Source organism: Antechinus flavipes, chromosome 4 (assembly GCF_016432865.1).
Source record: "Antechinus flavipes isolate AdamAnt ecotype Samford, QLD, Australia chromosome 4, AdamAnt_v2, whole genome shotgun sequence".
Lineage (NCBI taxonomy): Eukaryota > Metazoa > Chordata > Mammalia > Dasyuromorphia > Dasyuridae > Antechinus > Antechinus flavipes.
The window spans coordinates 52,487,906-52,558,449 of record NC_067401.1 but is presented as its reverse complement, the minus strand read 5'-3'; the positions used below and the strand labels follow the sequence as shown (position 1 = coordinate 52,558,449).

At 42.8% G+C, this 70,544-nt stretch overlaps 3 protein-coding genes across 6 annotated transcripts; all 3 read right to left on the bottom strand.

Moving 5' to 3' along the window:
• Positions 1–10,248: 10,248 nt before the first annotated feature.
• On the bottom strand, positions 10,249–19,753 carry LOC127562425 (acidic mammalian chitinase-like). The gene is made up of 11 exons (XM_051998137.1): positions 19,738–19,753; positions 19,014–19,043; positions 17,680–17,881; positions 16,604–16,660; positions 15,690–15,855; positions 14,763–14,887; positions 13,573–13,696; positions 13,289–13,471; positions 12,469–12,585; positions 11,208–11,348; positions 10,249–10,517 (listed from the first exon to the last, which is right to left on the bottom strand). Exons 1-10 carry the CDS (start codon positions 19,751–19,753, stop codon positions 11,217–11,219), a joined length of 1,152 nt encoding a protein of 383 aa, XP_051854097.1. The 3' UTR covers positions 10,249–10,517; positions 11,208–11,216.
• A 9,703-nt stretch (positions 19,754–29,456) lies between these two features.
• Positions 29,457–39,258, bottom strand: LOC127559334 (pepsin B). The gene is made up of 9 exons (XM_051993044.1): positions 39,163–39,258; positions 38,426–38,582; positions 36,578–36,695; positions 35,079–35,197; positions 32,681–32,880; positions 31,621–31,743; positions 31,067–31,214; positions 29,829–29,927; positions 29,457–29,733 (listed from the first exon to the last, which is right to left on the bottom strand). The coding sequence occupies exons 1-9, from the start codon at positions 39,216–39,218 to the stop codon at positions 29,581–29,583; spliced, it is 1,173 nt and encodes a 390-aa protein (XP_051849004.1). The 5' UTR covers positions 39,219–39,258; the 3' UTR covers positions 29,457–29,580.
• A 9,418-nt stretch (positions 39,259–48,676) lies between these two features.
• Positions 48,677–65,277, bottom strand: LOC127559333 (oviduct-specific glycoprotein-like). 4 transcript variants are annotated; one of them, XM_051993042.1, is made up of 11 exons: positions 65,179–65,238; positions 63,908–63,937; positions 63,156–63,360; positions 62,435–62,491; positions 58,497–58,662; positions 57,094–57,218; positions 56,329–56,452; positions 56,047–56,229; positions 53,538–53,654; positions 49,861–49,996; positions 48,677–49,162 (listed from the first exon to the last, which is right to left on the bottom strand). In XM_051993042.1, exons 1-11 carry the CDS (start codon positions 65,201–65,203, stop codon positions 48,792–48,794), a joined length of 1,539 nt encoding a protein of 512 aa, XP_051849002.1. In that variant the 5' UTR covers positions 65,204–65,238; the 3' UTR covers positions 48,677–48,791. The 4 variants fall into 4 exon arrangements, 3 of the variants coding, with proteins under 3 accessions (XP_051849002.1, XP_051849000.1, XP_051849003.1); XM_051993040.1 differs by lacking the exon at positions 56,047–56,229 and adding an exon at positions 54,229–54,411; XM_051993043.1 differs by lacking the exons at positions 56,047–56,229; positions 56,329–56,452 and adding exons at positions 54,229–54,411; positions 54,509–54,632.
• Between the last annotated feature and the right edge of the window lie 5,267 nt (positions 65,278–70,544).

The window sequence follows — 70,544 nt, the reverse complement described above, 5'->3', positions numbered from 1 at the left end:
TCCCCGTTATTAATCAGCACTCTCTACCTCTCCCCCTTGTGTTCTTTTGTGTGAGTCCCGTTATTTTTCTGTGACCTTGTTTCTCCCAAGTAGAATGTAACCTCCTTGAGGGCAGGGACTAGGCGGTTTTGAATTTCACTCAACATTGGCTTCTAGCGGGCCTTTTAATAAATGTTTGTTTAATTGAACTGAATTCTATCTCTAGCACAGTTAGCAAATATTTGTTGGGTTCAGCTGAGAGTGGATTAGAGAGTAGCAGGAGCCTTACCCAGTTGCACTTGCAGCAGGAGAGCCAAGCCTGAAATAAAAGTCAGAGAATCATAAATGGGCCCCGCAGACAAGTGCTGCCCCTTGCCGGTCATACCCCCCCCCCCAGGTCTGGCAGGAGACAAGCTAGAAGGTGTCCAAAGCGGGTCTGGTCAGGCATCCATGGCCCTGCCCACTGTCCATTACCGTCCCAGGTACTTTTCTTTCTGCTCCAAAACTCTGAGCCGGGACAGCAATGGGTCATTCCCCGATCAGAACTAACCTCACAACTCCCTCCCTGGGTCATTCTATGACTTCCCCTGCCCCTCCTGGGGGATAGAAGAAGGTAACACTTACAGGCCCAGAGCAGCATCCTCCCCATTTTGCCTGAACATGAGTCCCAAGCCTTTGACAAAGCTTTATATGGGGAGGATACCCCTGTTATCACTGTGGGAGCAGCACAGCTGCCCAGTCCAGGCCTAGTGACTTCCCAAGGCCGATACACCCTATCTCAAGGGTCACCCCTGCTCCCTCCCTCACCCCAAGATCAGAGATCTCCCAGGGAGATTCCTTAAAGGAACACCTGATGGAGGACTGGCGAATCAGCATGTGACCATAAACAAAGCCCCAGCCCGGTGCCCTTACCCCCTCTAGAACTTCAGAAAGATCCAGACACCTGTTTAAAGCCCTCAGGATCCTCCCTTCAGTTAAAAATTAGAATCTCCGGTAGGAAAGGGGATGGATCTCTGACAAAGTGAACCAGCACCACTTAGAGCTCTACTCCTTTTAAAATTCGACAGAGAATCACAAGATTTCTGAGTTAGAAAGAACCTGAGTTCATCTTATCTAACTGTTCTCTTGTGATAGGGAATACATTTCCTGTCTCTTTAACGTTGAAGCACTTCTAATTTTTAACAGTTTTTTCCCCCTTTATGTGATTTTCTATTGTTTCCACCCACTGAGATTAGGGGTCCCCTCCAGGACCAAGTAGATTAAATATAGTCCCTGTTCCACAGTCAGATTCTTTCAAGTACGGAAAATTGTTAAGTTGCTTCTGTTTTATCTTCTACAAGATAAAAAGCGAGTATCTTTCATTCTAATCATTATCCTGAAAATGAAGCATCTAGAACTACGGAAATTGCTCTGGGGGTTGCTGTGCTGAACAGAATTCAGTGGGACTTTTATTTCTCTTGTTATAGATAATAAAAGACTTTAACATAAAAAGGCCAACATTTCCCACTGCCCAGTCCCCTGGATCTTTATTTTGACACTACCGGAGTAAGTAAGGCTGGTGACTTTGCACAGCCCTCCCTCACTTCATCCTAAGTCACTTGTATGTCAAGGAGTCACATCCCTAGGGCCTTGGTCCTCTTTGAGAATGAGGAACAAATAACAATAACAACAATCTATCAATGCAGCCTAAGACCCTACTAGATTTTTTTTTTGACTGACATTACATTGCTGATTGATATTTACCTTGTTGTTCAGTCATTTCAGCTGTGTCCCACTCTTCATGATCCCATCTGGGGTTTTCTTGGCAAATATCCTGCAGTGGTTTGCCATTCCCTTCTCCAGCTCATTTTACTGATGAGGAAACTGAGGTAAACAGAGTTAAAGGACTTGCCTGGGTCACACAGCTAGTAGTTTTAAGTGTTTGAGGCTGTTTGGACTCAGGTGCTCCTCACTCTATTTAGCTGTCCCATTTTATATTATTATATTATTGTGAAAAAAAATTTTCACAAAAGATCATGAAGAATCGGAAACAATTGAAAAATGACTAAACAACCACAAAATATTAGCTGTTATTATTAGTCTTAACTATTATTTGCATTTTTAATGAGGCCTTAATTTCTTTCAAGGCTCAGCTCAGTTGCAATCTTTTCTGTGAAATACTTACTACTGCTCTCTCCTTCAAATTCATGTCTGTATTTATCAGTTTAAATATTTTATCACAGTAAAATGGCATAGGGTTTTTCAAATTTTGTCTTTGAATCACTCCCAAATGACTAAAGTTAAGTTATGCACATAGTAGGTGCTTACTAACTATTTGCTGAAAATGGAATCATGCTTTTTCAACTTTATTTTTCTAAGGGTTTTTTGATTGTTTTCTTTTGCAACGTGACTAATATGAAAATATATTTTACACAATTACATATTTAATTGATATCAAATTGTTTGCCTTCTCAGAGAGAGAAATGGAGAGAATTTGGAATTCAAAAGTTTTTTAAATGAATGGTAAAAAGTGGAAAATGGCAAAAAAAATTGCATGGTAAAATTATATATAATTGGAAAATATTTAACAAAGTAAATAAATATTTTTTAAATAAAGTAAATGCCTGTTGAATTGAATTAAATTATCATGAAATAACATAATAATGTCTCATGTTTTATACTGCTTTTAAAGCTAGTAAACGCTTATTTAAGGAGAGATGGGAGGCAGGATGTGCCAGGCAGGTTAAACCATTACCTGACTACCATCTCTTCTACTCTAGAGGAGACAGACCAGAATCCCAAATCGAAGAGCTTTGGGAATAGCTTCCAACCTTCAACCATGATCCTAGAAAGCAACTCCTAGAAAGCTGCACTCTGGCAACTACTTCTACAGGGAAAAGGAAATACCTACCCAAGTCCCAGAAAGAAAATCTCTTGTCTCCAAAGATTTTTCACAATAACATCAAAGAGAGTTATGATTTTGTCAGTGGAAATGATGCTCAAGAAGAGAGATTTCCTTCTGCCTTGCTTCTGCACCCTAAATTCATAAGCCTTTCTATCTGACTTGCACCTTCCACATGTGTTGTCTCTGCCATTACAGTAGAACCCTTCCAGAGCAGAAACATACTATGTGCAAAGCACCTAGTAAGTGCTTAATAAATGCTTTTAAATTCATTCATTCCTCCTTTGCAACAGCCTTGGGAGATTGTGGGTAAGTCATCACTTCCATTTGATGGATGAGGATGTTGAAGATCAGAATGATGTGTGTTCAGTTGGTATTAAAGTTACGACTCAGATATGAGGGTTCTGCACCATACCATATAAAGACCATTAGATGAGGGGTGGGATGTAGGAGGGTAGGATGGAGTCAAAAAAACTGCTGGATTTGGACTCAAAAGATCTAGTTTTGACTCTTGACTCACAGCTAAGAACTATGTGACTATGGTCAAGTAATTTAACTTCTCTAACAGCTTCAGTTTCATCATCTTTTTAATGGGAATAATAATAACTATTACTTTTCTTACAAGGGTCAAGAAAGTACTTTTTAAACAGTAATAATAACTCCTAAGGTCATTTCAAGATTCTTTTTAATACATTTATAACTATATTTAAATATAATTGGTTTCCTATGTAGCTCTGTGCATCTTTATACATTTAAAAAATGATTCTAAGAAAGGTCCCATAGGCTTCTCCAGGCTGCTAAAGGGGTCTATACCAGCACAAAGATTAAAAACCCCAATATAGGATCTTAAAGTTTGCAAAACATTTTCTTCAAAACAATAATCAATGTAAAATTCCATGAAAATAGAAGCTATTATTATTCCATACCCCTTTGCCTTTATTTCAACACAGCTGCCACTGACCCAGAGTGGGGGGAGGGAGACGGGTAGCCCCATGCCTGAGCTGGCACAGGTAATAGCCTGGGCTCTCCCCGTTGGTTCCCTACCTCTTTCCCCATGATACACACTCCTGGCAGGAGTTGAATAGCGATCATGAGGCTGGAGGGTGGAGGAGGTGGGTAGAGTGGAAGGAACAATTTGTCCTGTTTTTGCTAGGGCATACCCCTCTAAGAAAAGAATATCTTAGAGAGTAGGGGGAGAATAGGGAGGGTCGAAGTTCTTTCTTTTTTGATTTGCCCCATTCCAAGGTCTGTTTATCTAACACTGACTTGATCAAGGCTAAAGATTTATAGTTTCCAACTGCAGCATTCTAAAAGCTAGTGCTCTGCCAAACTGATAGCACTGGGCACAGGTGCTTGGGACAGTTGCCAACCTTGGACCTGAATACTTTCCTCAAAGTCCCTTAACACTCCTTCTAGTTACATTAGTCCGAACTATGTATTGTGTATTGGCTGGTCATTTAGCAGCCATCAAATGTCCTAGCCCTTCTGAATTCCCTTTTGCCCATCCTCCATGTAATAATAGGGACTCCTGGAAACAAGAGGAACCTTCAGTACTAGACTAGAGCATCAGTCTTCTTCTTCTCTTTACTAATGACATTCATATTGGGCCAAGTCATTTTATTTCGGTTCAAGTCTAGGAGTCTTAGCCAGAAGATGTTCAGAAATATATCTTCCAAAGCTGGCAACTGCAAAGTTGATGAGTGGGGAGCAAAATGTCTACAAAAACCCAAGGATAAACATGTTTGGGACAATATCTCTATTACTTTCCCCAAAGTAGTAGCTTTTCTAATCATTCTCTTTAACTAATGTCAAAGCTGGTCTCCTCTCTTCTCCTCTCTTTACCTTTCTTTTTCCTCTGTTTCAGTATATTCGTTTCTTTGACTGAATCTCTTCCCATGGACCCCAGGCAGGAAGATGACTATTCACAAACAATCCTACCTAGGATTATCTTAATTTATTCAGTCATCCTTATATATCAGGGACTCTCACCTGTCCAAAAGACGCAGGTACACTTCAAGAGATTTCTCACATCTCTGGCTCAATGTTCCTACCCAGAAGATCTGGGGACTTACCTATATGGCTCTACCCGTAATGCTGTCACCAAGTCCCCATGAAAGCAAAAAATAGTCTCCGGAATTCAAAGGAAAAAAAGCTTTATTTACAAATTGAATGAAACAAAGAGAATTCTTATCAGAGCTCATGGAAAATATTGACCCCCTCCAATCAGGAACTTTTCTCTGAAGACCTTTAGATCTTTAGATGTTAGTGGTCAAACATTAAGTAGGGTTTTCTGGGATGGTATCTCTTGTAATTCCTCAGAGTTTGGTCCCTATTGCATATTTACAGAGTACTGGCACCAGTCACTGCATCTCTGCTCAGGAAATCATGGCCAGCTCAATGCAGCAGAGGGGATGCTCTGGAGTCCTGGTCCACGTCACTGTTAAGGACCCTGCACTCTGAAGCCTCTCCCTTGCAATTCAATTCCCCCAAAACTCCACAAGAGTTCACCTATCAATCACTAATACCCCATTCCTCTTGCATCTTCAAACAAACCTTCTTTGACATCAGGTTGGGTGAGGATGAGATCACTGCTTGTTAAATTATCTGTATAATCAGTCCCAATACCACCCTTCGGTGACTTTTCTTACTTATTTAGAGAGTACACATTGTGAGCGATTAATTGGGTGCCTGTTTGATAGGATCAATCAAAATGTGGCCCCCAAAAAGTTTTAATTGAAAATCACATTCTAACATCCTCCTCTACCCACTTCTTGGATGGTATGTTTCCTATCCACTTATCACCTGCCATGGGCAAAGAAATTAAAATAAAACACCTTCACCCCCGGATTTTACCTCAGTTTTCCCTCTTGTCCACTTAGGACCAAATGGGTGGAATTAATCAAATTATGCAGCATTACTACCTATGCATTCTTTACATCCCCAGTATTTATATATAGTAGGTACTAGTAAATGCCAAATGGTTTAGACTAGGGATTGTCCAGTATTCATTGATAGATTGCACTTCTTGTTGGACCTTTATATTCAGTACCTTACTTAAATATTGCACTTCTTGTTGGACCTTTATATTCAATATCTTACTTGGATAGTTATCCAAAACTAAGTGGCAGTTCCTTCTTTAGCTCTCTTTTGTTATTGTTGTTTTTCAATCATGTCTGATTCTTTGTGATCCCATTGGGGATTTTTTTTTGGCAAAGATACTGGATTGGTTTGTATTTTCTTCTCCAACTCATTTTACAGGTAAGGAAACTGAGGCAAACAAGATTAAGTGACATGTTCAGGGTCACAGAGTTAGTAAGTATCTGAGGCTGGATTTGAACTCATGAAAATGAATCTTCCCTCCTCCATATCTAGCCTTCTATGTATTATGGTGCCACCTAGCTGCCTCCTTAGCTCTCATAGTGCTAGAAATCTTTGTTTATCCTTGGGGTGGACTTCTATATTTATTCCCTTTTGTGAACTTAAAGAAAAAGTTATTTTTCTTCAAAAAAAATTTATTAGCAATTAAAGAGTCACAAGATAATAGGTTCCAACTTATGTCTGGAGGAAACCTTCAAAGCCGGCTTGATTACCTCATTTTATAGATCAAGAAACAGAGGTTGTGACTCTTCCAAGTTCAAACAGGTGATAAAAAGCAGAAAAAGAATTTTAACAAAGGCCTTGAAGTTACAGTTGTCTGTTTTCAAGTCTCATTTCTGACAATATTGTCTATTTGACTCTTTAAAAAATCATTTAATTTTTCACTGTCCAGACAATTGTCTAACAGGACAAGTTGCAGAAGAGTAGTTGATTTTAATTAGTAGAGCAAGTCTCTTCATTGGCAGTTTTCTACATCAAAATCACTGGACCAAAAAGAAAGCATTATAAAATAGCAAGAAAAGTAGAGGAACAGGCAATTAAATGGTGTAGTGAGGAGAACTCTGGCTCTGGAGTCAGGAAGACCTGAGTTCAAATTCCTTCAGATACTTACTAGCTATGTGACTCTAGGGGAGAAGGAGAAAGAGAAGGAGAAGGAGAAGGAGAAAGAGAAGGAGAGGGAGGAGAAAGAGAATGAGGAGGAGGAGGAAGAAGAAGAAAAGGAGGAGGAGGAGAAGGAAAGATAGCAGAGGGAAATCTTGGTGAAAGTCAGCTGGGCGATTGCATCTAAAGGCATTTAAGGATGAAACCTGAAGAACAATAAATAGATGAAGTATGGAAAACATCTGCAAAGAATCTCATAACAATACTACGAAGGAAGGTGGATTTAGCACATTTGGTTGCCAAACTGACAGTACCATGTGTGCTTCTAGAGGACATAGAAATGACATTGAAAGGAAAACAATTGGGAAAAGCAGATGAAGATAAGAGAAGGACATCTTATGCTGCAAGTTTTATCATCAGGGCATTAAGGGATTGATCTTCAAGGTTTCTGAAAAAGTAAAAGACACCAAAAAAGAGGGGAGAGGGAAAATATTTTATATTATTTCTATCCTTCACTCAAACAATTGAGAGAACACTAATAATTCCCAATCCATTTGCCTATTTTCTTTGCTGTGTAAAACTTTTATGAGAATAATCTATACACTAGTCAGAGGCATTTAAGATATCTTGAAAATCAATCCCTTAATGCATTTCTGGCAAGTCCACAAGTTTATCATCATAGAAATAATTGAAAGATGTAAAGAATACAATATCTCAAACAACAGTTATTGTTCATTTAATTATGAAAAAAAGAATTTGATTTGGCAAACCAAAACACCTTCTAAAGACTCTTCTCCAACCAAATGTCTTCTATGCATATGTCAAAATCATACCAGTATTATTTGAAAGATAAGACAACAGAGATGACCTTGTCTAGTGACTTTGATTATTTTTTTTAAAAAAGAGGTGACATAGAACAAGCAGGTGTAAACTAATTAAAAATTGTTCACCATTGAATAAGAGGAAATGCAAAATTAGAGTGCAAGGTTGATCAGAGATTCTTTATCAATGGTGTTGTCCTCCAGGTGTTTCTCTTTTTAGATAAATACCATGATGATTGCCTCAAGCTCTAATCACTGAGATCCATTATAGTTTTTAAAAAATTATTTTGCCCTATCTCTATGCATAGGATTATGTGATGTGCAAGTTGCACAGATAAAACTACAGAACTCACCAATCTCACATACAAAGATATATATACATATGTCTAAAATTAACCACTATCATGGAATTTATCATTCCAAGAGCCTCACATGTCACTTAGTTCAATCATTCATCCTACAAATAAGAAAACTGAATCCCCCATTTACTTCCCTCAGAGAAAGTACCTTGTTACCTTAAAATTAAATATATAATGGTCAGCACACCCATTGGTCTTCAAGTCAGAAAATGCTGTAAAGAGAAAGCATTTGAATCCATGCTGCACCAATAGGAAAAGGAGGGGGTATTATTTTTGAAAAACTTTGAAAAACTACAGTTATTTTAATGACTTCAAGTTTTCCTTGAAAGATCCATCCTTTTCTTTCCAATACTCTGCTGGAGATGTTGTTTGAATGTGAGTCAAGGAATAATATGACTCAGAAAAACAGAATTTGAGGGTCAGCATAATGCCATTGGGGGCAGAGCACAGATTTTAGACTTGTGAAGTTTGGATTTAAAACCTGATTCTGCCCATTGAACCCTTGACAAGTGAATTTGATTTATTAATCAGTCACTGTTTATAAGTCATGAGAAGCAGCATGGGATAGTGCAGAGAGAGACAGATTTGAGTCTATGAGACCTGGCTTCAAATCAATTCTTTTGATACATGCTGACCAGTAGTGTAACCCAGGGCAACTTATCCAGCCTTTCAGCCTGGACACAGCTTCCTAAAGCTATTATTTGTGGGGGAAAAAAGATGCTAATACAAACTGATAAAGAAGTTCCTCCCCAAGATTTATTAAATTAATGGATAATTTCTATTTTAAAAATATAATAGGCAAAGCACCATACATAGACTCTTCAATCAAAGAGCTTACAATCTAATTTACTTCCCTCAGAGAAAGTACCTTGTTACCTTAAAATTAAATATATAATGGTCAGCACACCCATTGGTCTTCAAGTCAGAAAATGTAAAATTTTACAAATAAGGAAACGGGGGTGCACAGAGGTCCCTCTACCTGACCTCTGCCGGGTAGAACCCCAGCTCTGACTCTTGCTAGGTATTTTGTTCTTGTTATTCATCTGTTTTCAGTCATGACTGACTCTTTGTGACCTCAGTGGGGAGTTTCACAGAAAAGAGACTGATGTGGTTTATTCATTTTCCAGATAAGGAAACTGAGGCAAAACCGAGTTATGTGCCCAGATTTGCACTCAGAAGGTGTTAGCTAGCTCTGTGTACCTTCAAAGGCCGATGTCCTCCAGGTTCCTCATCATTCCAGGTGTGGGAGTCCCTACCCCACCTTTCACATAGACTATTGAAAAAATTGATGGCAACTTGGAACATGTCAGTTGAGATGGGACCTCAAGGCCAATTCACCTATCCCCAGCTCAGCTCCCTCCCTCCCCTGGTAGCCTCCTTGGATGTCCTGAAGTGCAGGTGGAGGAGGTAGATTATCATCTTCTTCTCTAAGAGCCTAGCTCTCTCTGTCCAAGGGGTGTGCAACCTGGGGTCTCTGTCCACGTCCTGTCTCCCATCAGTCTGTCCCCCATAGAGCCTAGTGTCCCAGACTTGCTCCCTAGGTATACCAAGAGGTATCAGTGAGAGCCAGAAGAAGTCGTTCTCAACTCACATCACCCAGTTCTTACGAGATGCTGGACCCACCCCTACTTCCCAACTTCTGCTTAAAGTAACACCGAATCCCCTTAGACCCTCAAACCCACTAACCACCTCCCAACAGTTGTCAATCAGAAACCATCTGCTCCCCATGCTATGTCACTGCTCCCCAATATCCATCTCCCATGATCTCCAGATACTAAAGATTATCCGGCCTTCCCACCACCCTCAGAATGACTATACTTTCCTTTATACGTCATCTCCCATAATTGAAATGTGAGCTCTTTCAGAATAGACACTTTCTATTTAAGGTCAAAGTACTCAGTAGTGTGCTCAGCAAATGCTTCATAAATATTTTTCTAGTCCATAGATCTGTCTCTCAAAATGGAATTATCTTTAAATACTCAAATTAGGGATCTATCTCTTCAAACCTCAGTTTGCTCATCTGCAAAATGAGGGCTCATACCAATTTTAGGTAGGAATACATTTACTGCCTACCTCAGAATTTTTATGAAGATAGTGTTTTGAAATCTTAGTGTACCTTAATGTATTTCTATAGAAATAGCAGTGATTATTACTTCTATTGTTGTCTTCAAAAATCACCTTAGTGAGAGGTGTTTAATCCTGTGTAGTTTTTTTTAAAAATACCACATGCTTGTTTCAGGTATTTATTGAAAAAGCACAATTCCTGTGGAAAGATTCAAGTTCAGTCTTCACCTCGAGTCTCTTTCTTTCAAGGCCAGTTGCAGCATTTGCATTTCTCATCAAACACAAGGCCATCTGCACATCTCTTGGCCACGGTGTTACCATTGGCACACTCAAAGAATCTGGATGGATCATCCGGATCACCATAGGTCCCATCAGCTTTGCCCTCACAGAAGGTGCTGGGAGGCGTTGGCTTGGGAGGATCTGGGGTAATACAGCCTACGTAGCAGAAGAAGAGAAATATCTCAGGAACCATACAAAAAGTCTTTTGGGAAACCATTCCTGGACTGGAAGGCCATTCAACCCACATGAGTCCATTTCCAGATTGAAGAATCTATAAAACTTAAAGACCTTTAGAGAATAGTAGAAGTTGCACCTAGCATGTAGATTCCAGCCTTTCTCATCTTATTCTGAGTTTCTCCCTGACTAGGTTTTACCTACTTGATATTCTTCAAGGTCCAAGCCTCCAAGGTCCAATTTGTGCCTTTGGGAATAGAGACAAAATCTTGGGACAGCTAACTTGTGATACTTCTATTTTGATTTGATAAAGGTTTTAATAGATTGTAAGCTGAGAGTATGTTATTAGTGTGATGGAATTCCTAAAAAGCAAATAAAATACCAAACTACTTCAATACAAGTTTTATGCTCAGTTAAAAGAAGGAGATACATCTACCATATTCTACACAGGTTAGACGCCATCATGAATCTGGGGTTCAGTTCAATTTCTAAGAATTAGAGTTGCCCAAAACTAACATGGCCACTTTTGGGGGTAACAAACTCTCCTTAACTTGAATTGTTTCCACAGATGTACAACTGCCCCTGTTGGGGCTGTAATAGAGGAATTTAAGCACTGATGAAATAGATAATCTCTAGGGTCCTTTCCAACACTGAGACTCTGCAAACACTTACCTGGTGTCTCTAGACCGAGCAGGACTTGAGTTTGGAGAGGAGGGGATAGGATCCCTCACCACAGAAAGTACCCAAGAAATCATCAAGGTCCAGAGCCCAGACCATGGCACCACCAAACCCATTTTCTTTCAAAAATTCCACCTATAAGACAAGTGTATAATCAATCCATTGACAGATATTTATCAAGTTCCAACTGTTATAGACCCAGCACTAGCTAAGTTCCCAAAAGAATCCCCAAAATCATAAAAATCCAGGGCTCAAACCATAGAACTGTCAAATTCATTTGCTTTCAGAAATTCTACCTATAAGAAAAGTGTACAATCAATCCATTGACCAATATTTATCAAGTTCCAACTATTCTAGATCTAGCACTAGTTAAAATAAGTTCCCAAAAAGGACTCACAAAATCATAAAGACCCAGGGCTCAAACCATGGTGCTGCCCAATTCATTTGCTTTCAGAAATTCTACTCATAAAACAAATCCATTGACCAATATTTATCAAATGCCTACTATCACATCAGCATTATCTCTGTGTCCAGCATAAAGGAATGAAAATGACTCCTCAGTGGCAATTCAGGGCAACAAAAACAGAATCTAAGGGGCTCTTAACATGATAAAGGGTTATTAAAAGGTGGATCTCTCTCTCTCTCTCTCTCTCTCTCTCTCTCTCTCTCTCTCTCTCTCTCTCTGTATATATATATATGTATGTATGTATACACACACACACACACACACACACACACTCTTTAAATTTTGATTTCTACCATATCGTTCAAGAATTATTCCCTATTTAAGCAAAATTAGATTTGGAAGGCCTATTACAATGATTGTCAACCTGTAGTATACATGCCTAAGAAAGCATGATCTCCTGAGTGAATGAGTTGATTTTTTCCACCCCACAATCCTCCATAATATCTGGGAAAAGTGACCACCAGTGACCAATTCAGATACTTGTGAATCTATTAGAAATGCCCTCGACTCTTCTACTGCTCCTGCTTCCTCTCTTAAAATGCTTTTTTTCTACCAGGATTTGAGAGAACAAGAATTGAAGGGAAGAAGTCAGTACTGTTGTTCTGCAGGAATCTTTGATTCCTGCTTGCCCTGGAAATCCCTCCAAGAAAAGGATTTCATGAACTAGGCAGAAGACTTGACCAGATGGCTCTTTTGTGTTCTTTCCATTTCTAGGGCCCTATAATTTTATCTTTTCTCTGTTATTTAAGTCCCATAGTGTCCCACTCAACTTATAACTTGGAGACTTACCTTGTGCTCATAGCTTTTAATGTTGTCAAATCCAACCCATTCATTCCCCTTGTAAGCATAAGGGACCTTCTGGTCCTCGATCCAGGCTGTGGTAGCTTCAGGTAAGAAAGTGCAGATCTAACCAGAGAGTCTCAAGTTAGCAATTCTTTTAGTTGGAATGGAGCCAGGGAGACCCCTGAGTCTGGAGGAAGCTCTCTTGGATCCTTTTACCACCATGAGAAGGTAAAAATCACTCTGGTTGGGTAACTGTACATATAGCACCCTAAGAATGACAAACCTATATTCTCTCTCCACTTGTAAATCAGCAGCTGGGGGGTACATGTCAGCAAGAAATGTCCTCAACTTCTCCCCCTCAACTCTCTCTCTCTTAAAATGATTACAGCCAGTGACCAATCATCCCTGTACCAATCACCCCTCTTCAAAAAGGCCAGGGACTATCTTTGCTACTCTAACCACTGCTTGAATGAAAATAATTTTTCCCTCATTTATTTTAATGAAGGAGAGCCCATGAGAGAAGGGAGCTCTTCTACTTGGAGGACTTTTGATTGTCAGTTCAACCCTCCGGTGCCAAGTGATTAATAAAAAGAAAGGGAGTTGTTGGGGGGTTTTCTGATATTAAGGGCCTATAATTTCAATTCAAGCTCTTGTTAAAGATAAGAGTAGTTTGTGCAAAAGCCATGCCCTTGATTTCCCAAGATTATCTGGACATTGCCCCTTCCATTCTTAAGGATCAAGAGAATAGAACTAGAAGGAATATCAGGAAATAAGATCTGTTGGATCTACTATATCATCTAACCTAGATTTTCTCTGGAGAGGTTACCTCATAATAGGCCCAGAATCCAGCTTCTCGGGTATAGGGCCCAACAGAGCCTGCTCCTGAAGCTGGGGCCCCCACAGACACATCAGAAGAAGTGAGCCTCATGGTACGTCCATAGGTGGGGAACCCCATGATGAGCTTTTCTGCAGGAACACCATTGTCTCGCCAGTATTTCATGGCAAATGCCTGTGGGAACATCGAGCTTGAGGCTCAGGAATAAGTTACCTTGCCTTTCCCCATCCTCCCCACAGGGGAGCCAGGATCAACTTCATCTGCTTTAGCCTTACACTATTGAAGTAGATAAAGTCACCATGGTCAGTAGAGCCCTGATACAGGGGGCTGTTATGTCCTGTGACCGTGTCCCAACCACCATGAAAGTCATAGGTCATCACACTGATGAAGTCCAGGAGTCTGGCAAAGAAAGAATATTGAAAATATTAATTGTGGTTATATAAATCTAGTTCTTTGTCCCATCCAATGAAGACTCCCCCTTAGCAATACCTGGATCACTGGGCTATCCAGCTTCTGCTTTTTCCAAACAGTGAATACAGTGGGTGCCAACTAGTCTTATACTTAGCACATGATCATTCAATTTTTTCTTGAAGACCTCCAGTGAGGGAGAGATCCAATACTTTCTGAGGTAGTTCATTCATCTCTGAGAGAGCCCTAATTATTAGGAACTGCTTTTTTTCCCATTTAGTGTAAATTTGCCTTTTCACGATTTTTAGCAACTGCTCCAGTCCTACACTCTGGGATCAAGTAAAATGGTTCTGAATGGTTCTTTTGTATGACAGTTCTTCACAGACTTGTGTATAACTCTCATGGAGGAAGAAGGAAGGCCAATTGTTAGGAAGGAAGGAAAAGTAAGAAGAATATAGTAGAATATAAACTCCTAATAGGCAAAGGGTTTCATGTTTGAAATATAATAGGCACTTCATAAAGGCAGAAGGAATGAATGGAAGAAGGAAAGAAGGAAGGAAGGAATGGAAGAAAGGAAGGAAGAAAGGAAGGAAGGAAAGAAGGAAGGAAGGAAGGAAAGAAGGAAGGAAGGAAGGAAAGAAGGAAGGAAGGAAGGAAAGAAGGAAGGAAGGAAAGAAGGAAGAAAGGAAGAAAAAATAGACACAGAGCCAGGATCCATTTGTCTAAATATTTGCTCTAAAGCCTTATCTGTACTAAACAAGTATAACTAGGCCCTAATTGGTACAAATCCTAGAAAGTGATGACTTCTATTTGAATTCACACTATTCAAAGTGATAATTGTGTAAAAATATGGTCATTGATTCTAATTCAAAGGAAATAATGGAACTGATAAATGGGTTGTATTATAGATAATAATTAGGACCTCTCCATAGTACTGAGTTGAATTAGTTGACTAGTCTGATCGATGGGTGTAGGTGCCCTGTGATGAATGGGACAAAGAAATCAAATTCATGTCTTGCATTAGAGCGGGCCATTTTTCCTTCTGTGCCCAACTTACGCTCCAATCTTGGCAATCTCATAGCCAGCATCGATGGTCCCTTTGCCAGCAGACACAGCTGCTGAGATAAGCAGTCGAGGTCTGTTTGTAAGTTGGGCTTCAGCTTCAAAAGCTGCTAACATTTCCTGGAGAGAAAACAAGAATGATTGTGATAATAATGAAAATGTTTGTTCTGGGGCAAATGGAGATTTGCCTAAATGATCCAGTTTGGATTTGAAGCACAGTGTTATTTTACAGAAAAAAAAAACCTTCTAGAGAATACTAATAACTGACATTTATGGAGCATTCTTAGGTTTACAAAATACATATGTTGGCTCATTTGATATTCATAAGTACTTGATAAAATAGGCACCCCATTTCCCACTAAATAATCACAGCTCAGAGAAAGTAATTTGTTCAAGGCCACACAGCTATTGTGGATCAAAGATTGAATTAAAAATCAGTTTTTTATCCTAACTCTAAATCCATGATAATTGATAATAACAACCAACATTTATACAGCATTTTGGGGCAGCTAGATGGTACAGCGGACAGAGCTCCAGATGTGGAGTCAGGAAGATTCGAGTTCGAATTCAGCATGTATGACCTTGGGCAAGTCACTTAACCTGTGTTTTCTTCAGTTCTTCATCTGTAAAAGGGGAGAAGGAAATCACTCCAGCAACTTTACCAAGAAAAACCCATGAACAAGTCCATTAGCTCACATCACAATAAATATAGCACTTGAAGGTTTATGAGCTCTTTCTGTTCATGCTGCCTTTCTAGATGGCACCCGGGCACAGGTGGGTGGCAAGGATGCCCTTTTTCTGCCCTTGAGAGCTAAGCTCAGTCTGGAGACCTGGAATTTCTGGAAAACAGAATCTGGTTTTCTGCTTCTGTTTAGTTGAGGGGCTCGGAGCTGGGGGGCTCAAGGGGCCATAGAAATCCCACCTCAATCAGAACAGTGAAGCGCTGCTTGTCCTCTGGAGGGCTGCCCCGAGACCCCGGGTACTCGAAGTCCAGGTCAATCCCATCGAAGCCGTACTGCCGAAGATACTCAATCACGGAGTCGATGAAAATCTTACGGTTGCCAGCCGAGGCCACCATGGTGGTGAACCTAGCAAGAATGTCGACGTAAAGTCACAAGCTAGAAGGAATCTCAGAAACCTCCTTTTATGACTGAGGAGCCTGAGGTCCAGGAAGAAAAGTGAATTTTTTTGTGGTCATACAACTGATTAATGGAAGACCTGAGACTAAGGCCAGATCCCCCAGAATTCCTATTCCAATATGGTTATTATGCTTCTCCTTTCTCTCATCTGGACTAAGTTAGGGGCAGATTCCCTAAATAAACACCATAAATCAGGCTTTAAATTGATATTTCTATAGCACATTAAGTTTCCTCCCAAAAGCTCCATATATCATATAAATTTATATCATATTATATTATATATAATATAATGTACATAATATAGTATAAATAATATGATCCTCAAATTTTTCTTATTGGAAAACAGATTTCATCAGAGAAATTAAGCGTGTTGGCTACAATCACACAGCTATTAAGTGTCTGAGATTCAGTTCAACTGAGATCTTGTGATCTCTTTTCACTAATTCCACACTGGCTCTGAGACATGAAAAATACTTAAACAAGTGAAGGATAAAAATCCAAGACACATTATTCACCCCTTTCTTAAAGCCATTGTTTTTTGCCATTCCGGGAATATTGTCCTGATTTTCTCCCTTCTGTCACATTTCAGCCATTGACCCCTTCACATAATCTCAGGTTCCTCTTCTCCTTGAGACATCGGAGCTGACCCCATCTCCCTTCCCTCCCACCCATCCTCAGGAGAAGGAAAGATTCTCACTTCTGGGTACCGAAGTTCCACCCGCCGATAGCCAGGAGTGTGACCAGGTTCTTGTTGCTAGGAAAAAGGAGAGATCTTAGAACTTAATCGTCCCCTGCAAATATCCTGGAAACTGCTTACTATGGTATCTCAGTCTTTGAGTTCTGATGGAGAGAGAGCAGTTATGCCCATCAGGGACTCCAATGCCCTTCTTTAAAGGGAGTAATGTCCATCCTACTCTCCGTATTAATGACGGAGTCTAAGATTGGAATCTCCATCCCTGGGGTGAGCCCACCAAACTACATGCCCAGAGTGAGCGAGTAGAGTGGAGACAGATTTCCCAGTATACACCCACAAATGTTCATCTAACTTGATAAAAAGCATTTCTGCTTAACCCAGGGACATACTCAGGGCACTCGGTCAGACATCTATAGAAATCTCAGAAGCATTTTCTTTCCCCTTTTTTTAAAGTCCAGATCATAAAAGGATTTAGTTCCTCTTTAAATCATGAAAAGTAAGGATAGGCTTCCTTCCTCCCTATGGCCATTAAAGCAAATGATTTCCCAAAATCCCGTCCCTGGGGGCATTAGGACTCATTGCTTCTTTCCTTTTCCTATCTCAGTCTTGTTGGATTTTCAGCCAAGCAATCCTATAGTCACCTGGGCAAGAAGGAATGCTTGCAATTGTCGGTATCTAGGGCCTGAATGTTATCTGATTATATGAATAGAGGTAAGTGGAAAATTGAAGTAAAGATCCAGATAATTCAGGCAGGGAGAAGAAAAAATGCCAACCCTTAATAATTAATATATAATAATATATATTAATGTGTGTTAAAATAATAACAAATAATATAATATAATAATACTTAATTAACAATTAAGGGAAAAGAAAATTATTTAGTCCACATCATCTAGATTTTGGAGCTCCATGACCTAAGACTTTAATTGTTCTTCCCCCACATTAACCCTCTCTATTTTGTCCACATTGGCCCAGGCGACAGCCCCAGAGAATAAACTGGGGACCCAGGCTTCCCCCTGATTTACACCTCCCACAGGCTGCCCACTCCACCCCATTTGTTTCCAGAACTGGCTACTGACTGCTCTTTCAAGGCCTGGAATCTTGGGTAGAGGACATCATCATTCCACTCATAGGGGGCAATTTTGTTATTGCTCATGGTGGCAAAGGCATAGATGAGGTGGGTGCACATGCAGGGGTCCACATTCTCCGGCATGTACTTAGCAGGGTCCGGCCGGTACTGGGACCAGTTGGTAAAATAGCACACGAGCTTGAAGGCTGCACCTGGGGAAGAGAAGGAGCAGACATTGTGACTCAAGTGCTTCCCTCTCAGGGGAAACCTTCTGAAATGCAGACCCTCAGATTCTCAGCCTAAGAAAGGCTCAGATTTTAAAAAAATCATTTCAATAAAAGTATAATTTAAGCTGTGTCTGTATTAAATCATTCCCTCAAACTTTATTGTAAAATGTTAAATTTCCTTAAAGAAATAAAACTTTTATTTTTTATTTTAGTTTGTTTATTTTATTTTTTTATTTTAGTTTGTTAACTAGATACTGGATGTTTTATAAATTATATTTATACTTTTTGAAAAAGAGTATCATAATAAGTGTCTTAATAAGGGTATTAAAATATTAAAATTTTAAACTTGTAATTACTTCAAACAAATAAAGGTTGCTTTTTCAAAAAAAAAAAAGAAGACGAGAGAAGGGAGAAGAGAGAAGGGAGGAGGAGGAGGAGGAGGAAGAGGAGGGAGAAGGGAGAAGGGAGGAGGGAGGAGGAGGAGAAAGAGGAGGAGGAGGAGGAGAAGGAGGAGGAGGAGGAGAAGGAGGAAAAGGAGGAGGAGGAAGAGGAGGAAAAAGAGGAAGAGGAGAGGGAGGAAGAGGAGGGGGAGGAAAAGGAGGAGGAGGAGGAGGAGGCGGAGGAGGAGAAGGAGGAGGAGGCAGAGAAGGAGGAGGGGGAGGAGGAGGAGGAGGAGGAGGAGGGGGAGGAGGAGGAGGGGGAGGAGGAGGAGGAGGAGGACTCAGATTGAAGCTCCCAGGAATTAGAGTTGGGAGGAACCCTAAGGATCAGCTAGTCCTTCCACAATCCCACACAAGATCACAGATTTAGAACCTTCACCACAAATTCTTTCATGAGACTAGCAAAATTTAGAGATGGCACAGCTCCAAAATCAACAGCCTGCTGAAGTTTTTCGGTTGTCTCTTTAGTGTGGACTCTACAGGCTGTCTGCTTCCAGCCCTTCGTTTTACAGATGAGTAAACTGAGGATCAGGGAGATTAAGTGATTAGGCAGAGAGTCCATATTTTGTCTAATTCCAGAGATTCCAGGGTCCATGGTTTGCTCCCACACTCATGAGCCAACTGGTAGCCACTAGAAATGGAGGATTGGGGGGTGGGAAGAAGGTTACTGTACTTACCAAGCTGCAGCTGCAGCAGCAAGACCAGACCTGCTGAACAAAGGGGAAAGCATGACTGGAGTGAGGGGCTTCTCTCATAAATGGCATAGACCCACAGACTTTCCTTTGCAGCTCAGCCCAAGGCAAGCACCCATCTCCCAAGTATTCCTGTCTAGATGATGCTCATTGAAGATTCTACTTGTTGTTCAGAGCACTTTGCAACCCCTGGGGAGAAAGAAACCCCCAGCCTCAAATGCCTTACCCCAATACCCTATCAATCTGCACCCATAAACCCGCAACAGAATTGTTTATGTAGTAATTCTATTTACAGTTTACAAAGCACTTCCCTCACATCAAGGTCCTATGAATTAGACAGGACCCTCCCCAATTGCCTCTTTTTTACAAATTAGGAAACTGAGGACTGGGGGATTAAGAAACCGTTCAGAGCTACATGATCTCTGCAGTGAGAAGGGCAGCGAGTCCCAACTTCTGAGCTTTCAGAAGGACATCCTGGTGTAGCAATCCCTCCCTCCTCCCATTCTGGACCTTGAAGCCACGGTGAGAGACTAGAAGCCCAGTGGGGAAGACCCATCCAGCCCAAGGCATTCCCCTCTTTTTGACTGATGGAGCAGAATGGATAACCCCAAAATTGGCTGATGTTTGCTCCAGCCACGTTCAGGCTAGAAAAGAACCATCCGGGGTCAAAGAGGAGGAAAGAAACGGTTTGGGGGCTCGAGCTCCTTACCAGACCAGAGCAGCATCTTTCCCCTTCACTCTGTGGCTCCAGTCCACAGCACCATGTTGCCCAGAGCCTCCTATATAGGAGGAGGAAAGGGTCCTTATCACTGTGGAAGACAAGCAGCTGCCACAGGCAACACAGCTGTGGGCACCCAGGGACTCCACCTCCCATTTGTTCTGTTCCCAGGGGACCAGGGCTGAGCCTGCCCTGGAGCTGCCACTGTATTCAAGCTCCCACTTTCTTATGGCTAGATCGGGGACCCCCAAGCATCCAACTCTGACTTACCCCTATTTAAAGCAATTACAGCCACATTTTAAGACTCTCCTCCAGGGGGATTATTTGGGGTGGATTAAGATGAGACTTTCTTAGACCGACCAAAGGAGGCATGAAGCCTGATGTGTTGGAAAGCTCTGAATGCTAAGATCATAGCAGCTTGGGTTCAGACTTCAGAGATCGTCAGGTTTAACTTTTTACAGGTAAGAGGAGTCCAAAAAGGTGAGAATGTCAGATCCTAAATTTGAACCCACAATCTTAATATGATCTTGAAAGAATTGCATCACCACTCTTGCTTCAGCTCCCTTTATAAAATGGGAAGGTTTAAAACTGTAATGATAAAATAATGTTTTAGAGTTCACAAAGTACCTGCTTTAAAAAAAAAAGTTTTTACTTTTCTCCAGTTACATGTCTTTAACTTTTAACATTCATTTATTTTTATTTAAGCCCCAAATTTTCTCCCTTCCTTCCTTATCTCCCCAATTTGATGTAGGTTATACATACTCAATCACATAAAATATTATCATATTAATCATTTTGTGAAAGAAGACACAGATCCAAAGAAAAATAACACAAAAATACAGAAAATGAAAAATTGTATGCTTCAATTTGCATTCAGATTCGATCAGTTCTTTCTCTGAAAGTAGAGAGCATTTTTCATTGTGAGTCCTACTTGGATCACAGCATTGCTAAGAAGAGCTAAGTCATTCACAGTTGATTATCATAAAATATTGCTGTTACTGTGTACAATATTCTCTCTGCTCATTTTGCATCAGTTCAGATAGTCTTGCCAGATTTTTCTGAAATCCACCTGCTCATCATTCCTCGTAGCACAGTAATATTGCATTATAACCATAAAACAACTTGTTCAGCCATTCCCCAATTGATGAGCATCCCCTCAATTTCCAATTTTTTGACACTTCATAAAGAACTGCTATAAATAGTTACAGATTGGTCCTTCCCTCACCTCTTTGTTTTTTTATCTTTTTGAAATACAGACTTAGTTATGGTATTACTAGATCACACAGTTTTATTACTCTTTGGCTATAATTCCAAATTGTTGTCCAGAATAGTTAGATTAGTTTACAACTCCAATGACAGTCTATTAGTGTCTCAATTACACTTCATCTTATAATATGTATATATCTATATGTATGTGTGTTTACATATATATGAATTATACATCTAAAAGTATTCACTAATTTATATTTTATGTGCATATGTTAATGTAGTAATATTATATATTATAATAGAATAATGTATGGAATATACATGTAATATTATATGATATAATAATATTTGATTGTTTGTCTTTCATTCTCAAAGAGAATTGCAACATTGAGAAGATGATGTCACAACTTGCAAGTGAATTTATCTATATGTATGTTATAAATAATAAACCTATATATAAATTATATATCATACATATTGATAAATATGCATGTAATGTACATGTACATATTTAAACGTGATAAATGTTTGTGTGTATATACATATACATATTAATAGAGAAGTGAGCCTGGAATCAGGAAGATCAGAGTTCAAATTTGGCTTGAGTGACCTTGAGCAAATGCCTTAATACCTATCTTTTCTTTTGTAAAACTGATAAAGCCCCTACTTCCAAGGGTAGTTGTAGAGATGACATACATTTGGAAAGCATTTTGCAAACTTTAAAATGTCATATATACATTTGCTATTATTATTATTAATTTTTCTCTGCCTATTTGTGGAAGCCTGAGCTTGCCTACGGTTGTGATATCAATACAAGTCCCTTGCTTTTAGGATTTCGTTTGGGGAGGGTCTACTTGTGCTTCATTCGTGCAGAATTGGGGATGTGTCTCCTGTCTGCTTATGGGAATCGAAACTTCTCAGATATCTACACATCGCGGTTATTAATCACACCAGGTGAGGATTGAGAAGTCATCTGGGTTTTCTTTTATATAAGATAAGGGGTGTCATGGGAAAGAAATTCATAAATATATAACAATTATGGTGAACAATTAAGGAACAAATCATCCATAAGGAAACAGCTTGCCTAAACTCTGTGAAGAAGAAAAGAACTGGCTCCTCCATGTGAATTCCGGTGTCTCCCATGAAAAGGAGGAACCAGGAAAAAACTGCACCCTGTTTTAACAGAAAGACATTATTTAGTTGAAGTTTCCCAAACCAAAAAGGGCTTACAGTTACAAGGCAATAAATATCCTAGTTATAGCAAAGGTTAAAAAAAAAATCTGAGAATCAATTAATTAGCTAGTTGGTTATTCAATTATTTTAAGCTATAATCCATAAATTCATAGTTGTTTATCATCCTGTTTGTGTACGAGCTGACTGATTGATGACCGTTTCCATTTAGAAAATTCCTTTTTTAGTTCAGTTCTCTAGCACAACAGGCTGGGCTGAGACCACAGAGGTGAGCTTTTACCTGCCCACCTGGTTTGTATCAGGTACATGGCTGCGGGCTTTTCTGTCTTCTCAGTAGGTAAACTAAAGTCTCCACTGAGACTAAAGTCAATACCTACTTTACACCTTGGGTTCTACTTTTGGTTCTATAATCTAATGAATCTTCCCCAACAAAGGGGAAGTTGAGGGTGAGTATAAAAATTAACCAGAGTATAAACATTAATTTGGTATAGAATGAGAGTTTTATTCCCACAAAGAAAAGGGAATATTAAACAACAAAAAATATTGGGTACAGGCCCTCCTCAAGCATCTACATCCTTGACTCAAATGTCAACTGAACATGTATAAGGAATAAGGAATGTCTCCATAATACCTCCCACTGAGTTGTCTATTTTGATCCCTGAACTCCCTAACTTCTAAGTTCAAATCTTTATTTTTTCTCTTTCTTCCAAATATTTCTAAATTCCCTTTAAAAGGATACACACCAAGATAGTTTTCCCCAACTCAAGAGAGAACTTGCACCAACTCATGGGGAGCTGATTGTTCATTTTTCACCATGAGCATTTATACCTCAAAAATTAGGGAAAGCTGTAAATGAGGACATGATTTATTGTTTTGTTGATTATCTAGTCTTAAGAAAGTGATGGGATTAATAATGCAGATTAAATGTAAAAGCATAATGGGTATTTACATTTGGGTTGGGGAGCTGGATGTTAAACCTTTACCAGTATATTGCTCTAACTGTTCAAGAATTATCATCCGAGTCTTCCACTTAACCTCTCAAGGGATCTTTACCTTTATTCCTTCAGAATATTTTGAACCATAAAGAGAAAACACAGGTTAAAAAAAATGTAATCCAAGTCTGAAACAACCTAAATTTTCTCTCTAGATTTTTTAGGCTTGGGGAAAAAAACAGGAAATATACAGTGGAAGTTGAATTGTTTGGGATATTTTTATATAAAGACAATATCCTAAGATCATTAATATCAAACTATAGTAGGACTTTTAAAGAAAAGACAATTAACTTCTTTTCAGAAAACACACCAGAAGATGAAGATGCAGGTGGGGACAAACACTGAGACATACCTGAGACAGCAAGGAAAGTGACTTTGTGAGACCCAGGCAGTGCAAAGTAACATCAGAGACATTGGAGACACTTTTTGGTGACAATTTGCACCAGTGATTGACTAGAAAACATCTGTCTCAGTGTCTACAGGAAGGAGTGGATGAATGAGCCATCATCCATCAATAATGAGACTGCTCCTTTTCCCCTTTTTGTGACTTTGATAGGGGGAATCCCTAATAGACCTTCACAAATAGTCCCTCGGTTCATCTTTTCTCTCAGAAAAATAGAAATTGGGAACCCACCTGTTAGTGAAAGTTAGTGAAAGGTTTAATGTAGTATCTTTTATTTTTAATTCTATTTATTTAATTGATATTATAGAATTCAGAACAGCCCTTTATGGATCACACAAGTTGAAACAGAGATGAAATTTAAGTGGGAATTTTGAGAGAGGGAGTCAGGGCAGAAATGCAATCAAAATAAGTTACAACATTTAGATTTCCAACTCTAGACTAAATAAGTTGAAAAAGAACTTAGATTAAGGCTTAATAAATTGAGAGCCACAAGAAATTCAAACTGCATTTTTCCCACTCTCTCAAAGAAATGGTAATGGATTCAAGGAGGACCGAAAGCCAGAGAAACCCAGTTAGAGTCCAAGTGAAAAATCCATGTCTGCAAATGTACTAGAAGAAATACAGGAGGAGTTGGAACATCTGGAGCTGGGAGTTTCTGCTTAGATTCTTCTCTTAGCAGCCACTCCAAGTCACACTCCATTATGCTAGAAAAATCAGTGTTCTCTGGAGGATTAGCATGTCCTTACAAGCGGGCAAAAAATGGTTCGCAAAACTGTACCAATTCCTTCACACGGGAACTGTAGATGAATTTTAACTTCTTACTCACTCATTGCTTACTAATAGAAGGTAGTCCGTCCTGGATTTTTATAGGAACTGATCTTGAATTCACTGTAAATGAGTTGGCTCTATGGTGGGAAGTGATGAGGGGACCCTCCCAGGGGTATGAGATGGGGAAGATACCAACATCAGGAGGATGGTTGATAAGCTCCCCCATTCGATTTGATGAGTTTACAAGGTAATAAACCTATGGAACATCTGTTGGGCACCAATCCAAAGAGAGGGGAAAGGAATAAACATTTGTTAAATGTCTTTCATGTGCTGGGCACATGAAATATTATTATCTATCTTCAAATATCAATGGATCATTGGTACCTTGCTGGGAGAACAAGGGACTTTTCCCAATTAAGCTTCAAGCACTAGAATTGACTCCAAGATGACCTTGTTAGCTAAAATAGAATAAAATTCTATAAATAAAATAGAATAAAATAAAAGTCTTGCCAAAATAGTCACCCCTCTTGTTCACTAATAATAGCTAATATTTATCCAGAATTGTAGGGTTTGAAAAGAGCTTTATATGTGCTATCTCATTTCATCCTCCTACAACCCTGTGGAAGACTATTATTATCCTCATATAATTTAGGAAACTGAGGCTGAATGAGGTTAAATGACTTAGCCAGAATCATACAACTGGTAAGTACTTGAGTATGCGAACTCAGGGTTTCCTGAATCCAGGTGTGACTTTTCTATTCACTGTATCACCTAACTGCTAGATGGTTCTCGTTCCTTTTTGCCCTTTTCTTTTGTGCCTTTTTTCTATAGTAAAGAACTGGGGAGGGAAAAGGATTTATCTCTTCCTATCCCCTTCCTAGGAGCAATTAATAGTGTCTCGAAGCAGAAGCATCTGCCAAACTTCATGTCCTTGTCCAGGTGGCTTGAGAGGGGAGTTCTTGAACCTCAAATATAGACTAGACATCTGATAGTGGAATCTTCCAATCCAAGAGATGATGACAGCTTGGGATAATAAGATTATTGATGACTATAGGAATACTCTACAAGCAACTAATGGAAATCAGTACAAATATATTTGTCCATTCATCATGAGACAATATTCTTGAACCCCAATTTTCTGTGTAGAAAATAAGAGAATTTTTTCACTTCCTAAACATTGTTTTCTTTAGTTGTGTCATTTTGGGAGTTTTCTTGGCAAAGATACTGGAGTGGCTTGCTATTACCTAATCCAGCTCATTTTATAGATGAGGAAATTGAGGCATACAGAAGAAAGTGATACGCTCAGGTTACAAGGCAGCAAGGATCTGAGGCCAGATTTGAACTCAAGTCTTCTTTATTCAGGGCCCAATGTTCTATCCACTGTATATCTAGCTGCCCTAGGCATCATAGTCCTAAAAATCTAACCTTCTAGTCAGAGAAAAGAGATTTCTTGGGCAGTGCTAACCTTGTTGCCTCAGTAATAACCTCAAACTAGAGTTTGGCCTTTAAGACAAAAAATCCATTGGAAAAAATCAAAAAGAAAAAGAAGGAAGAAGGAGAAGGAGGAGGAGGAGGAGGAGGAGGAGGAGAAGGAGGAGGAGAAGGGAGAAGGAGAAGGAGGAGAAGGAGAAGGAGAAGGAGAAGGAGAAGGAGAAGGAGAAGGAGAAGGAGAAGGAGAAGGAGAAGGAAGAGGAGGAGGAGCTCAGGAGCAGGAGCAGGAGGAGGAAAAAGAGGAGAAGCAGGAGGAGGAAGAGGAGGAAGAACCATGGAAAACTTTGGAAGAGCTTAGAATTCACTGAAATGCTGCTTCAAAGTCAGGAAGCTTTGTCACATCTCCTAAACAAGTTTTCTCTCCTCAGACATTTCACCACCCTAGTTCAGGCCCTCAGCAGCTCACATCTGGACCTGGACAATAGGCATTGGTTGATTTCCTGGGCCTTTGATTCCAGAGCATCTTCCACTCAGCTATAAAATTGATCTTCCAAAAGTTCAGGTCTGATCTCATCGCCTCCTACTCAATCCACCCCAGTGGATCTTACTTCTGCAGTGAAATATAAAGCTTTCTGGCTTTTAAAGCCCTTCATCCTTCCCACCTTTCGGATCCTTCCTACCTCTTCCTCCCCTCCATGTACCCTAATACCAGCCTCCATGCTTTTCTTTACATAAGGCACTCCATCTCCTCCTTCTAGGCATTTTCTCCAGCTCTCTCCATGACTGAATGTTCTCCCTCTTTCTCCCCACTTCCTAGCTTCCTTTAAGTCCCAAATAAATTCTCATCTTCTATAGGAAACCTTTCCCAATTCCACTCAGTGCAGGTGCCCGCTCTCTGTTGATTATTTCTCATCTATCCTGTGTATGGCTTATTTTCACATAATTGTTTACATGTAGCCAGCCTCCTTCCTTCCATTACGTTAGACTATAAGCTCCTTGAGGGCAGGAACTATTGCTTGTCTTCCTTGCATCTCCAGCACTCAGCCTGATGGCTGACATTTTTAGGTGCTTTCACTGGACTTCACACTAGTTGAAGAAGGAACTCTCTTTAGATTTATAATGCATCTCCTTATACTCGCCTCCATTCTTTCAAGACCCTGTCCCAACTCTATTTCCAACAATGAGTTTTCAATGGCTAGCTTTATAGTATATTCCCCCAATGTGATTTGCAAAAAATTCCCAGGGGATGGGACTAAAGGCCTTTTTTTCTCCAATACTAATTATTATCTCAGTTTTAAGGAAACTAAATATAGCCAACGGGCAAGGTATAGGTTGGAAATTCATTCTGGGGCTTTAAAAGCAAAGGTACCACAGAAGTAAAGCGATTTCACTGATTTTCTCCTACTATGTCAAATCCTTGGATCCTATCATAGAAAGGCACTGAGTGCTGAATTTGGAGTCACAAATCAAATAGGGTCAAGTCAAATAGAAGGATGGCGTTGGAGTCAAGAAGATTCAAATTTTATGGCTCTACAAAGCACTTGATCTCCATTAGCCTCAGTTTCCTCATCTATACAATGAGGATACTGGTAACATCTAGAATTGTTGTGAAAATTAAATGAGATAATATGTGCTTTACATATCTAACATATATAGGACTGCTTGCCATCTAGGGGAGGGGATGGAGGGAGGGAGGGGAAAAATCGGAACAGAAGTGAGTGCAAGGGATAATGTTGTAAAAAAAAAAATTACCCTGGCATGGATTCTGTCAATATAAAGTTATTATAAAATAAAATTAAATTTAAAAAAAAGAGATAACATGTGCTTTTATCTAAATCCTAGCTTTTAATTCCTCAAAATCTCAATTTATTTATGCTTTAAATGATGGGGTTATAGTAGTGTATTATGCAGATCTCTTAATACCCTGATGATAACATTTGTAGAAATGAGACATAATCATATTTGGAAGTTTTCCCTGTATAAACTCTAAGTAGGGGATAATGAGCCAAAAGATTAAATGGCTCTTTTGTTTACCACCTCTGCCCCATAGCTTACAGGACCTTGGGTCATAGGTTACATGGGTGAGCTTATATAAGTCATTTGACCTCTTTATACCTTATTCTTTTTCTGTGTAGGAAGAAGTAGTTTGAAGTAGAAAATCGCTAACCTCTCTTCCACTTCTAAATCTTGAATTTTTATTATTCCCTAGAGACCCTTTAAAGATGGTATTCTGAGCTAATCTAGATTCAAGCTCATTCCCTGGTAGTTTAAGGTAGATTAAAAAGTTTTTTTTCCTACTTACTAGCATTTTATTTTCTCCAATTACATGCAAAGATTGTTTTTATCACTCACTTTTATAAAATTTTGAGTTCCAAATTTTTTTCCCTCCTCCCTTCTCCCCAAGGCAGCAACCAATCAGATGCAGGTTCTACCTGCACAATCATATTAAACCTAGTTACAAATCAGACCCGCTGTGAAAGAGGAATCGGAACAACAGGGGAAAAACCACGAGAAAGAAAAAAACCAAAAAAAGGTGAAAATAGGAGCCTTGTCCTTAAGGACCCTAGAAGTGATGTCCCTGTGTGAAACTTTAGTCCCCGAGCCAACAAAACTTCCTCCATGGTCTCAGTCCCTTTTAAGGAAATTACCTAAAGCTAAGCTTTTAATTCCTCGTCTGTCGAGGGGTAGAGGTTAGGATATCATTCCTACCCCAGCTGGAGAGGGAAAGCTCTGGTGGGGGCAGAAAAACTAAAAAGCGAATTACCTCTTGGGACCCCTGCAGAAATCCCTGCCCCAGGCCCTGCTCTCTGGCCCTGTGACCCCTTCGCCCAGACCACCATTCCAGAAGGGCCCCGGCCCTGACTCACGGCACGGACACGTCTGGGCTTTCCCAGCTCCTCACAAGCCCCCTGGCCCCGGCTGGAGCACCTTCCCCCTCGCGCCTCCCCAGCTCCCCGTTACACTTGGTCTTTCTCTGGTAGAATATAAGTTCACTGAGGAAAAGCGGTTTTTATGTGTATTTGTAACCTTGTTGCTTATTTTAGCTCCACACACAGTGAGCCCTTAAAACGTTATCATATCTCAGGTGAAAAGGGGTCGCGGGTGGGAAAAGTTTAAGGAACCCTGGCCGGGGGGAAGCTTCGGAGTCAGGGTCAAGTGTGGCCACTGAAATACACTGACTAGGTGAACTCCAGCTACCTGGACACAAAGCACATAATTACAGATCACAGAGTTCACGCGCATTAGGTTGCAAGTTACTTAAGGGCAGGGGCCTTTTTGCCCCTTTTTGCATTCCCATCGCTTTGGCTGACACATAGCAGGAACTCAATAAATGCTTATTGAATCATAATCCTTCTAGCCCAAGAGTTCTTAACCTTTCTTGTGCCACAGAATCCTTTAGCGGTCTGGCAAAGCTTGTGGATTTGTCAGGGAAATGTTTTTAAATGGGTAAAATAAAACACATAAAAAAGAAAATCAATCATGTTAGCGTATCAGCGCTTTGTTAACTTTAACCAAAAGTTCATGGATCTGAGGTTAAGACCCTCTGATCTAGTCCAAGCCCCCCATTTTGCAGATGAGAACACTGAGACCCAAGGTGACTCGTCCAAGTTTTGCCAACAGATGCTGACCCACATCAGTGGAGGGAATTTCCTTCCCTAAAGTTCCTTGTACCAATTAAATCTTAAGTCTGACTAAAAAAATAAATCACTCCACAGTTAGTGCAACCAAAGGGCTTTATTTCAGAATTTTGGAAATTTAGATCTGCAGTGACGGGTTCAAGGCCGAAGATGCTGCGAGTTTACATCTTGTCACAGGAGGCGGCGCGCTCTGCAGGCCCCCCTAGGCGGAGTAGGCGAAGCCCACCCTGTTGTTGGCCATGTCGTAGACAGAGTAGTACTCCTTGAGGAAGACGTCTCCCAGAATCCACAGGGGCTGCCCGTTGGGGGAGGGCAGGTAGGTGGCCTCGATCCCGAGCCGGCAGTAGCCGTTGTTCTGAGCGGTGAGAAGGGGACGTTAAAGGCCCGCAGCCCCCGGAGCGCCTCCTCCGCCCCTCCCCCGTGCCCCCCCCAGCCCAGGAGGGCACTTACATTGAAGACGTAGGCAGAGGCAGGCAGAGGGAACTGGGACCCGTTGATGACAAAAGTGATGGTGGGCAGGTCCTGGAGGTAGTTGCAGTTGACCACAAACTACAGAAGGAATGAGCAGAGCACACGGGCCTTGGAGCCAGGGAAGGAACCACTCGCCCCCATGGGACCAGCCTGTCAGACCCCTCCATGCCCAGCACCCCCAGCAAAAGCTCCCGCTGAGGCACGGAGACCCACAGCACAGGGCCCGACCCCCCCGGCCTCTGATCCCTGCACAGGCCCAGGTCCGGGAACGTCTGAGGGCGCTGTCTGTCTTCGGGGCTAACCCCAAGTACAGAGGGGCCGGCCGAGCCGGGCTCCCCCTGGGGAGAGAGTGGGCGGGAAGGGGGGCCGTGGGCTTCACAGGGGACGGAGCCAGAGACCCAGCAACCCTCCCCACGGGGGTCTTCTCTTTCTGTCCTCTCTTTCTCCCTCCCTCCTGTCTACATTTCTGTCTCTGTCTCTCCCCTTTGTCTCCTTCTCTCCCCCTCCTCTCCTTCTCTGACTACATTTCTGTCTCCTCCTCTCCCCCTCCTCTCCTTCTCTGACTACATTTCTGTCTCCTCTCCCCCTCCTCTCCTTCTCTGTCTACATTTGTCTCTGTCTCTCTCTCTTTTGTCTTTCTCCCTCCCTCCTGTCTACATTTCTGTCTCTGTCTCTCTTTCTCTCCTCTTTGTCTCTTTCTCTCCCCCTCCTCTCCTTTTCTGACTACATTTGTTTCTGTCTCTCTCTCTTTTGTCTTTCTCCTCCCTCCTGTCTACATTTCTGTCTCTGTCTCTCTTTCTCTCCCCTTTGTCTCTTTCTCTCCCCCTCCTCTCCTTTTCTGACTACATTTCTGTCTCTGTCTCTCCCCCTCCTCTCCTCCTCTGTCTACATTTGTCTCTGTCTCTCTCTCTCTTCCTCCTTCCCCCCTCTCTGCCTCTGCCTCTGCCTCTCCTCATTTTCAGAGACAGTTTAGAAGGCGCGTGGGCTCCGGATCACTCTCTCTCCTGGACCATCCCGTTACATCTGAGGAGCCTGGCTGTTGTACAGGAGCACATCCTGGCAGCCCTCAGCAGCAGCTCCTGCCCGCCCAGGGATGCTCCAGAGTAGGCCCATTCCCCAGGAAAGGCTCCCCGTGCTTTGTCCCCCTCTGGTTCTCCGGCCCCCCAGCCGCTGCCAGGGCTCATCCCAAGCCTCCAGAGAAGCCCCTGGTCACTCACGTCGCCGTTCTGAGCCTGCTGGGCTCCTGTCGCTTGCAGGAAGGCATTCATGTACTGCTGAGGAACAGCCAGAAGGAAGGTGCCCGTGTCCACGATGGCCTGGCAGCCTTGGGAGCACCAGCCAGTGGCCTGGTTACCTATAGCAAACCTGAAGGGGAGACCAGAGTCAAGGCCGCCAGACTCCTCGGCCGGAAGCTGAGCCAGGCCAGGAGCCAGGCCCCTCCCCCCGGCAGCTCCCCCAAATCCTGCCATTGGGCAGCATACCTGCAACACCCACAAAACTGATGTCAGCTAAGCTCCAAGTGAGCGAGCGGGAAATAAGCGCCATCGCCTTCGAAGGAGGGAGAGTCCTCACAGGCCAACATGGCGGAGTCAAACCCCCCATGACAGAGGAGAAAACGGCCCCCTCACCCAGCCGCGCTTCCACACCCAGGAACTGATCATGGCTGACATCCCACACCCCTTGAGTCTGCGAGCCTGGCGAGACCAGCGGGCAGAAGGGGGCGGCCCTGGAAACGCCTGGGGCTCCTGGAGGGATCTCTGGGGTGACTTACTCCTCGATGCCGATCTGCCAGTAAACTTCCTGAGTGACGGGGGTCCAGGTGATGCGGCCAGAGTAGAGCTGGGGGTCCACCCCGCCGAGGATGAGCTCCCCTCCATATTGCTGAGTTGGTTGACTGGGGACAGAGAAAGCGATGTAGGTTCATGTGCCCTGGGCGTTGGCCAAGGTCAGAGTCAGGCTGGTCAGTGACCAGGAAAGAAGAAACATGAAGAAAATGAAGGCAGACTGCGGAGAGTCTCCAAAGCTAGGGCCGAGATGTTTGGAGCGCCCCTTGGAGCCAGACCTGACAAGGGTGCCTTCACAGAGCCGCCCTGGGTTTCCCACTGACCCGGCCTCTGCCCTCTGCCCTGGCCTGGGAGTGTCCCCCACCCTGAGGCGGGGAGAAGGAGGAGGGGCCCTGTGCAAACCAAGACAGCTGGGGGAGGTCGAGGCTGAGGGAAGAACACCCTGGAGTTCATGGTCAGCTTTCGGAGGCTCTTCTCTTCCCTCAGAGGTCCCTTCAAATAGTCATAGCCTTGCCCCACTATAAGCAAACCCCAAAACGGAAATCCAGGTGTGCCAAAGAGATCAGTGGAAAGTGATTCACTTTACAAAAGTTTGGAGTTACAAAAATTACAAAATATGATTTCCAAAAATTCAATTTATACACAATTTTTGTAATAATAATAATATTTATATAGTGCTTTGAGATTGCAAAATGCTTTACATGGAGTTTTATTTGATCCTCACAAAACTGGGAGATAGGTGCTCTCATGACCCTCCTTTCACAGGTGAGGAAATGAGGCAGCATGATATCTGCCCCCGGCCCCACATGATTTCATTTCTGTTGTGAGACGAGGGTAACCCACAGGACTGATTTCAAACTAAGCCTGTCAGGGTCAGCTTCTGAGTTAGAATTCCAGAACCCCAATTCAAATCTAACTTGCCCAGAATCCTAGGACCCAGTGGATCTGAGCACAGATTTTCCTGACTCCAGGTTTCTGAGATACAGAAGTCCCTGGTCTCCGGCACCCGGAGGCCCCCAACGCCGACCGCGCAAGGCGAGCCCTTACCGGGAGAAGTAGAAGCTGAAGACGGGCTCTGAAAGCTGTCCCTGCTGCAGCATGCCCTGCATCACGGTGGGGGAGTTGCCTACAGCCATTGCTGGGTAAGCCATGCCCAAAATCCCATCAAAGTCGGAATAGTAGAAGGGGCTGGTAGGCTCGCTCTCACTCAGGCCAAACTCCTGGTTATTGACCACAATGTTCTGAACCTGGGGGGAGACACAGGAAGTGAGTCGGAGGCCCCCACCCCACAAAAGAGCTTTGCCCCACCGCGACCAGAGAAAACCCAAATGGCCAAGCAAGGAAGGCAAGCGGTGGGTCTAAGAGGAATCAAAGAAAGCCCAGATCCAGAAGGGGAGACTAGAAACCCCAATCTCCCCTGGGAGGATCAGAAGCATTATGTGTGTGGCCCTTTCCAGCGCGAGACCATAGATGACTTCGGGACTGACCATTTATGAGGTGACCACATAGGATGGAGCAGGGAAGGACCATATCTGCTCTCCCTTGTACCTGAAAACATGAGGCTACTTCTGACTGTGAGACCCTATATCAAATAAAATTAATTTTAATTAAGACATGATGGAAAGAGCTTTTAATTTGGAGTCCCAGAATTTCAATTTAAACCCAGATTTTGCTACTCACAACCTGTGTGGTCTTGGCCAAATCATTTCTGTTCTCCAATCCTTTCTTTACCCATTTTAAAATGAGGAGATTGGGCTGGATAACCCCTGAAATTGCTTTTAGCTCTAAGTCCATGGTCTTATGAGGAATAGTTTAAAAAAAAAAAAAACCTTAGGGAAGAGAAGATTGGAGAAGGCACTGAAATATTTGAATTCACTTGTGGCGAGGAATTGGAAATTGAGTGGCTGCCTATCAGTTCAAAAATGGCTGAATAAGTTATAGGATATAAATGTAATGGAATTATTATTGTTCTATAAGAAATGATGAGCAGGATGATTTCAGAAGAGGCTGGAAAAACTTCTATGAACTGATGCTGAGTGAAATAAGCAGAACTGGGAAAATATTGTACACAGTAAATGCAAGATTGCATGATGAGCAACTGATAAGACTGATAATTGCAATAGACTTGGGATGGAAAATGCTATCCCTATCCAGAGAGAGAACTATGGAGTAGATCAAAGTCTACTATTTTGGCCTTTTTTGCTTTTTTTTCTCATAATTTTTCCATTTTATTCTGATTTTTTTTCATTACATGACTAATATGCAAATATGTTTAAAAAGGAAAAAGATTATACCATCAAATGGAGACCAGAACCCATTCTGCTCTAGGAAAAAAAGAATATGAAGGAAACTAAGAGATTCTGAAAGACAAGATGGTATATTGGATTAAAACCTGACCTTGAAGTCAGGAAAGCAAGAGTTCAACAGTTCCTGACTCCCAAGTACAAGTACATGTGACCTAAGTGAACAAAGGTCATCCAGTTTCTCAGGGACCCAGACACCTTCTAAGACTATAAATTAACAAGTTGCTGGCCTGCCCCATCAGAAAGTTTCCAAATCTTATGAAATCACCAGAGTGAATGTGAATTCTAGCATACTATTTTCACCTTTTTTTTTGTTTTTTTTTTTTTCTTTCTCATGGTTTTTCCCTTTTGTTTTGATTTTTCTTTCAGACATGACTAATATGAAAATGTTAAAAAATGCCTGTACATGTATATAACTTATATCAAACTGCTTTCTGTCGGGGAGAGGGGAGAAAAGGGAAGGAGAAAAAAATTTGAAATTCAAAATCTCACAAAAATGAAAACTATACCTTAATTGGAAAAAATAAAATACTATTAATTGTTTTCATTAAAAAAAACTTATTCTGGATGCGAAAAGATCTCAATAAAAAAATTTTCTAATCATCTCTTATGATGCTGAAAGATATCAATAATAAATCAACTTTGGAAAAAACTACCTGTTCTGGACGCTGACGAGTATCAATTTAACAATCAATCAAATTGTCCTGAATTCTGAAAGTCGGCAATAAAAATCAAAAGTAAAAATCTATCCGAGGTACTGAAAGACATCGGTAAAAATTATTTTTTAATAAATTCTCTTCTGGATGTCGAGGGGTTTCCCAAGAAACCAAACACACACACACAGCGCCAACTTTAAAGAAAAAACGAAACTCCCTTTCCTGGATGCTGAGAGCCCCTGCAGGGGACGGGGCAGCGGCGCTCCGGGCTCCCCTCAGGGCAGGGGGGCTGCAGCCTAGGGGACCCCCGCCCCCTCCCGCCCCGCGCCCCTCTCGGAAGCCCCGCCGCCCCGGGGATGCCCACCTCTCGGCTGCGCCCCGCGGCGTGTCCCGGACCCCCCGCCCGCGCGTGGCCAAGCGAGTGCTTGCACCGGCGATCCCCAGGGGGCAGCAGCATGCGCGGCCGGCCGCGGCCCGGCTACTCACGGTCACGGTGTCGTAGCCCAGCACCACAGTCAGGCTGCCGCTCCCGTAGGACAGCGTGAACGTCTGCCCGCCAGAGCGGAAGGTGGACGACCCGCCGGGGTTGAACCTGTTGTGATTGGCTGCAGAGACACAGCAGAAGGCGTCGGCCGCCCCGGCTGCGCGAGCGCCCCTCTGCGCCCGGCCGCCTGCTCCCCCTACGCCAGGCGCGCAGCGCGCACGTAGTAGGCGCCCACTGCATGCGGGCCCGCCTCGCACTCCGTGCGGCTTCCCGGACCAGCCGGGCGGTCAGCATTTGCTGAGCGCCTACTACATACTAAGCTCCGCCCGAGGGTCTCCTTACCCTGCCTCAGGGACAAGCCAGGTAATCAGCATTTATTAAGCACCTACTACATGCCAAAGACTATACATCGGCCTCCTTACCGCTTCCTAAATAAATCGGACAAACAGCATTTATTAAGCACCTACTACATGCCAAGAACTATACTTGGGCCTCCTTACTGTTTCCTGAACAAGCCAGGCAATCAACATTTATTAAGTGCCTACTATATGCCAAACACTATACCTGGCCTCCTTACCCATTCCTGAACAAGTCAGTAGGTCAATAGGCATTTATTAAGTGCCTGTTATGTGTCAAGTACCTTGTAAAAGCCTCCTTGGTGTTTCCCAGATAAGTCAGGAAGTCAGTAAACATTTATTAAGCGCCTGCTATGTACAAAACACCATCTCCTCGATGTTCCCCAAAACTAGCATTTGTGAAGCTCCTGCCACATTAAGTCAGGCACTGCACTACATCCGAATGTAGCCTTCAGAGCTTTTTCATAATCTGCTGCTAGGGACGGAGCACCAGCCCTGAAGTTGGACGGGAGTTCAAATTCAGCCTCAGATACTTAACACTTCCAAGCAAGTCCCCTCAAGGCCCATGTCTCACCAAGCAAGAATAATCCCGTCCTCCCCGTGTCCCCTTCCAGTATTTTTGGATCTGCTGACCCCAGCCTCTCTGGTTGCTCCCAGAAGTAGTCAATCAGTCAACAAGCACTTATTAAGCACCTTCTCTGTGCTTGGCCTTGAGCTTACTCACTCCATCTCCTCAATGAGGAGAAGTTTTCTCAAGCCTGGGGCGCTCCCCCCCTCCCCTCTGCCTCCCGGCCCTGCCCAAGACCCCCCTCAAATCCCAGCTTCAGCAGGAAGCCCTGCCCAGCCCATTCCCCAGGTGCCCCCTCGGAGTTTCCTGTCATTCAAGGCCCCCTGAGAACCTGCCCACACAAGTCTCCCTCCTTGACCCCATCCTGTGGACATTCTAATATTGCTGCATTGGGGAGGGGGCAGGGGGCTCACCTTGGGGGGAGACAATGATGGAGAGGATGCAGATAGTGAGGGGAGCCCTTTCCTTTCTTTCTCCTCTTGCCTCCCTCTCTCCGATCCCCCTCTTCCTCCACTCTCCCCTTCTAACCTCCCTGCCCCCCTCCCCTCCCCGCCCCTCCCCAGCGGGGGGCACTCACAGCAGGCCTGGGTCTGGCAGTAGGTGGAGGGCACCCACAGGTTGGAGGAGCCGGTGTCAAAGAGGACCAGGAAGTTCTGAGGGGGGGTGCCGATGCTGATTTCCCCAAAGTAGAAAGACTGCAAAGACACATTTCCTTGAGATCGCCTCCTGCAGGAGAGGGGTTACAGCTCCCTGGAGGGGGCCCGCCCGGGGGTGGGGGGTGGGGGGACCAGCCTGCCACCTGTGGCTGAAGTTTTTTGCTAACTTTTATTTTAAAGAAAAAAAAAACAATATAAAGACTGGCTCTTGGGGGGTGGTGTAGATGATAGGAACAAAACCAAAGAATCTTTTAAAAAACCAACTCTTTGGGGAGTCAGAGTAAAGGGAGTGAGAAATCCAGAGGGAAGATTTAAAATGCGGGTCCTGGGCCACGTCCAGTTCTGCCCCCTCTAAAGACCCTGCTCTTGGGCACAGAGCGGGCGCAGTGTCTTTGATTGGTTATTGATTGATTGGATCCTCCATCACCTCCTTTTGTCCCTCAGTCAGTAAGCATTCAGTGTTTACCGTGGGCCAGATATTGTGCTGAACTCCAGGGTTTTAAAGAAAGGCAAAAAATCGTCCCTGACCCCGGAGAGCTCCACAACCGAGATTTGGGTTCTTTGGCCCAGGAGACTTAGGGTTTGAAATGGGCCGGGCGCCCGGCTAAGCTCTAAGATCCCCGTCCTCAGCCCCGGCCCTCACAGGGCTTCCCGGCTAAGGAAGGAGTGGCTCAGGCCGGGGGGCACTCCCCGGTAACGGAGCTGTTTGTCCAGCCATCCTGCCCGCCCAGCTTTGTGGGGCCGCTCACGGATCGTCCCCCGTCCCTCCCATCCTCCTCCATCCCCCCGAGTCTGCTCCACCGAGAAATCTGCCCCGTGAGGGAGTGCAGCGTGTCCCGGGCTCCGGGAACCCAAGTTCAGTGCCCGTTAGCCAATCATTGACAAATGGTTTAACTTCCTTCTTTTCATCTATAAAATGGGGTTGAAAATAACACTTTTATCGCTATTGGGGGAAAGTGCTTTGTCAACTTTAAAGCACTGTAGGAATTGAGTTATTTTTCTAGATTTTTGAACCTGTTAATTTTGTTGGCACTTCTCTGCATCCACACTGCTCCCCTAACATGGAATGAAACCTCAGAACCATAGAATTTGAGAGTTGGACGGGATCTCTGAAACATGTAAGCCATTTATAATCAAAGGGAATGTCATTCCTGATAAGGGGTCATCTAGTCTCTCTGTGAAGATACCAAAGAGAAGGAACCTCTCCCTTGTGGATACAAACCATTCCAACTTGTCACAACTCTAATTGTTAAAAAAAAAATTTTTTTAATAAAAAAAGGGTTTTCCTAGTCTTGCTTCTTTACAACTTCAACCCTGCTCTCTGGGGCCAAAAAGTCTACTTTTTCCTCTTGTATGTAACACTTTTGAAAGCCATGAGCTGCTCTGAACACCCAACAAGTGCATCTTCATGACAAATCATCGTCCTGGGTCTTGAGAGCAATCAGACACAAGGTCAGAGATAGCATGATGATGTACTTTCCTGGGTTTAGGGAACAGCAGTAGCCCGAACCCAGAAGGTCTTTGACATAAATTGGCATTGCAACACTGGGGCAGGTCCCACCCTTCTGTTGGTTTTCAGACTTTTGTTTCACATGCACCCCATCATGTTTCTCCATCATCCTTCCAGTTCAGGGATGTCCCCGTGGCCCAATGGGGGCTCCTAAGCCAAACAAGATGGCGGCCAGAAGTACTCGCTACAGTCATCAGCACACAAAAATACTGTTCTGATTCTGGGAGGAGCTGAAAAGAGGGGCAGAGACAGCACTTACATCCAAGTAATTAGTGATAGGTTCATAAGCCACAGCATCCTTGTTGAAAAAGTACTTAGCAGCTGGATCAGCTTTCTTGTGCTTCCTCAGAAAATCCTCAAACACGCCTTTCTCCTCCATCACCTCACGGATGGACTTACCCCTCCGCAGAATTTGTCTAGGAATAGGTGAACCCAAGACATCAGCACCCCTCTGTCCCCCAAATTAACCTTGGGAACCAAAATCATACTAGACATCACTATAGCCACCCAGTTCTAATAATTCCAACATGATCAGTAGGTTATTCTTGGGTTTATAGAAAATTAAAGAATGTTTGAATTGGATGGACCTTAAAGATCATCCCTTGTTCATAGGAGTTGGAACTAGAAGTAAAATTTCATAGGGGAAAAAGAAACCAAAGACTTTCTTAAGATCATATATAGCGAGTTAGAAACAAATCCAAGCTATAATCTAAGTCCCATAATTCCCAATTCAATGCAATTCTTTCCTTCATATTGATAGTCATCGTTCTGTGTCTCTTTTGCTTCTCTCCCTAGACTTAAAAGGCAGAGATCCCTTTTTTTGATTCAACACATATACACATACTGTCCAGAGATAGATCAAGGACAAATGGGAATGACCTTAATAGGACAGGTCATACTGAAAGATGGTCTTTCAGAAAGAACTGGGTTTCTAGGCTGCCCCCTCCTCCAGTTGTTGTTCTCTGGCTCTGAACCAAGCTGAACCCCAATACCCACCTGACAAGGCCCTCTGAGAGCTGCAGACAAACCAGGGCAATAATCAGACACTTCATGGTGCCAATTTTCAGTCACCCACTGAAAGGGCACACGAGGGACGCTGCAAAGGGTGAGGCAGTGGGCAGGCAAAGTGGTGCTCTCTCTTATAGTCCAGGTTCTCCCCAAACCCCCAGCCTGTGGCCACATGGTCCCCTCAGCTCCACTCAAGTCTGACCCCCTCACATCCACTAATTCTGTTTATTTTTCCTAATGGCGGGTGTTAAGGCCTTTCATTTCCACTACTTTAGTTTACAAAGCAATTAATGGCTTTGATAATGAAATTAAACAATTGGGATTTGATATCAATGGTAAAGAACTCTTGGTAACAAAGGAAAGTGGCATTTTGCCATCCTGGAGTGGATGCTTCCAAATTCTAAAGAAGGAGAGAAAAACTTGTTCTTTGAATCTAAAAGACATATATTTTCCTAAGACTTGTACTGTCCTGGTCTTCACTGCCTTCATGTATATTTTTAAGTAAACTCTGAAGAGAAAAAAGAATAAGCACAAGCACAAGAAAAACAAGAACCAGAAGAAAAAGAGAAGGAAGAAGAGAAAGAGGAGAAAGAAAAAAAGAAGAGGGGAATAGAAAGAAGAGAAGTAGTAGAAGAAAAAAGAGAAAGAAGTAGAGGAATAAGAGAAAGGAAGAGGAGAAGAAGGAGGAGGAGGAAGAGGAGAAGAGAAGAAGGAGAAAAAGGAGAAGGAGGAGAGGAGGAGAAGGAGAAGAAAGAGGAGGAAGAGGAAGAGGAGGAGAAGAAGAATAGAAAAATTGGAATCTTCAATAGCAAATCTCTTCAAAGAAACAAAAGAGAAAACAATAGATTGGGAGTGCAAAAACAGATGTGAAGCATGATCTAGAAGAGAAGCAAAAAAAAAAAATAACACTATTCAAACAAAAGATTTCAAAACATAGAGGCAATCTAAGGAACATGTCTTCTTTCAGAAGACAAAAATAGTGAATACCATAATGCAAGAATAATGTAAGAGAACTGTACAGAATCTATGGAAATATGGAAAATGAAATACCAAATTTAAAGAAATCAAAGATCATTTATAGGAGGAAAAAACCTCAAGGCTGCAAACTCCAAGACACATAGTAGTTAAATTTAATAATTCAATTCATAAATAACTTCAATAAATAAGTGATCAGGAGAAAGGTATTTAAGTGCAATGAAAATGAAATAACAAAACTATTCTGCAACCACCAAAAGACACAAATGAAATAATATGTTCCAAAGATAAATGAAATTCAGTATATAACTCAGGATAACCTACTTTCCTAATATAAACTTAATCACGATGAAAAAAGAAGAATGTCCAATAATAAAGAAGTGCTTGAAATATTCTTAGAAAGAAAACCAGAACTGAAGAGATTATTTGTTTCTCAAACACCCAAGATGATAGAAATATAGGAGGTATGAATAAATGCAGTAATCAAGGACATCAATAGCAATAAAATGACAACAATGTTCAGTCATTTTCAGTCACGTCTGACTCTTTAAAAATTATATAGATCAATATATAGATTGGGTCCCTAGAAAATGGACAGGAAAGAACATATGAGATAATGTAAAATAAAAAATATAAAAATGAGAAGACATCAATAACAACTTATTTAAAATAATAATAAAATCAAAAGACAAATGGCAGCTAGAAATTATATAGAAAAAGCATGCCTTCATCAAGAAAAGCTCTTGCCAGACCAATTTCATTTCCTTTTTTTTTTAATTTAACAGAATTGCCAACTTAAACTTGGAGAAAATTTGATATAGTTTATCTGATTTTAGCAACGCTTTCAACAAATTATGGTATTCTTGTGGAGAAGACAGAGAGGTATAACTTAGTTGAAAAAGCAAATCCGATGATTCAGATCTAATTGGGATGGCTAGAGTTAAAAGTTGTTTATAATCCAATACCAACAGGCACATCTCTAGTGAAGTGATCAGTCCTGTGCTGTTTATCATTTTTATCAAGTACTCCAGTCCAGAGCTTGGGATGTTGAGTTATGGTTATATTAGGATAACAAGAGTGTTACTTGGAAAATAACACTCTCATAGTCTTGTTCAGTATAATTCTGGTTAGAAAAAAGGAACAAGCACCATCTATTGGAGAAGAATTGAATGAGACAACAGCAAACAGCTAAGTATTATAAAACAGATGGTTGGCTATCCATACTGATATAACTTGGGGGAGAACTAAATGATAGAGAGCAGCAAAACAAAAGTGGAATTAAATTTAATACCACTAGCGTTTATTTAATCCATACTTTGGGAAAGAGTGAGAAACGAATGGACCAAAAAAAAAAAAAACAGCCTTAAGAAAGTTGAATTTTAATAGTGGATACAACATGTGAACAAACATATTTCTGCACAGCAATTGGAGGAGGAAGCAGATAGCACTAACAAGTAAAGCTTTCTATCTGCCTCCTGAACCTTGAGGCAAACGGAGGATTCTAAAAAGCAGAGACAGGGAAGAGTGGGTCCAGACTGGAAGGATGATCTGTGCAAATGCAAAGATTGTGGAGTTTGGGAGTAAAAAAATGGGAAACGAATATAAGAGTGGCGTAGTCATGTGTAATAGACAAGTAAAACTGGAACCAGATTGCAAAGGACTTTAAATACCCAAGTGAGAATCCCAAAGTGAGTTTTTATTCTAGGAAAAATTGTGATTTCCCTGATTAAGACCAGAGAAGTACTTTAGTAACTCTGTATTGATCTGAGTTCAAATCCAACCAAGATGCTAACTGTGTCCTGTTTGTCTCAGTTTCCTCATCTGTAAAATGAGAATAATAACAGCACCTACCTCTGAGGATCAAATGATATAGATTAGCAGTGTCTGGCACATCTTAAGCAATGCGAATATTAAAATCAATTCTGTATTATTTTCTTATTGATCCTTTTACAAGTAATTGATTTTTGTTCTGTAACTGCTTTTTGTCTCTGAATTTAACTTAGAGATTTGACTGAGTAATAATGGATTACATTTAAAAATCCAGCTTTCCTTCTAATTAATGATCTAATCTTGCCTCAAGAAATTTAACGGACTTTGGAAGAGATGTGAACACTTGTGAAAGTTTATAGTGTAACAAAATATATTTATTTCTACATGTTTAACCTATATTGAATTACTTGTTGTCTTGGGGGGGGAGAAAAATTTGGAACACAAGCTTTTGCAAGGGTGAATGGTAAACATTATTTTTGCATGTATTTTGAAAATTTTGAAAAATAAAAAGCTATTATAAAAAACCTACAAAAAAAAAGAAAAAGAAAAGCTATTACAAAAAGAGGGAAAAATAAAGTCAAAATTCCTCATAAAAAAGAGAAAAAAAGAAAGATTATGGTGGCAGTGGCAAAATGGTGGCAAAATTCATTTCATTTTGAGTGCTCCTTGGTGAGATTTTTTTTACCTGAAAGGAGCAGTTTCTTCTTGAGGACTATAGGTGGAGATCTGGTTCTCCCCTTCAGTTTACAGTTCTAACTCCAAACAAAGTAAATATCGTTGTTAGGGAATGCAGCTTTTTATCATCTGTATCTGTTTGGAGTGCCTTTTTTGTCCAGTGTGATAATATGGTTTTCTGTGTATTTTATTTCTATTAGAAGTTGCACACATAAAATTTGGAAATAATTGGTTGTATAGAGAGAAAGATTAAGTTAAAAGTTCAAGTCTGTTCTTCACATTGGGCCTCTAATAGAATGCATTTTATGAGGGAAGAGTTCTCAAAGATGAGAAATAGATAAACAACTTGAACCTGCAATAATCTTTGAGATCTTTTATTTCTGCAAGTTTGTGGTTTCCTATAACCCCAAGAGTGTTACACTGTCTTCCAGAATTTAGTGGTACTTGGGGCCCTAAATGGTCTAGAGTTGGTGATTTAGATATAGGAGGATTCCAAATTTCTGTGTCTGAGATAGCATGATCTTCAGTGATCAAACTGAATAAAGCAATATGTAAGACTGTAAGTGACATTTAGTTAAATTGAATCAATAAAAGATCTCTTTGAGCAGAGAAGGTAAAATATCAGGAGAGGCTGGTACCTTCAGCATCACCAGTAAAGAAATATATGGGGAAAAAAACAAATAAATAAATAAAAATATTGGGGCTATTATCTCTCACAGATGTCTGTTTGTCTATGTATCTGTAACTGAATATGTATGTAATTGGCCTGTGTTTTCAGAACAAGTCTCTCCTCATTACATTCTAAGCTTCAGTTAAGTTCTGGGAGTACAAGGGCAAGGACAGATAAGAAATAAGGAAAATATTTCCCTCAGACTGCAGAAAATTTATGACAATGCAAATTAATTAGATCCTGAGTTTATGACTGAAACAAATTATCTTTGGTGAATCTCTAAATTAAGGTAATGATTTTAATAAATGCTGAAATATTCTAGTAAATTTTGAGTTAACATTCTTTAGAATGTGCTTTTTAAAAAGTAAGAGCAGTCCCCCAATACAACAGATTTATTGTTCTGAGAAAAAGGTCATTTTCCTGATTAGGGAGCAGCTTATTTGGGGAGTTTTCAGGGAAGTTTCAAAATGAAGGGGGAAAATAGATTGTGGCTCATATTTTAAATATTAACTTTTTTCTAGTTGATGGAAAAGAGAAAAAATGTGTAAATCATGTAAATATGTTTTATTAGAAATTTTTGGAACTATGCCCAAAGGGCTATCAAACCATGACTATACTCTTTGATCTAGCAGTGTCTCTCCTGGGCCTGTATCCTAAAGTGATCATAAAAAGGAAAAGGGACCCACATGTGCAAAAATGCTTGTGGCAGCCCTGTTTGTAGTGTCTAGAAAATGGAAACTGAGTGGATGCCCATCAATTGGAGAATGGCTGAGTAAATTGTGGTATATGAATGTTGTAGAATATTATTGTTCTGTAAGAAACAACCAGCGGGATGAATACAGAGAGGCTTGGAGAGACTTACAGGAACTGATACTGAGTGAAATGAGCAGGACCAGGAGAATATTGTACATGGCAACAAGATTATGCAATGATCAATTCTGATGTATATGACTCTTTCCCATAATGAGATGATCGATGCCAGTTCCAATGAGCTTGTGATGAACAGAGAGAGGAGAGGGCTATGGGAACTGAGGGTGGATCACAACATAGCATTCTCTTTTGTTTGGTGTTTGTTTGTTTGTTTTTTCTTTTCTTTCTAACTTTTTTTTTTCCTTTTTGATCTGATTTTTCTTGTACAGCATGATAATTGTGGGAATATGTATAGAATGATTATACGTTTAACATACATTGGATTACTTGCCTGTGAGGGGAAGGGGTGGGGAGAAAGGAAGAAAAGAAAATTTGGAAGACAAGGTTTTACAAAGGTGAATATAGAAAATTATCCATTCAAGGGCAGCTAGGTGGTGCAGTGGATAGAGTACCATCCCTGATGACAGTCAGGAGGACCTGAGTTGAAATCTGGTCTCAGACCCTTAACACTTCCTGGCTGTGTGACTTTGGGCAAGTCACTTAACCCCAATTGCCTCAGCAGAAAAAACAAAAACAATAACAACAAAAAAAATCTATGCATATGTTTTGAAAATTAAAAAACATTATTAAAAAAAATTTAACCTAATTGAATACTCAAGAGTTTTACAAATTGAAGAAAAGTAGAAATCAATTTAGAAATTACTTGAATTAGTATATGTTTTGAAATTAGAAATTTTGCTATAAATTTTATGAGACTCCTATTCATTTTTATAGTTATGTATTTGAATTTTGAGAACTGTTTTGCTTCTTTTCCATCAAGAAGAAGAGATTACTTAAGAAAACAACTTGAAATATAAATAAAATTTCATTTGGATAAATGCTTTTTGTTACATTTATGAATAATGTAACAATTTAATTGTTATTTAAATAGATCAGGTCTTGTAATCTGTTTAGATTTTTATAATTACTAAAGAACATTCAAATGAATTTTTTAAAATTAATAGCCAAAAGGGAAAGGGACCTGTATGTGCAAGAATGTTTGTGGCAGCCCTCTTTGTAGTGGCCAGAAACTGGAAACTGAGTAGATGCTCATCAACTGGAGAATGGCTGAATAAATTATGGTATATGAATATTATGGAATATTATTGCTCTGTAAGAAATGACCAGCAGGATGATTTCAGAAAAACCTGGAGAGACTTACATGAATTGATGCTGAGTGAAATGATCAGAACCAGGAGATCATTACATACTTCAACAACAATACTATATGATGATCAATTCTGATGGACCTGGCCATCTCCAGCAATGAGATGAACCAAATCAGTTCTAATGGAGCAGTAACGAATTGAACCAGCTACATCCAGTGAAAGAACTCTGGGAGATGACTAAGAACCACTACATAGAATTCCCAATCCCTCTATTTTTGTCCGCCTGCATTTTTTAGTTCCTTCACAGGCTAATTGTACACTATTTCAAAGTCCAATTCTTTTTGTACAGCAAAATAACTGTATGGACATGTATACGTATATTGTATTTAACATATACGCTAACATATTTAACATGAATTAGTCAACCTGCCATCTAAGGGAGGAGGTGGGGGAAAGAGGGGAAAAATTGGAACAAAAGGTTTGGCAATTGTCAATGCTGAAAAGTCACCCATGCATATGTTTTGTAAATAAAAAGCTATAATTAAAAAAAAAAAACCAATAGCCAAAATTAGTACTAGAATTGTTAGAAACATTATATCAAACTCTCTTTCCTTCTGGATAATGGAGGGAAAGGATAATGGATAATAATTCAGGGAATAATAGAATTGTGAATGGCCATGATTCAACATTTTAATTGTCATAGGTATATTTATAGTCAATATTCTACCTTCAAAATAAAACAAGTCATTGATTTTTAAGAATAATGTATACTAAAATTATCTTTCTGAGATTTTAAACATTGAATTAGTAAGTATAAAACTCAGATATGAACTAAATTAAAAAGTGCCTTTAAAGGGATTATTGAATTCGATTAAAACCTCATATCAGGCTGCCATTTTTATCTTTGGCAGTAGATTTGCTGAAAATAGTGGACCCCATCAAATGAAATGCTTGGAATAAATGACCCTTGTTAAAAATATAATACTACATAACTGAAATTATAACTTGGGATTCTGTGTGATACCATTTAGGAAATAGATTTAGATGTGATCTACTTTATTCTGGCCTCCTTTTAAGCAAAATATGTCTCTCCTAATAGGACATTTATGATAAATCATATTTTAATTTACTATTTGGCTTTAAGACAGTGTTGGGGAAATGGCTAAATTAGGAACTTTCTTAATTATGTGATCTTAAAACAAGTTACCTCATTTATTTTCATTCTGTAATGTGTATGAAAATAATGCCTAATATTGTTTTGACAATTCATTGTATTAGCAATGTTGTTAAAGTGGTAAATTCTTTTTAAATCTGGATTTGGGAAAGTTATAGATTTAATTGCTAAAAGGATGGTACAAATTGCTCAAAAAATTATTAGTGGATAATGATAATGTTTCTACTGTGAATTTGATATAACAGGAAATCTCTTCAAGATGGCTTCATTTGTGAAAGGAAGAGTTCTAATATCTTACAAATCTTCTAAGTACAGTAAGGAGTCTTTAGCAATAAAGACATAATATTTAGCCCTGCATATTTGAATTGACCCAACAACAATAGGCGTAAAGTTAAATCAGTAAAGATGGATAGATGGAAAGATAAATAATTTCCTAATGATTTTTCTATGAGATTCATTGTCTCAAGTGATTCCTATTTATATGATCTTTTTGCTAATTGGGTCTTTAATAAAATGTGCTTAGTAAATACCTTTTCCAAGTTATGAAGATTGTGAATTTAAAAGTCACTTGGAATAGGATGAATAATTTTCTATGTCAGGATAATTTGGAAATGCTTTTGACTAAATTAATATCAGTTGATTAATGTGTTTTCTTTTGTGCTTTAAATTTACAAAATTATAACTATTATCATATTTTCTTGTCTTGGAAATTCTGGGAAAACATTGTATAAGAAATGAGAATGGTAATTTTATTTCATTAAAGATTTTAATTTTTTTTTTTTTTTTTTTTGCTTTGGCTATTGTGAAATAGCTTATTAGGACTTATTGGGTAAAATCTACAAGGCATTTAATTGGGTATTTTTGAAATAATAATTGCTTACTTTGGGGGGGGGAGGGGAAATAGAATAAAAACCTTTTTTAAAAATCTTCTCATATCTAATTAAGCCTGCCAAGTTCTGATTGAGTGCAAAGCTTATCAGTCCTGTGGAAGAATTACTAAATTGGTTTATTTAGGGAACAGGATCCTCCTCCACCATTACAAATAAGGAGAAATGTTTTCAGATTTGTTTATGGTACAAAAGTTATGTGCTGATTTGTGATTATGAAAATGACTAAGTTATATTTGCAGGGGTCTGTACTTGAGTTACATCTTTAACCAATTTAATCTTAACAGATCCCAGTCTTAAAGATTTTGGGGTTTTTTAATGGTTAATGTATAATACTTTTGAGATGACTGGTAGTCTGAAAATTGATGTCAGCTTTTTCTGAAAGATTCTTTTTTGAATAAATTATCATATATTCACTATCGATGGGGGAATTGAGAAGATAAAGGATGATTCTATATGATTTTTCTTGTTGACCTTATTTACAAGAAATTAATTTTGTCCTGTAACTGCTTAAGTTAGGACTCTATCTCAGAACTTGGCTCAGAGATTCGGCTGGCCCATGATGGATTACATTTAAAAATTCAGCTCTCCTAATTAATGACCTCAACAAATTTAATTGACCTTGGAGTATGTGTATGAATACAAGGGAGTCAGACCTAGTTTCTTTACACCATAAAGTATCCTTCAAAGGAGTCTATTGTCCAAAAAGGTCTAGTCCATTACCTTTAAAACCTTGCAGCTGGACTCAAATAATGAGCAATTCTTGGACTATGAGAGATGGGGGAAGTTGTGGCTAGCTCCCATTGTTAAAATTCCCACCGATCATTTTGTTCTCTGCACCACAGCTTTGTAACCAGTCATGCTGCTCCCAATTTCATGTCATCTACCTGTTTGTTCTTTGTTCTGTCTCCCCTAAGACCTAGAAAAGGGGAACTGTCCTTTGGCTCAAAGTCTCTGCTAGTGGAGAACAGCCCCTTATTGTGCCCCTTTTAATAAATGTTATCTTGTGAAAAGAATTGCCTCAGTTTAACCCTTTTGTTTTTTCACAACAGTGCTATATGTTATCAAATATATGTCTATAATATGTAAACATATTGTTATATTAAATATATGTAAACCATATAACTATATTATTGAATATGTATGTATTATACATTACAGTAAATATGTATGAATATATGTTATATTATTAAATATGTGTATGCTATATATAAATACATTATAAAATATATGTATATATTATACATAAATCTATTATGTATTATATTCTTTAATATATATTATATAATAAAATCTACATTACTGTGTTGTGATAATAGGAAACAGAGAGGGATTCTTATGCCATATGCTTTTATTGGTAAAAAAAAAAAGGGGGGGGGGGCTTCGGGGCTTGCCGCCTGCTGCCCTCCCGGGCGGCTCGGGCCGGACCCGGGGCTCCCTCCTCTTCCCTACAGAGTAGCGTTGTAGCTTGTGGCCTGGGGTCCCGGCGTCCAGGTCGGAAGGCCAGCCGAAGGGCCCGCCGAGGGGCTGCTCACGGCGTCCTGGGGAGTAGTGGGCTCGCCGGGAGCCAGGCTGGTCCCCTCCACGGTGGCCCGGGGAGGGATGCTGCGGGCAGACCGAGCCATAGCGCCCCCGGCGGCTGAGGACGTGCTCTGGGAATCGGCGGTCAGCATGCCGGGCCCAGTGTGGAGACCATAGGCAGAGGTGGCGCTCTTCAAGGCAACGAGGAAGGTAAGGGTGGGAGAGCGCATTTCTGCCCGGGGAGAAGTCTCCCGCCCGCGGGAGAAAAGAGTCACTCGCGGGGGAGGGGTTGCGTTGACTAGAGCAAGAACAGAGAGGACCGGTCAGAGCCCGTCTGCGGCGGCCCCGCCCCGAAGCTCCCACCAAGCCTGTTTGGGGCGGTGCTTCTTAGCCTTTAAGGCCCCGGCCTTCCCTTTGCCAGTCCTTGCCCCCCGCCCTGAGTGCACTGAGAAGCGCCTCGGGCTGAGCTAGGGATGACCCGGGAGACAGCGGCCGGACTCCATCCTTTGCGTCCAATCCCGGCCTCTGGCCCTTCTGGGCAGACCCTCAACAAGGGGCTTTTCCGTCCTTATGAGACTCGAGCGCTTGCTCAGAGCATTCTGAGGGAGAGTCCCGAGCCCTGATGGAGCCCTCCCGGGACTGGCGCTGGGCGGGCCACAGGACAAACCAGGCCTCAAGCCAGAGTCAGAAAAGCTATCGTTTAGGACCCAGAAGGCCTAGTCCCCGCCCTCCCACTGCTTAGGCCGGTGCTTGAGCCCCTGGACCCCAGGCTCATCTATAAAATGAGGTGATTGAACTAGGCCGAGCTCTAAGCTTCTTCCCCCCTCTCACCATCTCCTACCTCCTAATTCCTCCCCATCCCCCAGCCAAAGAGCGGAGGAACACCAGTCCCACCGTAGTCTGCTGCGAGACTCAGGGCCTGAAGCTCCTGAGCACTGAGGCTGAAGGCCCACCTTAGCCCGGGTTCCCTTTGCTGCTGGATGGCATTCTACTTACTCTGGAAAAACAGGATTTGTTTTATTGTCTTCACAAGGGGATAGGGGCCCTGCTCACAAAATGTGCCCTTGAAGTCATCAAAATCCAGGGTCCACACCATGGCTCCCCCATAGTTTTTCATCTTTATGAACGCCGTCTGTGAAAGTAAGTGACTGTTAGCTGTCTTACTGTTCTGAGCCCCTTCCAGTTTTGGTGCCCTGGGAGACAGATGGGGGGACACAGCTTCTGACCTGTGGGAGCCCCCAGATTGTTTGGGAGGCAATGCACCCTTGAGAACACTAAGAGCAGCCAGTGAGCCCCCTTTTCCCCTTGTAGAAAGATGGAAGGGTGAATATGACCTTGAAGACAAATCTTTTTTTCTTTTACTCCAAAGAAGCAAGGATAAATTCAAAATATTCTTTCCCTATTTTGATTTTCTGAAGATTACTTTATAAAATATTCTAAATGCACACACACACACACAGAGCTGTCTTTCTCCTATATCCCTCACAGTTCCATGCATTTTCCTTAAATACTTAAATGAAAGCCAGCATGGAATAAGAGAGTACTGGTCTTTAACTGATTCAGGTTCCACTGTGATGCACCCTGAATAAATGATACAACTCTCCAAGATGTCAAGGCACCTCTCAGTACTACTGGTGGAAGGAGCTCTTCACTGTGGAAGTTCTTTCACTGATGAATGGATCCCGTCCAAAATAAATACTAGAGTACAGGCAGAAGACCTGACCAAGTTCCTGCTCCTAGGATCAATTAGAGATATGATTTGGACAAATTAGCCTCTTTGGGGGCTTCCCTCTTTGGTAAGTTATTCTGGAACAAGATGACATGGTGGAAAATAACAAGCCCATTGGCTTGCTACCAATCACTATTTGTGTTACTTGGACAAGTCACCTACCTCTTATGGGCATCAGCTTCCTCTCTGTTCAATGAGAGTGTTGAACTAGATGCCCTCCGAGGACTAGTCCTACTCTCCATCTGTGATTCTGTGATCCTGTGATTACCAGGGTCCCTCCTAACTCTAGGAAACATGTTTCTGAAAAGCAGACAGAAGAAGAAAAGAAAAAGAAGGAGGAGAAGAAGATGAAGAAGAAAAAAGGAGGAGGAAGAGGAGGAGGAGATGAAAAACCAAGAGTCCTCTCCTCCTCATGGGAATGAGAGCCAGCTTGTATTTTTCTTGTTTTCATGGGTGACCATGAACCACGCAGGGTTTTAGGGTCCAACCTGCCAGTGAGAGGCCTCTCTGTAATGTATGTAATTACTTTGGTGGGTCCTTAGACAGCAGGCTCAGTCTGTTACCAGGATTATATTGTAAGCCTTTCCAACTTCATAGAAACTACCAAAGTTTAGGTGTTGAGACGTGATCCTAAAGACAGCCAGGATTAAGCTAGGTGGTCCAGGGGATAGTGCTGGACCTAGAGTAAGGAAGAGCTGAATGCAAATCTTGACTCAGATGTGTCCTAGCTGTGAGACTATAAACAAATCCATTAATCCTTCTCTGTCTCAATTTTCTCATCTGTAAAATAGGAACAATAAATAACAGCCCTCCTGCACAGGGTGATTGTGAGTACTCAATGAGATGAGACATGTAAAGTACTTTGCAAACCTTAAAAGTTGCATCTAAAAGTTTGCTATAATTATTGTTAGCAGCAGGGGGGAAAGGTGCCAAAAAAATTTGTTTTAGGGAAGTTAATGGGTAGTCTTTTGCATCATTGGGTCAAGGCAGCATTATGGCCTGCAGCGCTGGAGGTGCCCATGCCCTTAAGCATAAAGCCAAGGGGCAGAAGCCCAGCATGTGACCACAAGCCAGAAGAGCTTCACTCCCAGTCCCCCCCACACCAGCCCCTGCCCCAGCCACACTGGCGCACCCGGGCCTGCTTGGACACCCCACCGGGCGCCTCCCTCTGAGACCCGGGTCCAGTCCTCTGCCCACGTGGCCACAAGCACCACAACCCACTCCTCCCCATCACAGACAAGGACTTTGATGTGTTTGAGCCCGGGAGACAGAATGGAGGAAGGTAGGTGGAAATCCACGCAGACGACCCAAGTCTGAGTCGCTGCAGTCCCAGCTCGCCAGCCCTCCACGCTGCTCCCCGAGTAAGGACTGTCCCATTGTCCTGAAGAGCCCGTGTTGGTGACGCAGCCAGCCCAGAGAGCTGGGGCGGCCACAGTGCAAACACGGGCTTTGAAGCTAGAGGAGGGAGATGGCCTTCTTTCTCAGGTCATTCTGAACCTGAAGCCAGTTGTGTGGCGGTGTGGAAAGCCTCCCAGCTCCAGTATGAGGTGCTCCCTTCTTCCTCACCACCTGCCAGGAGTCCTCAGGCAGCCGCCAGGCCTTCCGACCTCCTCCTCTTCCCTCACCCTTGTCAAACCTAATCTTCCACCCACCTAACTCTGGGAAGGGCTCCAATCCACCAAGTCCTACTGAGGGGGAAATGACTGGCAACCGACTAAGCCACAGGTATTCACAATGCCTTCTGCCCAGGAACAACATCTTATCCAAAGGAATCAAAGTGGAATTGATGGGAGGGGAGATTAGACATCAGTGTTACATCAGAAAGTGAGAGGAGGGGCTTCCCTGCTACATGTCCAACAAAACCCCATGAGAAAAATAGCTCTCTACTTCCAAAAACTCCAACTCTCCTTCCCTCCCTCTCTTCCTTTCCCTCTCCTTTTTCCTCCCTTCCTTCCTCTCTGTCTCTCCTCTCTCTCTCTCTTCTCTCTGTCTCTGTCTCTCCTCTCTATCACTTTCTCTGTCTCTCCTCTCTGTCTCTATCTCTCTCCTCTTTCTGTCTTTCTAGCATTCTCTGTGTGTGTCTCTCTGATCTCTTTGTCTCTGCTTCTCTCCTCTCTCTCTCTCTATCATTCTCTCTGTGTGTGTCTGTGTTGTCTCTCTGATCTCTGTCTCTGTCTCTCCTCTCTCTCTCTCTCTCTCTCTGTCTCTCCTCTCTCTCTCTTCTTTCTGTCTCTGTCTCTCTCCTCTTTCTGTCTTTCTATCATTCTCTGTATGTGTCTCTCTGATCTCTTTTTCTCTGCTTCTCTCCTCTCTCTCTCTTTATCATTCTCTCTGTGTGTGTCTGTGTTGTCTCTCTGATTTCTCTGTCTCTCCTCTCTCTCTCTGTCTTTCTCTCTCTTCTCTCTGTCTCTGTCTCTCCTCTCTCTCTCCTTTCTGTTTCTGTCTCTCTCCTCTTTCTGTCTATCATTCTCTGTGTGTGTGTCTCTGATCTCTCTTTGTCTCTGCTTCTCTCTTCTCTCTCTTTCTATCATTCTCTGTGTGTGTGTCTGTGTTGTCTGATCTCTCTGTCTCCGTCTCTGTCTTTGTCTGTCTCTTTGTCTCTCTTCTCTCTCTCTTCTCTCTGTCTCTCTCTTCTGTCTCTCTCCTCTGTCTTTCTATCATTCTCTGTGTGTCTCGCTGATCTCTCTTTGTCTCTGCTTCTCTCCTCTCTATCATTCTCTCTGTGGGTGTCTGTGTTGTCTCTCTGATCTGTCTCTCTCCTGTCTTTGTGTGTCTCTCTGTCTGTCTCTCTGTCTCTCCTCCCCTCCCCCCCCCACATCAATCACCCTTAAAACTGAATTTTACGAGGAAGTGGAAATATGGAAGACATTGAGCCCATTTGTGTATCACCAAATATTGAACCCCATAGAACCTTGAGAAGAAGGAAGAATCAAAGAGTACTTACTTTGTAAGCAAAGCTGCGCACATCATCATAGCCAACCCAATACTTCTGCGTATGGGCATAGGGGACTTTTTGTACATCAATCCATCTCTTCGTGGCCGTCTTAAGGAACGGACAGATCTGTCAGCAAAGCACAGAGTAGGGGGTGTGAATGGAAGATGTGGGCAGAAGTAATGGGAACAGAGGGAGGGAAGATTTGTGGGGACCCCCTACCCTCCCCAAAAGGCGAAGACTAACTAGATGTTCATGGAATATGGTGGGGGAAACTCACCAAGGATTAAGAGCATATGTATTGGGGTGGAGAGGAGGAGGAAGAGGAAGGACTCTAGGCTGAGATTAAGTAGTTAGGGGATAGTGATAACCATAGTTCCCATTTATATGGTACTTTAAGATTTACAAAGCCTGTCTTTTCTGAGTATCTCTAAACTCTGTGAGATAAAAAATGATGGATTTAGAGGCATCTATTTCTATTTTCTCCCCTCATCCCACTGATCAAAGGGCAGAATACCTCCTCCTCAGTCCTATAACAGAGTACGTGTACACACACACACACAGAGAGTACCCGCAGTATTCCCAAGATCTCAGACCTCCTTCATCTCAACTGCTTTTGCCAGGACCCCTCCCCCCCCAATAAACAAAAATAGGACTCTCCCAAAGGTAGCCCTGCCCTCTGTGGAAAGTCTACTCTAATCACCTCATAATAAGCCCATACACCAGCTTCCTTGGTGTAATTCCCAGCAGGTGCTGGCCCAAAAGCAGGAGCCCTTAGCTCCCTGCTGGAGAACAGGATGTCAAAGGTACGTCCATAGGTAGGAAATCCCATGATGAGCTTCTCTGGAGGAGCTCCTTGCTTTTCCCATAGCTTCATGGCATATTCCTGCAAAAGTGAGAATGGATTTCTACCCACTCTGTTAGTCGGGGCCCTACCAATTCCCCTCATCATCTTAGCAGACACCCCATGTCCACCTTCTTACACAATTTAAATAGTCTATTGGTTTGCTTCCAAAATTCATTCCATAGAGGGGGCTGTTGTGCCCAGTAACAGACTCCCAACTTCCATGGAAATCATAAGTCAAGACACTGATATAGTCCAGAAGTCTGGAAAGAAAAGTTATATAAGAACATGAAGATTTAGATAGGTGGTTTCCATTCAAAAAAAGACAGAACTTTTTTGCCAAAGTTGTTCCTTTGCTTTCTGCTTTTGTCCTTTTCTCCCAGTTTATGCTGTGGGCACACTTTTTATCCCCATCATTCCAGCGACCTTAAAATCCTCCTTTCTCTATGAAGTCCTTCTGGACTAATGACTACCTGCCAAGGGAGTTCCTATATTGCCTCCATTACTCTCTCCTGTGAAACGTATTTCTATTGTTGGGTAACCAGCATAAGATCCAATGCTTTATTTTCATTTTACATTTTGGGCCTATCAACCATTTGTGTCAGAATACACATCTTGCATAACGCACTGCCAGAAGGCAGGAACCAAGTTAACTCGATGCTTTTTGTGGAGGGCCCAGCCCAAGACTTTTGGATTACGGTGGTCATTATGGGGAATTTCAAGATGAATGTCACGTCTTCTCGATGCCCCAGGAAAGTCTTGTAGATGAGAAACTTCTCTTCCTTCTCAACTCGACACAGACTCACAGAGGGCAGGCCGGAAGCCCCTCTGTCTGCCTGGGACCTGGTGACGCTTCCAGTGCATGCCCCCCCCCCCAATGTCCCGACTCCAGCCAAGACTTCACCTGGCAATGCTGACCACCTGGTAGGCAACTTTGATGATGTCCCGGTTACCAGACACAGCGGCGGTGAGCAGCTGCGCACATCATCATAGCCAACCCAATACTTCTGCGTATGGGCATAGGGGACTTTTTGTACATCAATCCATCTCTTCGTGGCCGTCTTAAGGAACGGACAGATCTGTCAGCAGAGCACAGAGTAGGGGGTGTGAATGGAAGATGTGGACAGAAGTAATGGGAACAGAGGGAGGGAAGATTTGTGGGGACCCCCTACCCTCCCCAAAAGGCGAAGACTAACTAGATGTTCATGGAATATGGTGGGGGAAACTCACCAAGGATTAAGAGCATATGTATTGGGGTGGAGAGGAGGAGGAAGAGGAAGGACTCTAGGCTGAGATTAAGTAGTTAGGGGATAGTGATAACCATAGTTCCCATTTATATGGTACTTTAAGATTTACAAAGCCTGTCTTTTCTGAGTATCTCTAAACTCTGTGAGATAAAAAATGATGGATTTAGAGGCATCTATTTCTATTTTCTCCCCTCATCCCACTGATCAAAGGGCAGAATACCTCCTCCTCAGTCCTATAACAGAGTACGTGTACACACACACACACACACACACACACACACACACACACACAGAGTACCCGCAGTATTCCCAAGATCTCAGACCTCCTTCATCTCAACTGCTTTTGCCAGGACCCCTCCCCCCCCAATAAACAAAAATGGGACTCTCCCAAAGGTAGCCCTGCCCTCTGTGGAAAGTCTACTCCAATCACCTCATAATAAGCCCATACACCAGCTTCCTTGGTGTAATTCCCAGCAGGTGCTGGCCCAAAAGCAGGAGCCCTTAGCTCCCTGCTGGAGAACAGGATGTCAAAGGTACGTCCATAGGTAGGAAATCCCATGATGAGCTTCTCTGGAGGAGCTCCTTGCTTTTCCCATAGCTTCATGGCATATTCCTGCAAAAGTGAGAATGGATTTCTACCCACTCTGTGTTAGTCGGGGCCCTACCAATTCCCCTCATCATCTTAGCAGACACCCCATGTCCACCTTCTTACACAATTTAAATAGTCTATTGGTTTGCTTCCAAAATTCATTCCATAGAGGGGGCTGTTGTGCCCAGTAACAGACTCCCAACTTCCATGGAAATCATAAGTCAAGACACTGATATAGTCCAGAAGTCTGGAAAGAAAAGTTATATAAGAACATGAAGATTTAGATAGGTGGTTTCCATTCAAAAAAAGACAGAACTTTTTTGCCAAAGTTGTTCCTTTGCTTTCTGCTTTTGTCCTTTTCTCCCAGTTTATGCTGTGGGCACACTTTTTATCCCCATCATTCCAGCGACCTTAAAATCCTCCTTTCTCTATGAAGTCCTTCTGGACTAATGACTACCTGCCAAGGGAGTTCCTATATTGCCTCCATTACTCTCTCCTGTGAAACGTATTTCTATTGTTGGGTAACCAGCATAAGATCCAATGCTTTATTTTCATTTTACATTTTGGGCCTATCAACCATTTGTGTCAGAATACACATCTTGCATAACGCACTGCCAGAAGGCAGGAACCAAGTTAACTCGATGCTTTTTGTGGAGGGCCCAGCCCAAGACTTTTGGATTACGGTGGTCATTATGGGGAATTTCAAGATGAATGTCACGTCTTCTCGATGCCCCAGGAAAGTCTTGTAGATGAGAAACTTCTCTTCCTTCTCAACTCGACACAGACTCACAGAGGGCAGGCCGGAAGCCCCTCTGTCTGCCTGGGACCTGGTGACGCTTCCAGTGCGTGCCCCCCCCCCCAATGTCCCGACTCCAGCCAAGACTTCACCTGGCAATGCTGACCACCTGGTAGGCAACTTTGATGATGTCCCGGTTACCAGACACAGCGGCGGTGAGCAGCAGCCTCCTCTGCCCAGTGTTGTTAGCCTCCTCATAGAAGGTGACAGTGAGTTCCTAGAGAGGGGGGAGAGGGAGGCAGGCAGAGAGGAGGAGGTGAGGAAGGTGAGCTAGAGAGGGCAGGAAGGAAGAAGGAGGCGGATGGAGAGAGCAAGGAGACAGGAGGCAGAGAAAAGGCAGCAAGGTAAGAGAGAAGAGGCAGGGGAAAGGGAAGGGAGAGACAGAGACAGACAGACACAGGGAGAGACAAAAAAAGAGACAGTGAGAGACAGAGAGAAAGACAGAGACACAAAGAGAGAGAAACAGAGAGACAGAGAAAGACAGAGACAGAGACAGAAACAGAGAAAGGCAGAGACACAGAGAAACAGAGAGACAGAGAAAGACAGAGACAAAGAGAAACAGAAAGGCAGAGACACACAGAGAGAGAAACAGAGAGACAGAGAAAGACAGAGACACAAAGAGAGAGAAACAGAGAGACAGAGAAAGACAGAGACAGAGACAGAAACAGAGAAAGGCAGAGACACACAGAGAGAGAAACAGAGAGACAGAGAAAGACAGAGACAAAGAGAAACAGAGAAAGGCAGAGACACACAGAGAGAGAAACAGAGAGACAGAGAAAGACAGAGACAAAGAGAAACAGAGAAAGGCAGAGACACAGAGAGAGAGAGAAACAGAGAGACAAAGACAGAGACACAAAGAGAGAGAAACAGAGAGACAGAGAAAGACAGAGACAAAGAGAAACAGAGAAAGGCAGAGACACACAGAGAGAGAAACAGAGAGACAGAGAAAGACAGAGACACAAAGAGAAACAGAGAAAGGCAGAGACACAGAGAGAGAGAGAAACAGAGAGACAAAGACAGAGACACAAAGAGAGAGAAATAGAGAGACAGAGAAAGACAGAGACAAAGAGAAACAGAGAAAGACAGAGACACAGAGAGAGAGAAACAGAGAGACAGAGAAAGACAGAGACACAGAGAGAAACAGAGACAGAGAAAGACAGAGACACAGAGAGAGAGAAACAGAGACAGAGACAGAAAAAGAGACAGAGACAGAGAAAGACAGAGACAGAAACAGAAACAGAAAGGCAGAGAGAAACAGACAGAGAAAGGGCAGGGAGAGAGAAGCAGAGAAGTAGAAAAAGAGAAGAAAGTATCAGAGAGAAAGGCAAATGGAGGTGAACAGGGAGGAAGGCCGGGAGAAAACACTGGGAGTGCAGCAGGGCCTGGCCAGCCGCTCCCACCCCAGGTTAAGCCCCTTCGGCCTCTGCGGGAGGGAAGGCCGGGCTGGCTCCTTGCCATCCTCCCTGCCCCTCCCGGGCCCCAGAGACGACTTTACTTGAATCAGTTCGGTGAAAAGGGCCCGGTCCCGGCTGGGACTGCCCCTCTGCGTTGGGTACAGGAAGAAGAGGTCCAGGCCGTCGAAGCCGTGCGCGCGCAGCAACACCAGGACGGAGGCGATGAAGGCCTGCCGGTTCTGGAACGTGGACATCATGGTGGTGAATCTGGGGGAGACCCGGGAGTCAGGCAGGCAGGGGTCCCCGCCGGAACCCCGGGGAAGCGCCGAGCTTTGGGTGCCACGTGAGACGGCGGCGAGAGCGCGCGGGGAGGGCAGGACCGAGACTCAGCGGGCCGGGGTTCTGTTCCAGTTCGGGTTTGTTCCGGGCCAGGCGGACCCCCCAGCCCTCCTGCTAAGCAGGAAGATGATTTTTAGAGTCCTGTGCCCCCCACCCCTGCCCCAGGGCAGGTAGTTTAAAACCCAAACCCACAGATCCAAAGCAAGTCTGCAGGCCCATCAGGTCGCGCCTTCTCTCCTCCAGAAGAGGAAACGCAGCCAGCGAAGAAATAACCGCCCCGAGCCATACAGGGAGGGAGCGTCGGGGACCCGCCTGGAACCCTCTCCTCCCGCTCCGGAGGCGGGCCTCCCGCTGTGCTAGAATAACTCGGGCTCTCATCCCAGCCTTCCGGGCTTTAGAGCGTGCGCTCCTAATCCCGGCAGAGCGCAGGTGCCTGCCCTTCCTTACACCGAGGGGGAAGCCCGAGGGGGCGGCTGCTCGGAGCCCAGACCCCGGGGGAGCCTCCGGGCTCCGCCCCCGGGCCGCTTTTCCTGGCCCGGTCCACAAGCATTTGTTTAGGACCTACTATGTGCCGGGTACTGCGCCGAGCCCGCCAAGAAGGGCAAAAGGCAGCCCTGATCTCAAGAAGCTCAGTCTGATGAGGGAGAGAACGTGCAGACAAGTGCATACAAACAAGACACACGGAGAGAGATGTCCCACACGGAACTGCAGGAAAAGCACGGGGGACAGGAAAGGGCTTCTTACAGAGAGGAGGGAGAGCTTCCGGGCGTGGTGGGGGGAAGGGGACAGGTGGGGGGGGGGGGGGGAGCCGACGAAAAAGCCCGGAATCTGGGCCAGAATCGGTCAGGAGGCCAGTGCCGCTGAATCCGAGAGAGCAGGGGGGGAACGAGGCGGGAAGGGCTGGAAGGTATTCGGCAATCGGGTTATGAAGAGCTGGGAAAGCCAAAAGACTATATTTGATGTGGGAAATAACAGGGAGCCAGTGGAAGGTGTTGAATCAGAGGAGTGACAGGGTCAGTTTCACTTAGGAAGGTCCCCCTTGAAAGCTGAGTGAAGGGTCGGAGTCAGGAGAGCTTGCGCCGGGGTGGTGGCGGTGGCCATTGCCTCCTAAGGGACATGGAATGGACTTCTGATTCCATGGGAGCCCCCAATGAGAGAAACGCAGACCAACCCATATTCTGGAGGAAGAGATGAAGTGTCTTGCTCAGGGTCACACAGCTGTTAGTAGTATCGGGAGAAAACACTGGGAGTGCAGCAGGGCCTGGCCAGCCGCTCCCACCCCAGGTTAAGCCCCTTCGGCCTCTGCGGGAGGGAAGGCCGGGCTGGCTCCTTGCCATCCTCCCTGCCCCTCCCGGGCCCCAGAGACGACTTTACTTGAATCAGTTCGGTGAAAAGGGCCCGGTCCCGGCTGGGACTGCCCCTCTGCGTTGGGTACAGGAAGAAGAGGTCCAGGCCGTCGAAGCCGTGCGTGCGCAGCAACACCAGGACGGAGGCGATGAAGGCCTGCCGGTTCTGGAACGTGGACATCATGGTGGTGAATCTGGGGGAGACCCGGGAGTCAGGCAGGCGCCGCGGGGTCCCCGCCGGAACCCCGGGGAAGCGCCGAGCTTTGGGTGCCACGTGAGACGGCGGCGAGAGCGCGCGGGGAGGGCAGGACCGAGACTCAGCGGGCCGGGGTTCTGTTCCAGTTCGGGTTTGTTCCGGGCCAGGCGGACCCCCAGCCCTCCCGCTAAGCAGGAAGATGATTTTTAGAGTCCTGTGCCCCCCACCCCTGCCCCAGGGCAGGTAGTTTAAAAACCAAACCCACAGATCCAAAGCAAGTCTGCAGGGCCATCAGGTCGCGCCTCCTCTCCTCCAGAAGAGGAAACGCAGCCAGCGAAGAAATAACCGCCCCGAGCCATACAGGGAGGGAGCGTCGGGGACCCGCCTGGAACCCTCTCCTCCCGCTCCGGAGGCGGGCCTCCCGCTGTGCTAGAATAACTCGGGCTCCCATCCCAGCCTTCCGGGCTTTAGAGCGTGCGCTCCTAATCCCGGCAGAGCGCAGGTGCCTGCCCTTCCTTACACCGAGGGGGAAGCCCGAGGGGGCGGCTGCTCGGAGCCCAGACCCCGGGGGAGCCTCCGGGCTCCGCCCCCGGGCCGCTTTTCCTGGCCCGGTCCACAAGCATTTGTTTAGGACCTACTATGTGCCGGGTACTGCGCCGAGCCCGCCAAGAAGGGCAAAAGGCAGCCCCGATCTCAAGAAGCTCAGTCTGATGAGGGAGAGAACGTGCAGACAAGTGCATACAAACAAGACACACAGAGAGAGATGTCCCACACGGAACTGCAGGAAAAGCACGGGGGACAGGAAAGGGCTTCTTACAGAGAGGAGGGAGAGCTTCCGGGCGTGGTGGGGGGAAGGGGACAGGTGGGGGGGGGGGGGGAAGCCGACGAAAAAGCCCGGAATCTGGGCCAGAATCGGTCAGGAGGCCAGTGCCGCTGAATCCGAGAGAGCAGGGGGGAAACGAGGCGGGAAGGGCTGGCAGGTATTCGGCAATCGGGTTATGAAGAGCTGGGAAAGCCAAAAGACTATATTTGATGTGGGAAATCACAGGGAGCCAGTGGAAAGTGTTGAATCAGAGGAGTGACAGGGTCAGTTTCACTTAGGAAGGTCCCCCTTGAAAGCTGAGTGAAGGGTCGGAGTCAGGAGAGCTTGCTCCGGGGTAGTGGCGGTGGCCATTGCCTCCTAAGGGACATGGAATGGACTTCTGATTCCATGGGAGCCCCCAATGAGAGAAACGCAGATCAACCCATATTCTGGAGGAAGAGATGAAGTGTCTTGCTCAGGGTCACACAGCTGTTAGTAGTATCGGGAGAAAAGACCCAAATGGGAGTCCTTTAGCTCGGAGCGGCCCTCCATTCCCAGCGTCCCACTATCTGCTGCTTTTACTATTGCAGCTGCTAATAATAAAAATAAGATACTCCTGCTACTGCCGCTGCTCCTGCTGCTACTCCTACTCCTACTAAGCTACTGCTGCTGCTGCTGCTTTTTTATTATTACTATTACTACTACTACTTAATAATAATGATGATATAACTGCTGCTGCTGCTACTACTTTTACTATTACTACTAAGAATAATATTAATAATAAGATACTGCTTCTGTGGCTGCTTTTACTACCACTGTTACTGACAAATTATTATAATAATGATAAAACTACAGCTGCTGATGCTGATTTTTTAATCACTACTACTACTAAGAGTAAGAAACTATTACTGCTACTGCTGTTACTATTGCTATTACTGCTGCTACTGCTTTTATGAAAAAAAGAAGAGGAGGAGGAGAAAGAAGAAGAAGAGAGAAGGGGAAGAAGAAGAGGAGGAGGAAGTGGAGGAGGAGAAAGAAGAAAAGAAGAAGAGGAGGAGGAGGAAGAGCAGAATGAGGGGGAAGAGGAGGAGGAAGAACAGGAGGAGGAGGAATTTCTATCCACAAAGCCTGTAGGGATACCCCTTCGCATAAATTAGGCTATAATGAGACCTACTTTTCCTAGGGCCAGCCTGAGCCCCAGTCTCCCAGGCCCTAGATTATAGCCCAGTCCTTCCTGGCCATACCTTCTGCACAGTCCCAGCTCCTGTTCCACAGGATCTAAGTTGATTCTAGCCACCCTTTTCACCAATTCCAATTCTGTCTCAACCCAAAGAGATGATGATTATATATTCCCACCTGCTCGTGCCAAAGTACCAGCCACCAATGGACAGCAGGATGCGCAGGTCCGGGTTTCTGTTACAGGGAAGAAGGAAATCGAGGGAATTAGAGCCAGCTCTCAATCATCTGCCCTCAAGGGGCCGCCAAGAAGTACAACCAGTGAATGGCAATCATGGAAACCCAGTTCTCCTGACCCTAAATCATTTTATTCACTTCTGGGCAGACTTAGAAAACAAGAAGATTCCAAGACAGCTGCTTTCCGGATATGAATTTGGCCTTTTCCCTCTTAGCATCTGCACTGATAAGTGGGAAAGTTCTTCCAAGGAAAAGGAAGACTGGAGGGGCAGGCCCAAGGGAACCAAGGGAAGTACCAGGCAGAATAGGAAGAAAGGCATGAACTCATCTGCCTCTGTTCCAGGCTCTGTTAGCCAGGCCCCCAACTTTTCCAGCATCTCTCAACAGTTATCAAAACAGAGCAGGTAGGATCAAAGAATGTAGCCCAAAAGGGGGCTGAGATGCTTCTTTTATTAGTTCAGAATAAAAATTTTAAAAATAAATATAAATAAATGATAAAGATAAATATATAAATAAATAAATACATAAAGAAATAAAGAGATACTTGCCCCACAAAGGCACTACCAGTTGGTGAAGGGTCAGATGTAGAACCCAGAGTCCCTTACTAACAGGCGGGTCCTTTCTCTACTGTCCCCCAGCTTCCTCACACAAAAAGACATCTGACCTTTTTTTGAGGCTCATGAGCTGTGGGTAGATCTCCTTTTCATCATCCTTCTCTTTGGGGACAATTTTGTTGTCCTTCATTGAGGCAAAGGCGTACACCACGTGGGTGCAGAGATAGGGGTCCACATCGTTGGGGAAGAAGGAGGCCGGGCTTGGGCGTTGCCGGGACCAGCTGGTGAAGTAACACACCAGTTTGGAGGCCGGACCTAGCATGGGAAAGCAAGCATTATTGGGGAAGGGGCAAAAGGAGGGTCTCCCCAGCGTGGGACAGAAATGGCCTCCAGGAGAAAGCCACCACCAAACTCTCCGAGAAATGGAAGAGATTGTTCTGGTCCAAAATGATGCCAAAATCTCATTTTACAACTGAGGAAATTAAGTCTAGGAGAGCCAGGACCTGAATGACACCACCAGAATTTGACTGTAAATCTTTTGTATTTCTCACTGTGCCCTCTGCCTTCTGAGAGAAACCCAATTGCCATAGCAAGATTCCTTGTAAATAACCAAATGTATCCAGAATGAGATGCTGGAGTGGGATTGGTGTTCTGTGCTTTCTCATCCCCAAAGGACCTCCCCCCCCAAGCTGGGAGACCCTCTCCATTAAAATAAGAGGAAACAGGTTTCCCCTCCCTAAGAAAAACATTAAAAGTTTAGAGAGCTTATCAGTTTGTGAAAACTCCTCAGCCCTAGGGAAAAGAGGGGGTGAAAGGGGCATGGGATAATATGGGGAGGGGAGAGGTTCTGAGGTATCCTTACCCAGCTGGAGCTGGAGCAGGAGGATCAAACCTGCAGGAGAAACGGGAAAATATTACACCCCCATCCCCCACAGAGCGTTGCTGGCTAGGGAGACAGTGATGAGTTATAAATCCCAGCTTTGTTATTTCCCACATACAGGGCCCTCACCTCTCTGGCTCTGGCTCCTTCCTTTGGGCTAGACGCAATCGTCACCATTATTGTAATAGTAAACATGTCCATTGTTGTTGTTCGGTCATTTCCGTCATAGCTGATTCTTTTGTGACCCCACTTGGGGCTTTTCTTGGCAAAGACACTCTAGAGCTTTGCCATTTCCTGCTCCAGCTCATTTTACAGATGAGGAAACTGAGGCAAACAGGGTTAAGTGACTTGCCCAGGGTCACACAACTAGTGAGTTTCTAAGCCCAGATTTGAGCTTAGCTTCCTGACTTCAGACCCAAGGCTTTACCCACTGTGTCACCTAGTTGTCCCCGTAACATACACATAGCACTTTCTAACATATGTTTATACACACACACACACACACACACACACACACACACACAGAGGTGTGTGTGCATGTATGTGTACATTTGAGGTCCCTTTAAAGTCTAAAACTATAAACCTAAGGTATTAAATCCAAACATCTCTATATAAAAACAGAAATGTAGACAGGAACATGCATATATACATGAATACATATACCCACATGGAATATAAAGACTGAATACCTCCTAATTTTAAAATTCAAAGAAATATACATAAAATAGTAGTAACTAGAGATACAAAAAATATATATACATACTAAGAAATATACCTAAAATAATTCATATACCTATTTTTATTATAACTAATATATTTAAAATCAGAAGAGCCCCTCAATCTGCTGGAACTCTGGGGAAAAAAAAGACAAAATAACTGGTATTTGTGGTAACTGTGCATTTTAAGGTTTGCAAAGAACACCCATGAAGAAACCAAATCCAGAGGAGATGATGTGATTTGCCCAAAGGCTCATAAGCAGGAATCCCAGACACAAATACACATTCAATTTTCCCTTTTCCCCCCTCTTCCCCTCTAGGAGCACACCCTCTTGCACAGATATAAGATACTTTCCAGAAGACCCAGCAGCAATTCCATAGTCCATTTCTCCTAAGGATTCTAATCTTAATCTCTAATCCTAGGGATTAAGATGGTCTGTCCATCTGAGATCTATTGGCAGGGCAGACCAAGGGGCAGGGGAAACTCAAGCTTCTCTGCAGGAAAATAGGGTTCAGGGATACAGAGGGGGACCTTACCAGTCCAGAGCAACAGCCTTGCCATTTTGCCAGCCCTCAAGCTGTGAAGCCCAAGTGGAGCTGATTTTTATGAGCCACCGGATGGGTACCTTTAAAGGACAGTCCAGCCCCAAGCCCAGCAGTCTTGTGCCAGTCACTGATGATTCATAGGTAGTCACCTGTTGATGGGACACCTTGCCCCAGAGTCACAACGTCCTCAGGGCCTCCTGGCAGTGCTACATAAGCCCACCTGCTTGTTCTAAAGGAATATATTGTCCATGTAGGACTGAGATTTCCAACATTTTTAACTCCTGCCAGGGTCTCTAAATTTTGCCCTTATAAGTACTGAGCCTGTCCCTGACTTCAGCCATCGAGATCACAGCACACACATTAGAGCTAGTAGCAACATTTGTGGGATCTAGGATAGCCTTCATTTTATACTAAGAGATTTTGCCCATCCTTGGCACTTACCTTTTCTTTCCTATTTACTCTTGGCTGAGTAATGGGTTCAAACCCACTATTGGTGGGTCATACCCCAGGGTTCAAATCCAGATAATTTTCACAAGGTTGTTGTATATAAAACAAGATAAATTTGTAGAGTGCTTTGCAAAGTGCTATATAAATGTTAACTATTATTAGCTCAGTGCCTGGAAAATATTAAACGTCCAATAAATTGCTTGTTCATTGATTAACTGGGAATCAGTTCCTACAGTTGGCACTTAGCTCTCATCCCCTATCACCCTTCCCTCCTGGGCAAATATATAACTAAAAAGCAAGGTAGTGAAGATGCCTAAATTGACTTTCTCAGTCCTATTCAGTTTTCTTCATTGGTCCTTAGGACCCTTTTTTTTTTTTTTAAATATCTTTTTATTGATAGAATGCATGCCAGGGTAATTTTTTACAGCATTATCCCTTGCATTCATTTCTGTTCCGATTTTTCCCCTCCCTCCCTCCACCCCTTCCCCCAGATGGCAAGCAGTCCTTTACATGTTGAATAGGTTACAGTATATCCTGGATACAATATATGTGTGCAGAACCGAACAGTTTTCTTGTTGCACAGAGAGAATTGGATTCAGAAGGTAGAAATAACCCGGGAAGAAAAACAAAAATGCAAGCAGTTTATATTCATTTCCCAGTGTTCTTTCTCTGGGTGTAGCTGCTTCTGCCCATCTTTGATCAATTAAGGCTCTCTTTATCGAAGAGATCCACTTCCATCAGAATACATCCTCAGTGTCGTTGTTGAGGTATATAATGATCTCCTGGTCCTGCTCATTTCACTCAGCATCAGTTCATGTAAGTCTCGCCAGTCCTCTCTGTATTCATCCTGCTGGTCATTCCTTACAGAACAATAATATTCCATAACGTTCATATACCACAATTTACCCAGCCATTCTCCAATTGACGGACATACTTTCATTTTCCAACTTCTAGCCACTACAAACAGGGCTGCCACAAACATTTTGGCACATACAGGTCCCTTTCCTTTCTTTAGTATCTCTTTGGGGTATAAGCCCAGTAGAAACACTGCTGGATCAAAGGGTATGCACAGTTTGATAACTTTTTGAGCATAGTTCCAAATTGCTCTCCAGAATGGCTGGATGTGTTCACAATTCCACCAACAATGTATCAGTGTCCCTGTTTTTCCACATCCCCTCCAACATTCCGCATTATCTTTCCCTGCCATTCTAGCCAATCTGACAGGTGTGTAGTGATATCTCAGAGTTGTTTTAATTTGCATTTCTCTGATTAATAATGATTTGGAGCATATTTTCATATGTCTATAAATAGTTTCAATTTCTTCGTCTGAGAATTGTCTGTTCATATCCTTTGACCATTTATCAATTGGAGAATGGTTTGATTTCTTATAAATTAGAGTCAATTCTCTATATATTTTGGAAATGAGGCCTTTATCAGAACCTTTGATTGTAAAAATGTTTTCCCAGTTTATTGTTTCCCTTCTAATCTTGTTTGCATTTGTTTTGTTTGTACAAAAACTTTTCAATTTGACATAATCAAAATTTTCTTTGTTGTGGTCAATAGTGATCTCTAGTTCTTCTTTGGTCATAAATTCCTCCCTCTTCCACAGGTCTGCGAGGTAAACTATCCTATGCTCTTTCAATTTATTTATAAAATCATTCTTTATGCCTAGGTCATAAACCCATTTTGACCTTATCTTGGTGTACGGTGTTAAGTGTGGGTCAATGCCTAGTTTCTGCCATACTGATTTCCAATTTTCCCAGCAATTTTTGTCAAATAATGCATTCTTATCCCAGAACCTGGTGTCTTTGGGTTTGTCAAACACTATATTATTAAAGTTATTGGCTGTTTTGTCCTTTGAACCTAACCTATTCCATTTATCAACTAGTCTATTTCTTAGCCAATACCAGATGGTTTTAGTAACTGCTGCTTTATAATATAATTTTAGATCTGGTACAGCCTTAGGACCCTTTTTTGATATTCACTCACTCTTTCCTGGTAGTTTCGTCTTTCCATTATCCTTTCCTTCTCTAACTAACCATGACGATTTCTCATACTTTGACTTTACACAAAGTTTGGGGAATTTCAAAACCCGTGTAGCAATGAAAAGCTTTGGAGAAATCCCTACATATTTTGAAACACTTTAGCATCACACCTCTAATACATTTTGGTTTCCCTTATTCATGAAATATCTTTTCAATTAAGAATTTTTCTCCTTCCTACCCCCTTATCTCCCTTCTCCCTAGGGTGAGGAAAAAGGAGACCTCTATAATATAGTCAAACAATACAAATTCCCACACTGGTCATGTCCAAAAATATGACATTTTTTGGGATCATGAGCCCATCATCTTTGTGTTGAGGTGGGTTACATTATTCATCACTGGTTCTCCAGAATTGTGGCTGATCATCAATCCTAAATCTATCAAAATTGTTCATTTTTATCAAGCTCTAACTCTTATATAAATTGTTTTTCTAGATATGTTCTCATTCTGTATCAATTCATAGTCTTTTCAGGTTTCTCTGATCATCTTTCTCCATTTTTTATAATGCATTAATATTCCATTTCTTTCATATACCATAATTTAATCAATCCATTTCCCAATTGATAAGTTCTTAGGTTTCCAGAGTTGCTTGTTTTTTGTTTAGTTTGGTTTTGGTTTGTGGGGGGTTTTGCCAATACAAAAAAGCTGTTATTTTTCGCATGTACCAGAGCTTTCTTCTTTGATCTTTTTGGGTTGTAGGTTGTAGGTTGTATTTATATTTATAGTATCATGATTCGATCAAGAAAAATGCACCATCTAGTCATTTCAAACAGTTTCAAATTGCTTTCCAGAAAAACTGAACCAATTTACTGTTCCATCAACAGTGCCTCAACATGTTTTCTCCAAACTCCCAATTTTTAATTTTTATATTTTACCAGTTCAGTCGGTATAAGGTAGAACTTGAGCTGCTTTAATTTTCATTTCTCATAATGATTTAGAGCATTTTCCACAAACATTACCCAGCAGACTTTAGGTTAAAATCAAGGGCCTCCTTGAGGAAAAAAAATTTTACTTGAGAGCAATATGGATGAGGGTTTTGACAGTGCTGTAGCTTATGAGACTGGGACTTTTTAGTTCTGGCTGCTGGGAGATGCACTACCACCAGAGGGAGGGGCTCTAGCTACAGCATCTACACACTTAGGGGTGCTAGGAGACTCCACAGGCATCCAAGAGAAACAATTTCAACTTACTTTGCGGTTGGGGCCAGACAAAACCCCAGAAAGTTCCAAACATCACAAATATACAAGGAAGTTAAAGATACTTCCCTCCTGCTCATACCCAAGAGCTCATTAAGACCTAGAACAAAAAGGATTAAGCCCATTGTTTCCAGACAGCTGAATGTAGAGGGGTGTATGTGTGTATAAAAAATATCGTTTGGCTTTCTGCTGTTAACAGTGATACGCAGGTGTGTTGCAGATGTGAGGGAGATGGGTAGTAAGCAAGTCCTGGCCTCAAGTCCCGGCCTCTGATCAGTGCCTCAAGGTCCAAGGCCTCTAGCAGGGTTTCTCTGTTATTTTTACATTTATCCTGTCTGTAGCTTATTTGTAGATAGTAGGCACGTTTATTGGTTGATTCAGTTAAACACCATTTCTGACAAACCGGAGACTTGTCTCCTTCAGGATACGCTTCCACCCTTACTGAAGAGCAGTTGATTTCAGTTAGGTTTCTTCCTCTGTAAGATGGGGAACAATGTTCTCATAGCATGAGAAACCTAAACACTGAGGCGCATTGGACCACCCAGTTCAAACTCATTTTACAGATGTGGAAACTGAGGCCCAAAGCAAGCTGCCCAAGTCTATCAGATAGGGAGCAGAGCTGGAACACGGTGCCTGTCTGCATCTTTGTGCTCCCTCAGATCACCTAATCCACCCCCTTAATACATGAGAAATTTAAGCCCTAGAAAGTAACTTGTTCATAGCCACATAACCAGTTGGTTAGTGAGATATGAAGAGATAAATATTACTTTGAGAAGGAACCCTCATAAGGCTTGCTGTACTCAGCCTGAAATTCCCATTTTCTAAGATAGGGGTTTACCTAGGTCTAAATGGAAAAAAAAAAAATCATCTAAACCTAACAGGTTTTCTAATTCCATGCACTCGACTATATGAGGTCCACAGGCTTCACTGGATGGCCGAGGGAATGAGACAAAAATAACCAAGAAATCCTTTTCCGAAGGTACCAGAGCCTAGGGACTGTAACCTAATGCCAGGTTAACCTTTTCCTTGTTGTCTTTGGGTCACTTCCATAACCTAATTCACTGGCCCATTTCCTCAGCTCCATCCCTGTGAATTTTTGATTCTTTCCCACCTATACATTCATCAGACTAATCAAGCCTGTTTTTTGGCCTTCAATAGAACTGGAAGTCGTCTTAACCAGTTTTTTGCTGGATGCTTCACTTTGTAGTTTTATGTAAATTTGGTATTATCTCCCAGAGCTTGGTGCCAAGATTGGAGGTCTAATTTTTTATTCTTAATCAGACCATACTATTTTAGTGAATTGGTGAGAGAAGTCCTTTTACCAGTGTATACTGGCAACCATTTTTGCAACTTTGTGCACAGTTCTGGTGTGTCAGGGCCACATTGCCTGCATACTTTCTGTTTACAAAACTTACAAAGTTGCTCATCTCTTTAGTAGTTAAGATCTGTTTTCTGACTCTTTATCTGTGGAACTTTTGCTGATAAAAAAATAATCTCATCCCCATTTTCCCCCTTTGTACAGAATAGCTTAGTTTGTAAAACATTCTTAATATGCACTATATGTAACTAGTATAGTTAACACTATTACCTACTATATTGCCAGGTACTGTGCCAAGTACAAGGATTTCATCTGATCCTCAAAATAGTCCTTTGAGATAGGTGCTATCATTAT

Bases quoted from the DNA above. Each gene is read 5' to 3' on its own strand.
- LOC127562425 (XM_051998137.1), bottom strand. The intron at 16,661-17,679 runs GTCAGTAGCCAG...CCTTTTTCCTAG, and splicing joins TTCCAGGCCTTGAAAGAGCA to CAACAAGAACCTGGTCACAC. The intron at 12,586-13,288 runs GTAACCTCTCCA...CTCTCTGGTTAG, and splicing joins GATTCTGGGCCTATTATGAG to ATCTGCACTTTCTTACCTGA.
- LOC127559334 (XM_051993044.1), bottom strand. From the start codon at position 39,218: ATGAAGTGTCTGATTATTGCCCTGGTTTGTCTGCAGCTCTCAGAGGGC. The intron at 31,744-32,680 runs GTAAGGGCTCGC...CTCTGTCCCCAG, and splicing joins TTCAGCTTCTACTTCTCCCG to TCAACCAACTCAGCAATATG. The intron at 29,928-31,066 runs GTGAGTGACCAG...TTCCTTCTGTAG, and splicing joins AGCAGGCTCAGAACGGCGAC to TTTGTGGTCAACTGCAACTA.
- LOC127559333 (XM_051993042.1), bottom strand. From the start codon at position 65,203: ATGGCAAGGCTGTTGCTCTGGACTG. The intron at 63,361-63,907 runs GTAAGGATACCT...TTCCCATGCTAG, and splicing joins CCTGCTCCAGCTCCAGCTGG to GTCCGGCCTCCAAACTGGTG. The intron at 49,997-53,537 runs GTAAGTACTCTT...TTACTTTCACAG, and splicing joins TGCGCAGCTTTGCTTACAAA to ACGGCGTTCATAAAGATGAA.